The sequence below is a fragment of the Homo sapiens genome, chromosome 10 (assembly GCF_000001405.40).
Source record: "Homo sapiens chromosome 10, GRCh38.p14 Primary Assembly".
In the NCBI taxonomy this organism is placed as follows: Eukaryota; Metazoa; Chordata; class Mammalia; order Primates; family Hominidae; genus Homo; species Homo sapiens.
In genome coordinates this window covers 8,355,779-8,427,867 of record NC_000010.11, presented here as the reverse complement: position 1 = coordinate 8,427,867, position 72,089 = coordinate 8,355,779, and the positions used below count along the sequence as shown (strand labels likewise).

Genomic DNA, 72,089 nt, shown 5'->3' with positions numbered 1-72,089 from the left:
TTTAAAATTTGACAATTACAAAAATAATGGCAAAAAATTAGGTGTCGATTTTTTAAAGGTATTTACAGCTAGCTGACTTCTAAGACAGCAAGAGTTTAATGGTAATAAAATAAATAATTATGACGAAAATTGAGGTTCCTTCGACTATCTGAACTCAAAGAAGAACCCAACTTTACAAAGTCATAGCCTGTGGAGAGTTCATGGAAAAGGTTGGGCTTGAGCTGAGTTTCAAACATTGACAGCAAAAAGTGCATTTCTCATTGTTTTTTTTTTACTGATTGTGATCCTCTCAAAAGTCACTAACATTTCTGCCCCAAAACAGAGAGTTTAGCAAAGTGTTTGCCCTCAGATTTCCCATATCCACCAAGTCCCCCTGAATATACCACCTCCTACCCTGAACTCTCAGCAGCCTGCCTGCCTGGATTTGTTTTTTTTTTTTTTTTGGATATAGGAATGCATTTGTACTATTGATGCTCCTATCTGGTCCATTTTGAGACCAATATCACCCTTTTGCAAAATCACCCTTCAGGCAGAAGGGTGCAAGCCATGGCTTTAGTAATAATCCTTTTAATTACTATAACTTTCCACTTGCCAACATTTTATATTGTGTAGATCAGTTCAATGGAAAAAGAAGAAGGAGACATGTTGACCCACATAGAGAATCAGATATGTGACCTCCATCTCCCAAAGTTGAACCTCTAACCCTCAAATCCAACGAGCTACAACCTCCAGACAACCATTACCCCTTAAGACTGGTATATATCATGACATTCCTTGTAACATATCAAAACATATTGAATAGAATGTGCACTGCATTTCACCCTTGAAGAACACTAGGTGAATGATCCTATACTCAATATTATTTCACAACCACAGAGACGTATTCAGACACTTCAACCCACATAGAAACATGGAATCTTAGAAAGGGAAGCCACTAGAGAAGCCAGTGAATGCCACCCTGGTATTCGATGAATTCAATGAATATCTGAATTTCCTTCAGAGCACCCCCAAGTCAGTGGCTTGGCCATCTTCTAGAACACTTGCAAACAATGGGATCTTCACAACCTCACAGGGTAGCCTGTCTTATACTCAGACAGTCTTAATATTTGTAAAGTTATTCTATTATCAAGGTAAAATAGGCTTCTCTAATTGTTCTTCCTATTAAACATAGTTTTTTCCTCTGGAAACTCTTAGGGCTCTGGGTTTGAGAGAAAAGTTCTGGCAATTAAATCCCCAGGTGCTGCTGTGGCTGTTATCAGTACATGTCCACTGAGAACAACGAATTTCTTTGGATCCCAGTCCTACCAGGGGCAAATTCTTGTTGAAACTTGCAAAGAGTCACTCTCCAAAGCAAATCAGAGTCTCCTACAACTTCTAAACAATAGTTTGTTTAGTGATAAGTACAAAGTTGCATATCAGCAACAGGGTTTTTAAAAAAGCAGAAACAAAATACACCGATTACATATAATCACATATGTTGAACTATTTCTAGCCTAGATATAATCTTAATATAATGAGTATTGTTACAAGAGATAAAGATAATAATAACAATAATTTTATTTATAAACCATTTTCCAGCCAATGCGCTTGGGGCATTGCATGATCATAAGCAATGATTAAAACACTATTAAAAAACATCAAACAAATAAAACACAAGCTAGTCTTCAGGTAGAAAACGAAGTAGTGCTAAAACAAATCAGAGGCTGGACGGGTACAGTGGCTCACGCCTGTAATTCCAGCACTTTGGGAGGCCAAGGAGGGCAGATCACTGGAGGTCAGGAGTTCGAGACCAGCCTGGCCAATATGATAAAACCCTGTCTCTACCAGAAATACAAAAATTATCTGGGCGTGGTGGTGCACGTTTGAATCCCAGCTACTCCAGAGGCTGAGGCGGGAGGATCACTTGAATCTAGTAGTCAGAAGCTGCAGTGAGCAGAGATTGTGCCACTGCACTACAGCCTGAAAAACAGAGTGAGATTCTGTCTCAGAAAAAAAGAAGAAAAGAAACCAGACATTACTATTAGCAGCACAGAAAAATAGCTGGGCGCAGTGGCTCACACCTGTAATCCCAGCACTTTGGGAGGCCAAGGTGGGTGGATCATGAGGTCAGGAGTTTGAGACCAGCCTGCCCAACATAGTGAAACCCTGTCTCTACTAAAAATACAAAAATTAGCCGGGCATGGTGGCACGTGCCTGTAGTCCCAGCTACTCAGGAGGTTGAGGCAGGAGAACAACTTGAACCTGGGAAGTGGAGGTTGTGGTGAGCTGAGATTGCGCCAGCACCACTGCACTCCAGCCTAGGCAACAGAGCAAGACTCCATCTCAAAAACAAAAGCAAAAAAATTACAGAAAAATGGCACCAGGTATCAGGAGACATCACAGACACTTTTCTTTGTGTTTTTTCCACTCTAGTTACTCCAAAAAAAAAAATCTTAAACCCTCCTTGTCATGATTTCTAACACATTTATTTCCTATGTACCAACTTCTTCTTTAGTTACTGTTCTTTAGATTAAATTTTCTCCCCTCCTTAGATCAAGATCTAATTTTTCTGTCTATTCAATCAAATTCATACCACAAATAGGTTAGTTCATAAAACCATGAAAAACAAAAAAGAAGAGTGATTAACCCATTTCTCCAATACTCGAATTTTGATGTGTTTGTTATGTATTTTGGCTCTATAACCAATGACACTTAAAAAAAGGAAAACAGTCAATGCCCAAACTATAAGCCCACATGACTGTCATTTCCAACTTTTCAGCCATCATGACATCCTTTTGTTTTGAGTTTTGCAATGACCACCAACTCCCTCCTCCCTTCAAAAAAGATGAGGATGGTGTAGAAAGCACTGTTGGTTACCTACGCCACAGCCATTTCCTCCCCCTCCCCTCCTCTCTTCCTGGCTAACAGAACACTATTTTTATTCAAGGATCAGAGGGTCATATGCTCATAGAAAGTGGGGCCCTCCCTCCCCAGCAAGAAAATGTTAAATCTGAGACATGAAGGGTAATTCCACTCCCCCTTGCTAGTAGAGTGTTGGTTCCAGATATGTAATCCAACTCTGGCCAAAGACACATGGCCGGAAGTCTGATAGAACTTCCCAGGAGAGGTCTGCCTCCCTGGCCTGCCTCAGACTGTGCAGATGTGTTCTTTAGAACCAGACTGGCTCTCTTGAAGTCATAAGATACAGAACCATAGAACGAAGTAAGCACACTGGGTTCAGTGGAGTGAAAGATGGAAAGACATGGGGTCCCTGAGGACAGTATCAAGCCAAGCCTGCAACCACCCACATTGCATTTCCTATTGGATGAGAGAATGTCTCCTCCTTGTTCCAATCAATTAAATTGAACATTCTTGACCTCACAACTAAAAACATCCTAGACCACTCAAAAGCGTTTCTTAGTGCATAAAGTGAATTACACACTTTTGGGATTCGTATTTTTAGAAAATACTTACATATAACTAAAAATACTTGAAATCTTTTAAACCAGTTTGAATGTCAGTTGGATAACTTTTCAGTGCCTAACATCTACCAAGCATATTAGCCTAGATCATATTTTTTAATTCCTATAATTACATGTAACATAGGATTATTCCATTTTATAGAAAAGGAGAATCAGAGAAATTAAGTGATTTGCTTAATATCACATAGTTTGGAAGTGTTAGAGCCCGCATTTGAAGACAATTTTCTTTGAGTCAAAGTTTATTTTTCTTTTTACTTCATCAAGGTGCATTTACTGGATTCTTATTCTGGGCTATGCTCCCAGACTTTTTTTCTTAATTTTTAATATTTCAATAGTTTGGGGGGTCCAGGTGGTTTCAGGTTACATGAAAAAGTTCTTTAGTGGTGCCTTCTGAGATTTTAGGGCACCCGTCACCAGAGCAGTATACATTAGACCCAATATAGTGTCTTTTATCCCTCACCCTCCTCCCAACCTTCCCGCTGAGTCCCCAAAGTCCATTATATCTCTTTTTTTTTTAGACGGAGTTTTATTCTTGTTTCCCAGGCTGGAGTGCAAGGCACGATCTCAGCTCACTGCAACCTCCATCTCCTGGGTTCAAGCGATTCTACTGCCTCAGACTCCTGAGTAGCTGAGATTACAGGCCTGTGACACCACGCCTGGCTAATTTTGTATTTTTAGTAGAGACGGGGTTTCACCATGTTAGTCAGGCTGGTCTCGAGCTCCTGACCTCAGGTGATCCACCCGCCTCGGCCTCCCAAAGTGCTGGGATTACAGGCGTGAGCCACTGTGCCTGGCCCCCATTATATCATTCTTATGCCTTCACGTCATCATGGCTTAGCTCTCACTTATAAGTAAGAACATACAGTATTTGGTTTTCCATTCCTGAGTTGCCTCACTTAGAATAATAGCCTCCAGCTCCATCCAAGTTGCTGCAAAAGACATTATTTTGTTCTTTTTCATAACTGAGTAGTATTCCATCTTGTATATAAATCATATTTTCTTTATCCATTCATTGGTGTTTGGGCACTTAAGTTGGTTTCATATTTTTGCAGCCTTTACCTCCCAGGCTCAAGTGATCCTCTTGTCTCAGCCGCCTGAGTAGCTGAGACCACAGGCATGAGCCACCATGCCCGGCCCAAAGACTTAATATTGACAATTATCTTAACCCCACAGGTTAACCCTTAAACCTCAAGGCCTGATAAGATTGTTGTCAATATTAAGTCTCCGGGCCTGGCACAGTGGCTCACACCAGTAGTGGAATATTATAGTAGGTTCCAATATGACTCCACAAATTGCCAACAGGGTCTTAAGTTTTGTATTGGAACCTCAGTTGAAATATTCCATTACTGTGAAGATTTTTACTTAGTAGGATCTCAAAAAAATCAAGATCATATTTGATGAACTGCATGGTCCTATAAAAACTTGGGTTCGATGTGTAATGAAAAGCTGAAAATATGCTTCCCACAGTTGACATATTTTTCATTAACCAATATGACAAAAGGACAACTTAAAAATGTGGGAGTTGTTCAATTGTTTCTCCCTTTCCTGACGGGTGACTTCCAGACACGTAACTTGGTCTTTATCTTATGGCGTAACCCTACCAAAAAGAAATCTCTGGCCGGGCGCGGTGGCTCGTGCCTGTAATCCCAGCACTTTGGGAGGCCAAGGCAGGTGGATCACTTGAGACCAGGAGTTCAAGACCAGCCTGGCCAACAGAGTGAAACCCCATCTCTACTAAAAGTACAAAAATTAGCTGGGTGCGGTGGTACGGTACCTGTAATTCCAGCTACTCGGGGGCCTGAGGCAGGAGAATTGCTTGAGCCCAGGAGGCGGAGTTGCAATGAGACAAGGTTGCACCACTGCACTCCAGCCCGGGTGGACTCCATCTAAAAAAAAAGTACCTAATGTAGATGACAGGTTGATGGGTGCAGCAAACCACCATTGCACATGTATACCTATGTAACAAACATGCATGTTCTGCACATGTACCCCAAAACTTAGAGTAAAAGAATAATAATAATAGGCCGGGTGCAGTGGCTCATGCCTGTAATCCCAGCACTTTGGGAGGCCGAGGCGGGCGGATTACGAGGTCAAGAGATCGACACTATTCTGGCTAACACAGTGAAACCCCGTCTCTACTAAAAATATTTTTAAAAAATTAGCAGGGCGTGGTGGCGGGCGCCTGTAGTCCCAGCTACTCGGGAAGCTGAAGCAGGAGAATGGCGTGAACCCGGGAGGCGGAGCTTGCAGTGAGCCGAGATCGCGCCACTGCCCTCCAGCCTGGGTGACAGAGCGAGACTCCGTCTCAAAAAAAAAAAAAAGAAAAAAAAAGAATAATAATAATAATAATAAATCCCTGGATCACCATGAAAAGCAAATGTTCAGTGCTGCTCAACAAAGAAAAACATTTTAATTTTTCTTATTAGTCAAGAATTTATTGGATTTTTGCCTTTGGGGTGGCATAGATTGATGTAAATTGATTCACTCACTCAACAAAGCTGTCCTGAGTATGCAGCACTCTGCTTGGTACTGAGGATGCCCTGGTAAGCCAGGCACACACCTCCTGGCTCCCGTGAAAGTGCTGTTATTCTAAGGCAAGCAGATAATAAATGAGCAAGTAAATAGATGAATAAGGTCTCAGATTGTAATGGCACAACGAAGAGAACAAAATGGGAGAAAAGAAGGGCCAACATTTGATAGCGCATGAGAAAGGCTCCTTACTTCAAAAAAGCTGGCATTTCATTCATGACCACATTGGATGGAACCGAAGGGCAGTGTTTGAAATGAAATAATCCAGGAACAGAAAGTTAAACACTGCTTAGTATCACTCATATGTGGAAGCTAGAAAGAAAGTTGATCTCATAGAAATAAAAAGTAGAACAGAGGATATTAGAGGTTGGGAAGGACAGGGAGAAGGGGTGGATAGGGAGAGATTTTTTAAAGTATACAAAATTACCACGAGATAGAAGGAGTAAGTTCTAGTGTTCTGTAGCGCTGTAGGATGATTACAGTAACAACAGAAGGTCAGGCTGTTTCTCACACCTGTAAACCCAGCACATTGGGAGGCCGAGGCAGGCAGATTGCTTGAGCCCAAGAGTTCAAGACCAAAAAATTAGTGGGGCACAGTGGCGCACACCTGAAGTTCCAGCTATTTGGGAGGCTAAGGCAGGAGGATTGATTGGGCCCGGGAGGTAGAGGCTGCAGTGAGCTATGATCACACCACTGCACTCCAGCCTGGGTGACAGAGAGAGACCCTGTCTCAAAAACAAAACAAAACTAAACAATAATATACTACATAGCTTCAAATAGCTAGATGGGGGATACTGAATGTTCTCAGCCAAAGAAATGATAAAAGTCATTTTCATTGAGATGATGGATATGCAAATTACCCTGATCTGATCACTGTACCTCATATGTATTGCAACATCACTATGATCCCCATGAATATGTACAATTATTATTTGTCAATTCAAAAATAAACTTTTAAACTGACTTTAGAATGGTAACATGAATGAAAGAGGTGCCTGCGAAGATGCAGAAGAAAAGTGTTGGACTCAGAGGAAACAAGAAGGGCCAATGTTCTGAGGCAGGGGTAAGAAGTGCATGTTCCAGGAGCAGCATGGCCATCATCAGTCCGTAACTCCAGCCTCCCATATCTTGCTGCCCTGCAAAACTCCACTTCGTGGCTAAGAATTTCCAGCTTCACATCTCAAACCCTCAGCTCCTCCCTTCCTCCCTTCAGGATCGGCTCCCTGAAGCCATCCCCATCCCAGCTGCTGGCAACTCCATTCCTGCCTGGTGTCATCTTTGTGCCTCTCTTTCTCTCTCTACTCCCCATTGAATCTGGCAGGAAACCATGACTCCACTTTCCCAGAAAATACAGAATTTGATCTCATCTCACCACTTCCATTGCTGCTGCCCAGGGCAGACAGCTATTATCTCTAACCCAGATTATTACACAGGGATAGGACCAGGGTGAGGCAAGATTGGCCCCCGGGGTACAAAATTGAAAGAGACACTCCCTCTCCAGATGCTTTGCACAGCCCTGGGAGTGAGGACCTCCTCACATTTCGTACCCTAGGGGCCTAAACTTACTTCACTTTAGCTCTGGCCCAACTATTGCAATCAACTGCAAACTCTCTCCTATATGAGTCCTTGCCTATGGGCTACTGTCAACACAGCAGCCACAGAGATGCTTTTTATTATTTTTTATTTTACTTATTTATTTTTTCTTATTATACTTTGAGCTCTGGGGTACATGTGCAGAATGAGCAGGTTTGTTACATAGGTATACATGTGCCATGGTGGTTTGCTGCACCCATCAACCCATTACCTACATTAGGTATTTCTCCTAATGCTGTCCCTCCCCTAGCCCACTAACCCCCGACAGCCCCAATGTGTGATGTTCCCCTCCCTGTGTCCATGTGTTCTTATTATTTAACTCCCACTTATGAGTGAGAATATGCAGTGTTTGGTTTTCTGTTCTTGCGTACAAATGCAAAAACATTCCATGCTCCTTGGATAGGAAGAATCGATATCGTGAAAATGGCCATACTGCCCAAAGTAATTTATAGATTCAATGCTATCCCTATCAAGCTACCATTGACTTTCTTCACAGAATTGGGATGCTTTTTAAACATAAACAAATCATGCTCTTCCCCTGCTAAAGACCCTGAGACAGCTGCCCATCTCACAAAGAGCGAAAGCTAACATCCATGGAGAGCCGACACTGACTCCTCGGCTGGCTTCCTCACTGAATCTTGAATGCAACAAACGTATTCCCACCTCAGGACTTTTAGTCTAGACACTGTCCCTCCCAGATCACTCTCTCCCTCCTACCAGCCTTGGCTAATTCTTTTTCCTGTTTCAACTCTTTGCTCAAATTTCACCTTTGACCTGTGGCCTGCCCTGACCAGCACTGCAGGCTGCCTCAAGACCCTCCCATTGGTACCCCTGTCCCTAACCCAACTCAACTTTTTTCTGTAGCACTGACCACTTCCTAACCCACCAAGGAACTAAATTCCTCTCTCCCTGTGCTAAAAGGTAAACTCTGTGAGTGCAGGAATTTTGTGTTCTTTGTTCTCTGCTCTATCTCTGGAGCCCAGAAAAGTGCTAGGCACATAGAAAACACTGTAATAAGGCTGGGTGCACTGGCTCATGCCTGTAATCCCAGCACTTTAGGAGAACAAGGCCAGCGGATCACTTAAGGTCAGGAGTTCGAGACCAGCCTGGCCAACATGGTGAAGCCCAATCTCTACTAAAAATACAAAACAATAGCTGGCTGTGGTGGCAGGTGCCTGTGATCCCAGCTACTTGGGAGGCTGAGACAGCAGAATCACTTGAACCAGGGAGGTAGAGGTTGCAGTGAGCTGAGATTCCACTGCACTCTAGCCTGGGGGACAGAGCGAGACTCCGTCACCAAAAAAAGAAAAGAGAGAGCACTGTAATAAATAGTTGTGCAATGAGCCAATTAATGCAAGAGTCTAAGAAGTGACCAGTTGTGCTGGGAAATGCAGATGAAGAAGAAGAAAAGAGCCAGATCATTGTAGGAACTCGTAGGCTATGAGAAGCGTTTGGAATTTATTCTGACCACAAGCATTGTGTTTGGAATCATTGGTGGGTTTACAACAGATTTCTGTTTTAAAGTAATCTGCTTGTTATGTGGAAATGGATGAGAGAGACAAGCAGATGTGATGGGTTTGGGGTTGAGACAATGGCAGAAAAAATGAGAAGAAATGAATGGCTATTTCAGAAGTTGAGCCAACAGGAATTACTGATGAATCAGCAGGGTGAACTGCCTTTAGAAGAGGAATCCTGATATAGTGAAAATAGTAGAAGGTTTGTCAGGGACAGAGGTAGACAAATTTTCAAGACAGGTGGAATCAAAAGATCTGTATTTAAAGATGTTAGGCTGGGCAGGATGGCTTACGCCTGTAACCCCAGCACTTTGAAAGGCCGAGGCAGGCAGATCACTTGAGGTCAGGAGTTTGAAACCAGACTATCCAACATGATGAAACCCTTTCCCTACTAAAAATACAAAAATAGCCAGGCATAGTGGTGCATGGTTGTAATCCCAACTACTTGGGAGGCTAAGTCGGGAGAATCGCTTGAACTGAGAAGGCTGAGGTTGCAGTGAGCAGAGATTGCATCACTGCACTGCAGCCTGGGTGACAGAGCAAGACTCTAAGACTCTGTCTCAAACAAACAAACAAACAAAAAAGAACAAAAAGGTGTTAGCCTGGGCAGCACAGTGAGACCAAGTCTCCACATAAATTTTTTTTAAAAATTAGCAGGGCATGGTGGTGCACTGCTGTACTCAGGAGGCTGAGTTTGGAGGATTGCTTGCACCAGGAGGTCAGGGCTGCAGTAAGCCATGATTGTGACATGGCACTCCAGCCTGGGCAACAGAGCAAGACCATGTTTTGAAAAATAAATAAATAAATAAGTAAAGATGTTAATTTTGAGATGCCTGTTAGATATCCAAGTAGAAATATAAGAAGGTGATTGAAGAAGCCTGCTGTACAGGGGAGAGGTCAAAGGGGAGATAAAAATAGATTCATCAGCACATGGGTGGTGTGTACAGTCATGTGTCTAGATGAGGTCACCTAAATGTACACAACAAGGAAAAGAGAAACAGAGGGAGCCCAGAACTGAAGACATGAAAGGGAACGACATTATCCAGAAGGCTTCCCTCCTGCCCACTCCTCAAACTCTTGGAGTTTCCCTTGTGTTCAGAAATCTTTCTTTCTCAGCCTCCTTTTGGATATTCACAGGCACTGTGCATTTCTGCCCCTCACCATTATCTCCTCCAAAGCATTTGCAAATCCTTGGCCTTGGCTTTCCAAACCTGAAGCTATTTCCAGCAGTCCTTCAACTCAGTCAATTTGTCAGTAAACTCACTGTTAAAACACATACACAAAAACAATTATGTAAACTAAAAGAAGTTTTATTTCCAACTCTAATTTATTTTTTAATCTCCTTTTCTCTCCAAAATGCATACAATGGTCTTTGTGCAGGTGAGAGACAAGAAAGAAATCATTCCCAGTTAACATTTTTCAGAAATGTTCTGGGTGCTTGATATTTCTCTGTCACCCTACTTTAGTCTCATTTCAGGGAGTGGGTCCAAAATCCTATCCCTAGAACAAGCAAGTAGTGTTGTGGTGACCTCCAAGTAGCTTGTTTTACATCAAGGAAAGGAAGATGGAGGTGGATGAGAAGGTAAATGACTCCAGGAGAAATATGGAATTATTAACTGAGGATACTTCTGAAGATTTTTTTTTCTAAGACAGGGTCTTGCTCTGTCACTCAGGCTGGAGAGCAGTGGTGCCACCTTGGCTCATTGCAGCCTCTACCTCACAAGCTCAAGCAATCCTCCCACCTCAGCTTCCTGAGTAGGTGGGACCAGAGGCATGTGTCATCACGCCTGGCTAATTTTTGTATTTTTTGTAGAGATGGGGGTTTCACCATGTTGGCCAGACTGATCTCAGGCAATCCTCCCTCTTAAGCCTCCCAAAATGCTGAGATTACAAGCGTGAGCAACGGTGCCTGGCCTGAAGATACCTTATAATGACTTGACCTATGTAGCTGAGGTCATTTGATCCTAGAAAGAACATAGAAATTATGGTTTGAAACTGACTCACAAGCTAAGGCATTGCATCTCATCTTAAATGTCCATTAAACATCACACAATGACAAACTGTGGTCAGAATCAAGCCTAGAACTCTACTCCAAAGTTCTAAACCCAAACACCATATCCTCCCTACTGATGACAAGCCCGGGGTGGACGTCGTCAGCCTCCCACAGCTAATAGTAGGTCATCCACTTCTGAAGGGTCTTTCCACTGTTTGTTTTCTCTTGCTCTTATCACTAAGGTGGATGGTATTAGATATGTTTCTTTTTAGCAAGTATGAGGTAAGCAGAGGTCAAACTAGTGTCAAACAGAGATGTAGAAAAGCAGATATGGTTACAGTGCAAACCCACGAGCCTAAAGTAAAAACAAAAGAATTCTTTCAGCGACACTTCAAAACCAATTGAAACCAAAGTGATGATCTCGGGGCCACTTTCCAGATAGAAGTCAAGCCCCGACCTTCATGCTTAAGGGCTCTTGTGTACTGAGCTGACAGAGGTAAACATTGATCTGAAGCGACCACTTCATTTTTCCTCTCTCAAAGCCAGTTGTGGGTGCCATTCTAGTACCTCCTTCAGCAGGCAATTAAATTTGAGAGAGGTTGGAAACAAAAGCTAGAAAACCCTATGATATCCAGCCCTTAATCCTCTCTGCTGAATCTATTCCAATCCCTTAGGTGGAAGGAGGTAGCATACTTCTTCAGAGCTACTATTTACTCAAGGCAAGAGAGCAATAAACAAGGTCAGGGTATTACTATGCATTTATCTCTTCCACTGTATGTGCCAAGGGGATAAGGACCACACCTTTATTTTCATCATTATTCAATTTCCAGGGTTTGGCACATAATCCAAACTCAATACCTATTTCTGGAATGGATTCTCTGTCTCTTAAATTTTCAGTGTCTCAATGTCCTTGTACCTTTCAAATCAGTTAACAAGAAGAATAGACCCAGAGGAATCTCTTATTTTATTCTCATCTTTACTTGCCACATCATTTCATTTTGGCTAAACCTAGTCTCTCTAGTTCCACTTTTCTTCCCCAACCCCATCATTTTTTTTTCACAAGCCCTCAGTCCTTTCAGTTAGACATTTTCCCTCTTCAAGCCCCACCATGCTCTTTCCTGGTGATGCTTCCTCCTCTGCCTTGTATTTTATATCACTCTCACCTGCCTTGCCTCTTTTCACACTCCCACATCTTTGTCTTCCAAGGTGACCTGTGTAGAAATAAAGCTGTGGAGAAATAGGAATGCTTTTGCACTGTTGGTGGGAGTGTAAATTAGCTCAACCATTGTGGAAGGCAGTGTGGCGATTCCTTAGTGACCTAGAACCAAAAATACCATTCGACCCAGCAATCCCATTACTGGGTATATACCCAAAGGAATAAAAATAATTCTATTATAAAGATAAATGTACACATATGCTCATTCCAGCACTATTCACAATAGCAAAGACATGGAATCAATCCAAATGCCCATCAATGATAGACTGGGTAAAGAATGTGTGATACATAGACACTGTGGAATACTATGCAGCCATAAAAAAGAATAAGATTGTGTCCTTTGCAGGGACATGGATGGAGCTGGAAGCCATTGTCCTCAGCAAACTAACACGGGAACAGAAAACCAAACACCACATGTTCTCATTTATAAGAGGGGGCTGAATAATGAGAACACATGGACACAGGGAAGGGAACAACACACACTGGGGCCTGTCAGGGGGTGGGGTCACGGGAGAGCACCAGGATAAAAAGCTAATGCATGTGGGGTTTAATACCTAGGTGATGGGTTGATAGGTGCAGCAAACCACCATGGCACAGGATTACCTGTGTAACAAACCTGCACTTTCTGCACATGTACCCCAGAACTTAAAATAAAATAAAATCTTCAATCAGCCTTTCAGTCATGATATAATGTGAAGTGCTATGTGGAGGTACACTAAGAAGCAATGTAAACCCAACCCTGGTTCAGGGGCTTGATTCCAGTTTGTGTTAGATTTTAGCTGGTCAACAACACTTTACTATCAAAAGCACTTACTTCCTATGCTCTAATAATTTAATAAATTCAGTCTTGATAGATTGAGTTACAGCTTCAGCTTCAGTTGATGTAATCAATATGATTTATTCTTAACTCCTCCATTACAATAAACAAATAAAAATACATAAGTAAAAATATTATTTGAACTACTTCATAACTACATTTTTGTTTTGTTTTGTTTTTTGTTTTTTGTTTTTTTTTTGAGATGGAGTCTCACTCTGTTGCCCAGGCTGGAGTGTATTGGCATGATCTCGGCTCACTGCAACCTCCACCTCCCAGGTTCAAGTGATTCTCCTGCCTCAGCCTCCCAAGTAGCTGGGATTATAGGCACCCACCACCAAGCCTGGCTTTGTATTTTTAGTAGAGATGGGGTTTTGTCATGTTGGTCAGGCTGGTCTCAAACTCCTAATGTAGGGTGATTCACCTGCCTCAGCTTCCCAAAGTGCTGGGATTACATGTTAGATATTTTGCTGTTTGAGTTGAGTAGCACTGGACAATGAATAGCACATTAACTAGCTGTGCAGGCCAGATGTGGAGGCTCACACCTGGAATCCCAGCACTTTTGGGGGCCAATGCAGGAGGATCACTTGAAGACAGGAGTTCAAGACCAGCCTGAACAACATAGGGAGACCACGTCTCTACAAAAAAAAAAAAAAAAAAAAATTAATAAAAAACTAGCTGCGCAACCTTGGACCCATCATTTTCTGTCCCAGATCCTAGACGGTAAATGCACAAAGATCATGATGGCAATATCTCACCAGAGACTTCTACTCATCTTCATAATTGGTCCTAAAGTGAAATCACTTCCAAAACAAAGGCTCCGTTTGATAAGTGTCCTGCAAACACAGGCCAGTCCAGGGCACATAATGGGTGCACAATAAACCTTGACCAGATAAATGAATCTCAACATCTCGTTATTTTTGTGAAGATTAGGTGCAATAAGAAATGTAAAGACACTATGCAAACTATAAAACAACATGCAAATAGAATGCTGTTGTAACAAAAATCTAAAATGTATGTCATTGAGTCTGAGGGTGGCATAACAGATACTGCAGTTCAGAAAGCATTGTTCTGGAAGGTTAAGCTTTTCTGTAAGAGAACACATGTTCTAGTCCCAGTTTTAATCATATTTGCCTCTTCTGAACTTCTATAGAACTTTTTGTTTGTTTGTTTGTTTTGCTTTTTATTATTACTTTTTTTTTTTTTTTTGAGACAAAGTCTCACTCTGTCGCCCAAGCTGGAGTGCAATGGTGTAATCTTGGCTCATTACAACCTCTGCCTCCTGGGCTCAAGTAATCCTCCCACCTCAGCTTCCCCAGTAGCTGGGACTACAAATGTGTGCCTCCATGCCCAGCTACTTTTTGTTTTGTTTTTTAGGTTTTTTGGGTTTTTTGTGTGGTGGGAGTCTCACTTGTTGCCCAAGCTGGTCTCAAACTTTTGGACTCAAATGATCCTCCTTCCTCAGCCTCCCAAAATGCTGGACTTACAGGTGTGAGCCACTGTGCCTGGTCTAATTTTTGTTTGAATCTTACTTCGTCCTTTATCTGATTAGTCAGGATGTTGAAGGAGTTCTTAGTATCCCCTAATAATAATTCATGACACTTGTGTATAGTTTTTACAGACTGCATATCTGTTATACCATTCCCAGACTCAATGACATATATTTTAGATTTTTATTACAACAGCATTTTGCTTCAGGTACCAACTTTTATAACAAGAAAATAAAAGCCTTAGCTACTCTAAAAGACAACCAATAATACAGTGGCTTAAATAACAGAGAGGCATATGTCCTCCTCATGTCACAGCCCAGAGCAGAGAGGCGAAGTTGTTCTACTAAATGTGATCACTAATGGTCCAAGCCCTTCTCAATCGTTTGCATTCCGGAGGGTGTTGTCTTCACCTGTGTGGTCAAAGCTGGTTATCAGCTTATCAATGTTCCAGTTCACGGGAAAAAGAGCAAGAAAGGGACGTGTGTAATATTTTAAGGCCTGAGCCTGAGAGTTCCGCACATCATTTCCAGTTACCTTCCACTGACTGGAACTTAGTCACATGGCCCAAACCTACCTTCAGTGGCATCTGGGACATGCACACTAGGCAGCCACAACCCCAGACACACAGCTCTATAGCTCAGCAAATGTTAGTGAACTACAAGCCAAAGAAGGCTTTGTGAAAAACTTAGGACTTCATGTAGGCATTGAGGGATGTCTAAGATCAGAATAGAAAGCTAGAAAGACTCATAAGTATAAAGAGTGAATTCCCGGCTTCCGCCTTGACTGCTACCAAAGATCCTACTTCTTAGTTTAATCCGTGCATTCTTTTTAAACAAATTCTGAAGAGAAAAATGATAGAACATTGTTCCCCCCTCAAAATCATATTGTAGATCTTTAAAATAAAGATACATAGGCACAGAACAATAATTTCCCTTGGAATAATCATGGATATATGAAGGAAATTTAACAATAGTTCAAGCGCTTGTAACATAATCATTAATATATAGAAATAAATTTGTAAGACTTTTTCATTGCAACAACTTCTGAACAATGCTCTCTATGGAGTTAATACAATTTGGGTTACAAAATTAGCAACAACAAAAAATCAACAAAGCAAGTTTTTTTTAATTCTTTCATTTTTCTCAGCTCTGGGAATGACTTGGTGACACCTCTAAATATCAGGGAATGTAATGCAGAATATGAAGAGCTAACTATGAAGGACAGTTAGGAGTTTTGTCATGTGGAAAAGAGCAGAAAGATACCCTAAGGAAACGTGCTCTGGGCTGGATGCGGTGACTCATGCCTGTAATCTCAGCACTTTCAGAGGCTGAGGGGGGCGAATTGCTTGAGGCCACGATTTCAAGATCAGCCTGGGCAACATAGCAAGACCCTGTTTCTATAAGGATTTTTTGAAAAGGAAAGAAGAAAGAAAAGACATACCTGCTCTGACAGGCACCATACGAAACAGAATACACACATTTTTGCAATTAAATCTCCATGCAAACCATGATTGTTTTTATTATTCTAAAATGGAGTTCTAGTCAAGTTGCTAGTGTAGGCAATGTGCCTTGGCATCTAAAAAGAACCAAGAGTAAATTATTTCCAATGTGTGTCCTTGTCACGCTGTTCACTGCCACTCACACTTGGCCCCACATTGATTCATTGCTCATATGAGCAGCCTGGGAGCAGGTACCCTGCCACGGCCTCCTCTGCAGCTCCTATTCTTGCTCATCTCCAATTCATCCTCCACACAGCAGCCATGAAATGCATTTAACTTTTTTTTTTTTGAGACAAGGTTTCACTCTGTGGCCCAGGCTGGAGTGCAGTGGTGCAATCACAGCTCACTGCAGCCTCAACACCCCAGGCTCAATCGATCCTCCTACCTTAGCCTCCCGAGTACCTGTGGTGCATGCTACCACACCCAGCTAATTTTTGTATTTTTTGTAGAGACACGGTCTCATTATATTGCCCAGGCTGGTCTCGAGCTCCTGGGCTCAAGCGATTGACCTGCCTCAGCTTCCCAAGGTGCTGGGATTACAGGTGTGAGCAGTGGCACCCAGCTAACATTTGAATATGAATTGTATCACATGGCTCAGAGCCCTCCACTGACTTCCCATTGTGCCCTCATTCACCTGGCTCACAAGACCCCACCTGGGTGCTCTGGTTTGCTATTCCTGCGTCATTTTGCACTACCTCCCCCCACCCCTTATTTTTGTTGGAGCTCAGAAAACGATACCCTAAAGTATGATGCTTTGGCAAGCTGAGAGCTTTGAACTAAAGAGATTGGAAGGTCTCAGGAGTAACGTCTCTCTCTGACCTTCTCCTGCCCTCCTGTCTCTCACTCCTCTTTCCTCTCCAGAGTGGGCCCCAGAAACTGGAACCCCTCTACCCCAAGCTAGCCATAAGACCTAGAAATATGAATCTAAACTTTCCTGCCTTTCAGTGTAGGAGCTGGCCATAAAGAAAGTCTCTGACCTACCTTGTCAGATTGTGGGTCATGGGACCCTCATTCCATATGGGTCCTGCCCTGTACTCAGGAGGAAGGAATGCTGCTCAGAGAGGCCAGGAAGAATCTGAACAGACGGGCCTTGCTGGGTGTCCCCCTCGGTCTATGACATCAGGTCATTCCCTTTGGTCTAGTCATATTTCTATACAGCTGTTCATTCTTCATCGAATCCAAGCATAAAAATGGACAGTTTTCCCTGGGTCTTTGGGGGTCTTCATTTTTGAGGTCTCCTGTGTCTTGTAAAACTCTGATTAAATAAATCTGTTATGTTTTCTCTTGCTAACCTGTCTTTTGTTTCAGGAGTGCTGGCTGTGACCTTTATGATGGGTGAGGGAAAGGATCACACTGTTCCGCCCCTATATTTCCCACCACCCAGCCACACTTGTGCTCAGCTCCCCAAAAAGCCCAAGCCCTCTCCTCCTCCCTTGGGCCTCCTGTGCACTATGCCTGATCCTATCCTATCCCCGGGATGCCCCTTCTCCTCTCGCTGCACTCCTGGAGGCCTCAGCTGAAACGTCGCTTCCCCAGAGAATTCCTCTGGCGTCTCATCTGAACATGCTCCTTCCCTCCCCAACCCTATTCTCTTCTCTGCTAACACCCTGCTCTTTTTCTTCATGGGAGATTCCACAGTTTTTAATGATATATTCAGATACAGCTTAATGCCAATTTCCGTCACTCAACTGTAGCAATATGAAGGTCAAGGGACCCATCTACCAGGTTCTCCACCAGAAACCCAGTGCCAGCCACAGAACGCAGCATGCAGCACATGCTTAAAGAAATGTTGTTGAGTAAGGTTAAAAGTCGTTTAAATTTAAAAATAAATTTTAAATAAAATATTTAATGTTTAATTATTAAGGAGTCTAGATGAGCTGTGATAAACCCACTGAAAGGACTTACCTAAAATTGTATTATTGATTTATGCAAAAGGCATAAATAAAGTGGCTCTTGCTGTAATCCTAGCACTTTGGGAGGCCAGGGCAGAAGGATCACTTGAAACCAGGAATTCAAGACTAGCCTGGGCAACAAAGTGAAACCCTGTCTCTTAAAAAAGGAAAAAAAAAAAAAAAACCTTATTTTAAAAAACCGAGTACCTATCGTGGGTCTGATTCCTGTTCTCTAAAAGCTTTCATTTACTTTCTCATGAGATTCTCTTTCTGTTTTTATTTTTATTTTTGAGACAGAGTCTCACTCTGTCACCCAGGCTGGAGTGCAGTGGCGCAATCTCGGCTCACTGCAACTTCTGCCTCCTGGGTTCAAGCGATTCTGTGCTTCAGCCTCCCAAGTACCTGGGATTACAGGTGTGCACAATGTCCAGCTAATTTTTTGTATTTTTAGTAGAGACGGGGTTTCACCATGTTGGCCAGGCTGGTCTGGAACCCCTGACCTCAAGTAATCCACCTGCCTCGGCCTCCCAAAGTGCTGGGATATTGCAGGCAGGAGACACCGCGCCCAGCCATGAGATTCTCTTTCAATACATATATATAACTTGAGCACACAATCCTATCCAGAAGACGTTCTTCTTTCTTTCTTGGTGTCTTTCACGCTGTAGGGGTGACATGAGCAATTTCCTAATTGAAATGAAGATTTCAAGACAGACATGAAATGAAATATTACTCCCTACTGCTCTGGTGATTGGTTGACCACTCTTATTTTGAAGAATAATTGGAACCACAGTAAGAGAATCTAGGTGTAAAGAAGAAATTTTTGAGTTCCACAATGACAGAATTCACTGAATCATATGGCCAGGGGTAACTTTCCCTACCTAGGGAAAGTCAAAACAGAAAGGCTAAGAGAAATAAAATATGACCCATGAGTATCTCTTCTGTCCCATTCTGGTTGATGTTTTACAAGCATTATTTTGATAATTGGGAAAAATAAGAAGGAAATGCTTGAGTCCTCTCAGTGATTATGGGAGGTTAAACTACTCCAAATCAACAGTGTGAGTGGGCTGGGCACAGTGGCTCACACCTTTGATCTCAGCACTTAGGGATGCAAGGCAGGAGGATCCCTTGAGTCCAGGAGCTCAAGACCAGCTGGGCAACGTAGAAAGACCCCATCTCTACAAAAAAATAAAAATTGTTATTTAATTAGCCCAATGTGGTGGCACATGCCTGTAATCCTAGCTACTTGGGAAGCTGAGGTGGGAGGATCATTTGAGCCCAGGAGTTTGAGATTACATTGCGCTATGATTGCGCCACTGCACTCCAGCCTGAGTGACAGAGTGAGACCCTGTCTCAATGAAAATAATAATAGTAATAATAATGCTAACAGAGTAGAAATGGGTCAAATGCTATGTTGAAGAGATTCTGGGCAAAATCAACCCTTCAAGACTTGGGGTTCTGGAATACCTTTTGCAAGGCTGATCTCATTCATAGGTATTCATTTATTAATCTCTTTTTTTCATCAATTCCTTTATTCATAGATTCATTCAACAACTATTTCATTTTTTTCTAAACCCTATTTTTTTTCTGAGGAATATGACAAAATATATTTGGCTTTTCTAATGGGAATGACTTTCTTAAAGTCTTGGAAAGCATGGTTTCAAAAAAAAAAAAAGTCAGACTTACTGCCACTGTTCTTCAAGTAAACCTCCATTCACCCCAGCTCAGCTGTGAGTCTCTCCTTTAGGACTGTCTCTCAAAGGAGATCAGTTGTACCCAGGCTTTGGGAAGTAGAATATTTAACTCAATTATGTCTGTTTGACCAGAGATAAGAAATCTCTGGCTTCTTGCATTAAAAGATAAACCTGCAGGCATTAACTCCTAGGGCCCAAGGTGCTCTCAGGTGGAATTCACAGGCACCCTCCCATCATGGCTCCAGAATGCTGGTTTTGTCTTAAGGATTCTGTTTGTAAACTCCCTTGGAGGAACTCACAGTCTCTATTTACATGAGCCTTTGCCCAGCATTTATTTGCAAGACTGCAGGACAAACAAAACATCACACAGGGAAAGAAGGGGGGTTAAAAAAAAGAAAGCTCCTCATATTATCTCTCAAGGTCCTCCCCATTTTGACAAAAGGTTGCATCCTCTTACCCTGTCTCCTACAGTCAGAGGCAAACACAAGCTCTGTTCTAACACAGGGATTGGGTTTAGATAGTAGATCTAATCTGACCTGTGTCTGCCTCTAGGGCAGCTTAGAAAAAATACCTGGTGAGTTGTTAAATTTTTGACATTTTTACTACTAACTCTGCTATTGACTAAACAAGGAGTAATTACTGTAGCAACTTCCAGTATAAATTGTTAAGAATCATCCAATCAGCTGGTTGCACCTATCATAGTGAGGGGTGGAGCTGTGAGCTTTTAATTAGTACATGCCATTCTGAAAATTAAAAATCACCTCAGAGAAAATAGCAAAGACTTAACAAGTCATAACCTTTCCTCCAAGTGAATGAACTGAAAATAGAGTAAATAATCTAATGCTTTGCACCAAGTCACACAGAACCCAAATCTTTGTTCTGGAAGAGAACATAGAAATTATCATTTTCAAGTGCTCATTTTATAAACAAATAAACTGATTTTCAGAGAGAAAAATAAGCTGGGCGTGGTAGCTCACGCCTGTAACCCCAGCACTTTGGGAGGCCAAGGCAGGAGGATCCCTTAAGCCCAGGAGTTTAAGACTAGACTGGGCAACACAGTGAGACCCCTACTCTACAAAAATATATTTATATATTAGCCAGGCATGGTGGCACACACCTGTAGTCCTGGCTACTTGGGAGGTTGAGATGGGAGGATCGCTTGAGCCTAGGAGTTTGAGACTGCAGTGAGCAGTGAGCTATGGTTGTACCACTGCACTCCAGCCTGGGTGACAGAGTGACACCCCATCTAAAAAAAAAAAGAAAAAGAAAAAGAAATGTGACATGCCATGCACAGTAGGTGAGTGGGTTTCCTGGCTCCTTCCTAGGGGCTGTGAGTGATGATGACCTTAACTTAAGATCAGAGCGTGATTCTAGTACATTCAAGAGTCCAGAGATAGTGACACACAACATTTGAAATCAGGACTGTCCCAGAAATCCTAGGTCACCAAAATTAGACCATACTCTGCTGTTTGGTAACTGGAGCCAAGCCTGGAGCAGAAATCACCTTGAGGAATCTCATTCTCTCACCCATCAAGCATGATGGCATCCTGGGCTAGGTTTCTTGCCCTGCAGACCACCCAACTCCTCTGCTACACAGCCATCCAAAATCTCACCTTGGTTCAGAGCCGATGAGCCTTCATGGCTTGCCTTTCTCCTGAGGTCACAGTTTTGTCCCAAACCTTTCCAGATGAAGCAGTTAGTAGTTTTCTAACTGCAGGATTACAAAGGTGCTTCCAGTGTTTCTGCGAATGTCTGTCTTATTATTGAACCCATTTTCCCCAAGAACAAGGAGAAAAAAGCTATTAGCAAGGAAGATCCTACTGCACATGTGTGTCTATAAATTCTACTTACCACATTGGATGCTTGACTCAGAGCAGACAATGGTTCCATCATTATAACTGTAATGCTTTGTAGCATTTTCACCTGATTCGTACACAGCATTCATAAAGAGGTCTACATATTTTATTAGCTCACTAGCTATCTACATACCTCTGTATCTTCTATGAAATGCACCTCATTTCTACATTTTGCATTTTTATTTCTGGAGTACAAAATGTGGTAATAGGTTATATCAACGTACAAAAACTGGATGAGAATTGGATATTCACTTTAGACATATCTGGTTTGAAATAAACTACTTAATTTTACAAGGAAGAGGAGGAAAAAAGAGGTTAAAGCATTTCAGACCAATGAACACATCATATTACCAGGTGGTCTTGAATGCGTGTTCCCTTGTGTTTCTCGGGTTGACATGTTTTTGTTTAAATTATGGAATGTATCTATTACACACTTATGTCATCAATCCCTCAGAGGATCAGTACAGATTTCTGTAACTATTGGGGGAAGTGCAGGGAGCTTAAATAGCACACTGGTTCGGCCTCCCTCCAAGTGTGTCCCAAGGAACACAGGCAAAGAGAAGAGAGGGACTCCTTAGCCAAATAACTTGGGAAATAACTAGATTAAATAAAATAGATTTCGTAAGTACTCGAAGAGCCTTATTATGTTAAGGTCATTATGAATCACCACGAAGTAGCTCTATGTACACCCTTTCTCTAACTTTGTTGGTCATGGGTTTCTTTTTTAAGGAGTATCTCATGGGCCTAATGCTCTTCAGATTGAAAGTAATAATAATGATGATGATGACCATGTCTGAGCTCTTACTCTAAACCAGGCACTATACAAAGCACTTCACATTGTATCTCATTTAACCTTTCCAATGACCCTCATCCATAGGTCCTACTATATCCTCATTTTACAGAAGAGGAAGCAGAGGCTCCGAGAGGCTAAATAGCAAGTCTAAAGTCACACAGCCAGCGAGTCACAGAATCAGAATTCAAGTCATTTTGACTCCAGAATTCATATTCTTGACTCTTGGCCACCCTATTATACTATTGTATGTAGTATATATATCCTCACTAATCAAATCAGGAAAATAACCCATTCCTTTGCCAGTTCTGGCTGAGCTTGGATGAAAACAATTGCTTTGAGAGGCGGGAAAAGAGGGAAAAGGAGAGATGAAGGTAAGAAGGAGGCATTGTTTGGCTCAGATTAGAACAAAGTGATTAAAGCAGTCATTACTGCTATTTTGAGAGAGTAAAAGCCTGCACAGAACAATTCCCCATTGACAGGATGGGAAAAAGAATCAGTCTCTGTTTTTGACAGGTACCTGGTAGATTAGTATTTTTTCTAAGAAGGTGCAAAAGGAAAGTAAGAAGGTTGTTTATTTTGTGCAAATATTTCACATTGCCAAGGTGACCAGAGAGACTTCCCAGCCACAAAACCACAAGAAACCAAGGGAAACGAATGTAGCCCAAAAGGTAGATTTCAAAGTGAAACTAAAATGTTTAAAAAGTACACTAGAAAGGGGGAAGGCTGTAGCACAGATAAAAAAAGAATGTCATTTTTTTTAAGAAAGTTTTTAACTTCAAATGAAGCCAAAGTTTCTTCTAGAATCTATATTACCTATAGGGCCAATCCCTCGACTACAAACCCAGGAATGAAATTGTCGACAAAATAGAGGAGGAAGAAAAAAAACTGCCTAGTACAATTTAATTGAGTTTCCTGGAGGGACAACCTGAAACCAACCAACTTCTCCATACCCTGTGAAGGAATCTGAATCTCGCAAGTCCAGTTGAGGAAAAAAAAAAAAATGGCAAGCAAGTCCTTCTGCTGCTGCATTTTAATATCACTGGAGTTTCTTTAAAGCTTCGGAAGTCTCTTCAGGAAGCCAGGAGCATTCAGAAATTTTAAAACAGGGAGTACTTCTCCTGTCACTCTTTTTCTTTTTTTCACCTATTTAAATTAATTCTATTGCTCACCCAAAGTTCAGGATTCCTGGCCTAGAAAGTAAATTGAGTTTGCGTGTCCTTTGAAGGATTGGGAGAGACAAGGAAAGAGGTAGCCACCCAAGGCTGAAGCCCCAAGGATCCTGGAGAGTGAGTGCGGCCCCCTCCCCACCTCCCACTCTCTGATGGAGTGCAGGTGCCTCCTGTCCTCCTGCCCCCTGCAGGCTCCTGAAGGTCTCACCAGGCCAAGGGTCATCTGTGATCTGAGCAGAAGTACTTATAAGGGATTTTTCAGCCTGCTGATTTAGTAGTAAAAAGCCCATTTTTTTTTCTCATCACTGCCTTGGAGCCAGCGTTTTAGAGAAAAACCAAAGTTTTTAGCCATTCACATTCAGGAAAAAAAAAAAAAAAACAAGAAAAGCTAACTCCTGAGTGACAGCGTCCCAGGGGCAGGCTGTCAGCTGGCAGTAACTGGTGAATTGCAGCTTGGTGCTGGCTGAATTAGACAGCCTGATGGTGGACTGGGGAGGCTGGGGAAGTGGTTGCTGGGGATTCCAGAAAAGTTTGCATGCTCTATCTGATCACATATTTATTACAGGACCAATTTGGTGAAGCCTGAGATACCTCAGTTCAAATCAGAAATTAAACCTGTTTTCAAAGAAGCCCAAGCCTCCAACTCTTTAAACCTTTACCTCTAAGTATAGGCCTCCAAAAACTCACCTAAGCTATAACAGCATCAACAGGGCAATATCTTTTTCTAGACCTATGTCCCCAAGCCTCTGCTGGGACAGAATTAAAGAGCGAAGTTAGATAAAACTAGCTTAGGGGTTTTTGCAGCTGTGCCCACCATGTTGGCAAACACCCCCTCAGGCATCCAACTAATATTCACTGCTACTTTAGGAAAGACAATGCTGGGTACTAGGAGATAGAAAAGTAAAACCCTACAATTTCTGCAGCCCCTGGAGCTTACAATATAGTCAAGAAGAGAGAGAGGGGCATAATGGGAAGAAAGGACCCTCGATGGAAATGTGAAATCTAGATGCAGAAACTCACAAAAAGATTTGATCACGAACACTGGAGTTTCAGAATGATATCGATGATTTTTGAAGGTTACAGATTTTCTATTCAAGTGTTCAAGTACAAAGTAAGCCCAAAGCTGAAAACCTAAGAAGATCATAATCTGTCAAAAAAAAATGTGTCTTTTCCTTTTCTTTTCGGTGTTTCAGACATCTGATCAAAGGGACAGAAGAAGAAGGTGAGAAATCATCATGAAGGCTCTAGAAATTGACTCAAAAAACTTGGGTTGCTTTCTTGAAACAGCCAAATTTCATAATCGTTTTTATAAAAACTCACTTCATCCCATGTCTAAATCCATAAAGTGATCGCAAATTACACTTGGCACCACGTCCCTCACTAGGATGTCGACAGAATTAATGAGATAGTGTCTATACAATGCTTTGAGCTGGTTGGAAGGTGTCACAGAAGCTAAGTCAGAAATACTATTATCACTGAAGCTCATCTAATCCAGTGAGCTTCAGTGGAGCCGTTAAGTACCTCCGTTCTCTCTTCAAATCTTTCTCTCCCTAACTTTTAAAGGTTGGCATGACTGATTCATCTAACATTACTGAAAGCAACCAACAAAATGGAAAAGAAAAGCTTAATGCAAATCCTTCTGTGTTTCTGCACGAGTTTATGCTGAGCAAAGTGTACAACCTACTTCCTGCCCTCCCTGCAGCTCAGGGCCCTATCTGGTTATGTGGCTGTAACTTATCCTCACTCATACAAAAATTATTCATTTTCCACTCTGAGTCAGAACCTTTTGGTCTCCAAATGTACCGACAAAAATATATCGACTCAAGCTATTTTATGTTTGGGATGTTTTCCCCGTGAACACACATTTATCCCTTTCGCCCTGTGTCCCTTCAGAAATGAAGCGCTTCATTTCCATCTCATTGATTTCTACGTATTTGAATATTGCTCCATTAGGAATATGGATATTTTTCCCCTTGTGTAAGAGTTATACTGGATTCCCAATTAATTATAAGCTCCTTGGAAGCAGGAATTGACTTGGGACTTTCCCTTGATCCTGATTTTTTTCTCCTTTTTTCTCTGAGACAGGATCTTGCTCTGTCACCCAGGCAAGAGTGCATTGGCATAATCACAGCTCACTGCAGCCTTGATCTCCCAGTCTCAGGTGATCCTCCCACCTCAGTCTCCCAAATAGCTGGGATTACAGACATGCACCACCATACCAGGCTAATTTTTTGTAGAGACAGGTTTCACTATGTTTCCCAGGCTGGTTTCAAACTCCTGGACTCAAGCAATCCTCCTGCCTTGGCCTCCCAAAGTGCTGGGATTACAAGCGTGAGCTGCTGTGCCCTGATTTTTGGTTTATCATTTGTATCTGTCTATTTTATTGTATTCTTCTTAAAAGATTCTCTCTCTTTTTGGAGATTTAGGTCTGGGATGATGAGACTCACCAGCGATGCTTTTTGGACGTACATGAGCACCTGGTGTCAACCCTAGGGTTAGAGTGGGCACCAGGGAGGGCACTAGGTTTGTCCTTTATGTCACCTCTCTCTGTGTTGCAAATTTGCACATTTTACACAGGAGGCGAATGCTGCTCCAAGATGGTTTTACAAGTTAAGGATGTGGAAAATACCCACATCCTATTGCAATTACTGACCAAATGAACTCTTCAACTGAGTCAACCATTCCACAGGAAAAAAATAAAAGAAAAAAACAAGAAGTCAAGCAGAAGAGAATAGGCTTAAATATTCAGTAAAGCACTTCAAAGGAATAAGTGTACCATCCTTCAAGGCAAAGACATTGCCATTCATACCCCCAGTGGTTCGTGGGCTGCTCTTCTCCCTGGAAATGGCCATGACCTGCATTAAATCATGCATGACCTCTATACCCTCCAGACTAGAGGTAAGAGTTCAACCAGACCTAGAGTCATACCAGCTCCATATCATAAATAACAACAGCAGCGTTCGTTGATCTCACCCCACTGTTGACCTGCAACAAAAAGAAAAATCATAATTACAATGCTCCTGACCCACGTGACCCTCTTCAGGGTGTTTTCTGATTTTTATTAATCCTCCCCCTGCCCTTACTTCCAGCATAAACTCTTTCAAGCTCGGACTAGTAGATTCTCAATTTACCCACTATTTTCTAGCTCCAAGGAACATGCCCTCATTCACTCCTTTTATTTATTCCCTTTGCAAGAGCTAGCTCAAATATTCTAAGCAGCCTTCTCTGATCACTCCACAGGGACTGCTTCTGTCTTCTAGAGCATCTCTGGGAGTCATCCGTCACTTGGCACTTAGCATAGACTTATTCTCCTATTAAGTATGCTATTTATTCACTCAATCCCTGTATACTGAAATGCATAGCAGGTGCCTGGCCTTGTGAGGTGCTGGCAATACAAAGACACATCAACACATACCCTGTCTTGGAGTCTGTAGACAGCATAGCTCCTCAGTCTGAAAACTCTTCGAGGGTAAAAGTCTCCCTGATTCTTTTTGTTCCCCATACTTAGGTAAGAAAGCATGCTGGTCAATAACAAGTGATTCAACTATGCAATCAGAAAATCCCAAAGAGGCTTTCCCAAGTGCTGATTCATGAAAACGCCTCGTTTTTAACTCTAAAATAATCACATATTCCATGATTTTGTTCTCTGGGTGAGATTAACACAGGTCGATTGCTTTAGGCGTTTTCTAACTACTGTTTACCTGCTCTCTAATTTAGGAATTTGGAGGGGATTGGAAGAGGTGTGTGGGGAGGTGGGGGCTGATGATGCATTTACATAACAAAATATGTTTATAGTAACAGATTCCAGTCATTCAAAATTCAATAGAAACCAAAACAAATTTGCAAGAATGAGGGGCAGTTGTTCACCTTCCTCTTACCTCCAGCCACCGGCTGGGTCATTCGGAATGTCTTTAGACTCCGTCCTTTTTTTCCACCAGAGGGTACATTAGCTAAGTAAGTTATTTACCTCTAACCGAAGCCCTTAGGGAGCACAAAAGAGGGAAGTTGGTCATTGCCCCGAAGATGACAGAGCAAAGGGCATATGTTTTCCTGAGGAGCCAGGATGGCTCTGCAGCTGGGTAATTCATCCCAGGAACTGTGGTATTTATCTTCTCCACAGTCCCAGACAAAGGAGGTCCAGGCACAACAAAGTCACCCACCCCAAATGCCTTTGTCTCGGAGCCTCTCCTTTCCCCATTCCTGCCCACTCCCAAGCCCTTCCTATACCTTCCTGCCTCACTTCACACACCCAGCAGAACCAAAGAGGGGACCCACGCCCATAGTTTTTGACCAATTTTTGTTCCCACCAAGCAGATTTCCATCAGATAGTCTCATCAAGATAAACAGAATAAGAAAACAGGCATAGAAAGGATGCCAGGGGTGACAGCCCGGGGGCTAGGAAGAAGGAAATAGAGAAGATGGCGAGGATAATTTCAACTGTGGCCTTAATGGCATAAAAGTCTTACAGAGAGTCAATATTTGTTCATTGGGTTTGATTCAGAGCAAAAAATGAAATAAAATAGAATACCTGGTTTGTGTTCCCATGGCGTTTATTGATGAGAGTCAGTCCATCTGTACTCAGCTTCCTGATATGAAGTCTAGCACAATATCGATTTCTTCTGTGGCAACACATCCTGCTGATGGTCGGTTCTACTATCCTACTATCTCCATTTACAGGTAAAAGGAAGAAAGAAGGAAAAAAATATCATCCATGTAGCAGATTTTCTTTCTTTCTTTTCTTTGCTTTTTTTGATTTGTTTGTTTATTCTTGTTTTGTTTTGTTTTGTTTTGTTTTGTTTGAGTCAGGGTCTCGCTCTGTTACTCAGGCTTTGGTGCCATCACAGCTCATTGCAGCCTCCACCTCCTGGGCTCAGGTGACCCTCCCACCTCAGCCTTCCGAGTAGCTAGGACCACAGGGACGCATCACCACCCACACCTGGCTAATGTTTTTGATTTTTTGTAGAGATAAGATCTCATTATATTGCCCAGATTGGTCTCAAACTGCGGGCCTCAAACAATCCTCCTGCCTCAGCCTCCAAAAGTGCATGATCATATTGCCCAGCCAATTATTTTCAAGGTGGATTTTTGCAAGCAGTTTCATCTAAAAGCTCATACTGGGATAGCAGTTACAAAGACTTGGGTAGAGTCAGAAGGACCTGAGTTTCAACCCAGCTCTGCAATTTACTAGCTATATGACCATGAAAACTACTTCTGTATTCTAAACCTTAATCTAAAACTTTTGCTGGGATTAAATATTTGTGATAAATATGATTAAACAGTGTATGTACAGTAATGTAATGCATATTAAGGACACACACACACACATCCTAAATCTGAAACCTACAAGGACTTCCTTGAGATTGACAGCTGAATAGAATCTGCCCTGGGTTTATCACGAGGAGCCCTAAAGGAAGTGAGTTATATCAGAATAAAGTTGAGAAACAGAATTCAGCCCAGAATGAAGCCCAAGAATCCCAGAGATAACTGGACCTAAGTTCATCTAGAGTTCAGTGAGAAAGTTAAAATGTTCATTTAGTTAGAAAGTTAATTCCTTAGAACTTCAAATTCCCATCAAAAACTTGATTTTTATTCTTCTTTCTCCTATTATGTTCTGTCTTCTCACCAAAAACAAAGGAAGGATCCATGCATTTATTTCCTGACTGGGCGGGGTCTAGACCTTCAGAAGAATTTGGGTGCTTAAGGTCTAACTAGTTACAAATGATGGACTTCTTTTCCCATAGCATTTCTGAATAGGGATACCATGTAAAAAGAAATGAAATTGTGTATTAAGTTTCTTGAGCTTTCTTAATGAATAAATAATTAAAGGGATGGATTACTTATTTCCAACACCATGATAAATTAGATATGGGGACTAATGCATGTGTCAACTTCGTTTCTTTTAATTGACAAAGTAATTTGTTATTTATCAAATATAAAGGTCACAAAAGAAATGTATTAATTTCTAGCCAGTATCTGGAACTTAGAGAATTAATTAGAATGCAGTATCAACCAACTCCTCCACATGAAAAGACAGAGCTCATCCGTCACTTTCTCCAACATCCCTGATTCCAGGTGTAATTACTAAAACAGCAATGATTATTTAATTCTTCCATTTCCCTTTTTGACATTGTGATGTTGTTACTTTTCTTCTTCTGTGTTGTTTCAACAAATGGTGGTAAGAGAGGTTTAATACATAATTAAGACATTATTTTATGTCAATTTCATTTTAAAAATGCATCATACAAACTGAATTATCTTACATGGCTTCGAAGTATTTAAAGCAACTGTGGGTGTGACTCATAGTTACATGGCTTTTTACCTCTCATATAAGCACACTCTAAAAGACCATTCTAATAATAGAAAAGAAAATTTTTCAGCATGGTCTATAGCAGTGCTACCCAATGGAAATATAATGTGAGCCTTATATGCAAATTTTAATTTTCTAATAGCCACATGAAAAAAGCAAACTAGTAAAACTTATGTCAGTAATATACTTCATTTAAGCCAATACATCTAAAATATTATTTCAATCTGTAGACCATATAAAAGATTGTCAAGATATTTTACATTCTTTTCCATCCTAGTCTTCAAAATTAGACGTGTACGTTATACTTGCAGCACAAATAAATTCAGAAGCTAAATTTCCAACGGTTAAAATAAAATATAGCCCTGCCAAAACAAAAACGGTGTGTTTATCATAAAAATATTTTACACTGCTCTAGGTTTGAAATCTAAATTTAAAGTCATTAAAATCAAATGCAATGAAAAAGTTAGTTTCTCAATCACACTAGTCATTTTTCAAGTGCTCAAATGCCACATGTGGTTACTGGTACCATATTGGACAGCACAAGTCTGGAAGTTGAAGCCATTCCATCCAGTGAAGCGAAGCATAATGCTGTCAGTCTTCTCTTAGTAGTGTTTACGAGGTAGAGTCCCCAGAAGATAAGAATGTTGGTTAGGTATCTGAGATGTGTCAGGCACAGTACCTGGCCCACATCAGTTATAACTGCAGAGTGCAAACTCTCTGAGGGTAGGCACTTCATCTGCTTTGTTCCCTATTAGCGTCTTCAATGTTAGAATATTCCTGGCTCACCGTAAGCATGCAATGAATATTTGTTGATAAGCAAATTTGTTGAATTTTCTGTAATGATTTTAGCAACATTATGAGTTAAAAGGACTCAGATAAGCTAAGTACCTTACCCAGGATTACACAGCTAATAGTGACAGAGTCAAGATTCAATCTCAGAATTGTGTGACTCCAAAATCAGTGATCTCTTCATGGTGCCACACTACAATCAAATGTCAACAAAAATTTTGTCTTACTTTGGAATTCATCATATAATGTGTTGATAGTAGATGAGCCACTCTGCATATATGTAGTTATACTTGTATTGAAATTAGTTTTCATCCTCCAAATACATACCAACTTATGCAGAGAGCATGAGAGAGGCAGTTGGAATGTGTGTTGGGTGGAGCAAGAAAGTCAGTCTTGCTTTGAACATCAGTTGAGGGCAGGATGTGTAACAGATAGTTGAAATACAGCAGATTTGGCTCAATCTCAGAGGAATCTGTTCCATGTATATGTTTTGGGAATCCGTTCATAATGCTGACAGATGTTACTTTGCCAATTAAAACTCAGCCATTCCTGTCCTGAAAAAGCAGTGGGGAAATAAGGACACAAACCACTCTCTTACTTTCTACTTCCCTTTCTCTCTCCACTCCACTCTAGCCTAAATCTCTTGCTTAAATCCCTCTACCTTTTGCATTTGTACCTACTCATCTCTCACTGTGACATTTCTCCTTCTTCTTCCTTTCAAGTCAATAGATCAGAGTTCACAGTTTGTATAATTACTGGTAAGCTTGAGAAAGTCATGTAACCTCTCAAATAGCTTTTTCATCTGTAAAATGGGAACAATACCTGTCTTATCTACCTCTAGGCAGCCATCAATTAAACAATGGAAGCATAATTGTTCACTATATAAAGATTAGCTATTACTGTTATTACCAAATTCAACTTAAGCTTCAACTGGCATGTCTTGTTATTATTTTTATTATTAGTATTATTATTTTGAGACAGAGTCTCAATCCAAGCAGGATTGCAGTGGCACAATCACGACTCACTGCAGTCTCGAACTCGGGTTCAAGCGATCCTCCTGCAACTGGCATTTCTTGAGAGCCTATTATTTTGCAAGCATTTTCAGGGACTTTCATTCCCTTCACCCCTAACCACCCCAACCTCAGCACATGTCTCTTCTCCCATAAAGACATCTACATCTGCCTAGTATTTTGTTGTTGCTGTTGTTGTCATCATCCAGAGCATTGACTACCTTGACCAATGATTTTCAAATGCCAGTACACTAATGAATGTCAAGTTGTGAAAAAGTTTGCCCAGGGCCAAGACTAAATAATGATAAAACAACAATGTAGTTTTTCTTCACAAAGCCAAACTAATTAAATTTAAATAATACATTATGCTGAGATTGTCTTTCCTTGGTTTCATTTTTGTTTAAATGTCTTTTTTTAAAAAAAAAATGAAAAGATGATAATGGTGTTGATGATGATAGACTTTTTTTTTGTTTTAGTTAATGCCCTTTTGTGGCAAAATGAAAAATTTGCAATATTATGTTTACCTCTTCAATTCAAAAAATTGTGTTAGGTCCATGAAGTTCACAGTTCTCTGAGCTTCAGTCAACCTCTTTGATGTCAGTGAGTTGAGAATAGGGTTGTGCTATGTTGTCATTTAGCCAGTTCCCTGCTAAAACACTTCAATGAGTTCCCATTGTTATTGGGTTAAGATTAGTCTTTAAAATACTTTTCAAGCAGCTTCTGTTCTGGTTTCTGTCTCCCTTGTCTACTTCCCTCTTGCCTGGTCTCCCACCCCCAGAGCCCACCTGAGCTCTGGCCACATGGCTGTCCTTTCCTCCCTTGACTGCTCAGAAATTCTATCTGTTCAGAGCTTTTGCCTGTGCCATGGAGTCTGTCTGGAGCACCCTCTTCTTGTCCTCATCTCTCATCCTACCCACTTCCCTTGGTTAATATTGACTCCACCTTCAGGGCCAGCTTAAATGGCACTCTCTGCTTTCCAGTAACAATCTAAGGTTCCCTGATAGACTTTTTCCTACTTCTCAGATGGAAGATAGTGCTGCATACAGAGAGAAGTTTAAGGTTTCCCCAAAGTTGGTGACAGAGAGAGGACCAAAACCCAGATTTCCTGATATGGAATAGAAAGTTCTTTATAGAATCTCTCTGCCCAAATAAGGTTTTTATGTTGCTGGAGGGGTTGTGGGGTGGGATGTGGTATGGGGATAAGGAAGGGTCTTAAAATGGGAATCCCCCAGGCCAGAGCTATCTGCTCCCACCTCTTCTGAACTCTAGCTCAAAGCTCAATCCCATCAGGAGACAAGGTCTTTAGCCATTTATCCTTACCATTGATGGGTGGTTACACATAAACCTGGGTGGTAAATCTTTTATACCCTTGAAAAACAAAAATGAAAAACTATGCCTTTTTTTTTTTAACGGGGTCTCATTCACTCTGTCACCCAGGCTGGAGTGCAGTGGTGCGATCTTGGCTCACTGCAGCCTCTGCCTCCTGGGTTCAAGTGATCCTCCCACCCCAGCCTCCCCAGTAGCTGGGACCACAGGCACATGTCTGGCTAATTTTTTTGCATTTTTGGTAGAGATAGGATTTCACTATGTTGCCCAGGCTGGTCTCCAACTCCTGAGCTCAGGAGATCCACCTGCCTCAGCCTCCCAAAGTACTGGGATTACAGGCATGAGCCACTGCACCTGGCCATGAAAAACTATGCCGTTCTGAAAGTGAAATATATCTCCTATTTTTACAGATTACAATGCCTATAAAACGTCCATTTTCTCATTTCCTTCCACCTGCATGGAAGAATCCCTCCTTAACCAGTGAAGTAGACGAGCTTCTAGGACAGCCAGAGGTCATCTCCCAGCCAACAGGTGTGAGCTGGCTCTCCCTCGTGTAGCACCAGCAGCACAACCTCTTGGACCTCCAGTCACTTTGTCTGCAGGGTCTTTGTTCAACCCCCACTGCCTCTCAGGAATGGGGACATTGGGGAGTCACACACTCTGGGGGAAGCTTCCTAAACAACACCCCCACCCTGCCTTCCTGGCTGTTTACAGCCCTTACCTAAAGGATGGGATGGGCCATTTTTGATAATGAATGTTGTGTTAGGAAAATCCCCCCAGCATGTAAACTAATGATCAGCTAATGATACCCCAAACCTGAAGCTTAGTGTCCTGAAGCCAGGAGGGGATTCGCTTCAGTGGTTCTCAGAAGTTTGCTATCAAAGAAGCAAAAAAGGCTCTTGGAGGCCTTTCCTTCAGACACTCTCCTCTACGAGATGATAACACCATGCCCAGCTTGTAGGGAAAACCCAAAACAAAACTCCTTCCCCAGCGACCACTCCAATCTCTGATGGGGCTTGTTCTAAAATGAACCTGAGGAGGGAAGTTGCTTGGACTCAGAAGTAAGTTGCATGACTCATTGGTTTATGAAACTGGAATAAACAGAAGGAAGCAAGTGCCTGAAGAAACAATAGGAAATATGAAGGGTCTGTCTTCTGGGGAGCTTGAGAAGGCGTCCTCATTTGGCAGTTGTGGAATCCTGCTGGCCAGCAGGGCATTGTTTTCAGGGAGCTCATGCTTTCCAGGGACTTGGCATGACATCACACACCTCCAGGTTCCGCTCTACTGGGGGAGGCCCCTGCATTTCTCCATCTTTCCTCCAGTGAACCAACATAATGATAACTATGAAAATGACCAGAAGAAAGGCCAAAGAAAGACCAGGTTGGCCAGATTAGGAGTCATTTATCCAGGGTTAAAACAGAGAGAAATCTAACACCAAAATGGCATCGGCGGTGCTACCCCTGCCATTAACTGTGCAATGCTGCCTTCACAACTGGTAACAAAATTCAATGAGGATGAGGGATTAATTGTTATGGCAGTGAGCAGAGGAAAAACAAAAACAGGAAAAAAAATGGGCGTTGTGAAAACAGGCCACTGATTGACTAATTATATAGTATTTTACTACTAGTAAAAATTAGGAATGTCAGTAGAGAGAATAAAGTAGTTTAATTAGAAGTTAAAGGTAGCCTCGCTAGTCCTCCAAAAAAGAATAGCCACATTGGGGTGATAAACCCTTTGAACTGTGTCTAAGTACCAGTACTGTTTACCTTGAGGAAGGAAACTGTCAGTTGTGTTTGTTCACAATGAGCCAACCACAATGTGCCTGATGGATTTGGGACTAGTAAAAGAGGGGCACGTCAAGTGTAGGAAGCCAGAGGTTTATCACGGGATTAGATTTAGAAAGACAAAAGTCATCAGGAGACTGGTTGGCAGTCATTGTTTGCTGTGAAACTCTAGTCATGGAGTTGTTTTTCTTGAGGGTTAGCCCTACATCATAAGGGGAGCCAAATGCCCCTAAAATAATAGAAGAGTAGAATAATAATTCTATTAGCCACTCTTTTTAAGAAATGTAGATTTCCCCCATCCCAATATTTTAGATGGTGATTTATTTCTCCTTGGAACAAATCTTACTTATTATTAACCAAGAGTATCATCAAAACTGCATGTTCATAGAGTTACTAGTAATCAGTGTCAAGAGAGTTCCATTTAATCCAGGAATTTCATTTAAAATGTTTTAAATGTTGATCAGAAGCAGTTTTTGAAAGCATACCCTTTTGGTTCCTGAAAGCAAATGTAAAGTAAAACAAATAAACAGGCAAGGGGATAAAACAAAGAATGCTCTCTTTGTTCTAAACATGAGTGGACTGAAAAGCTAGTACAGTTCTTTCCAGAACTTTCTATGACACAAGCATAGGCAATTTGAAAAATGAAGAGTTTCATTTCAGGTTAAACACACTTGAATCACTGGTGAGTACTGCAACAAAAAATACAGAATTCAAGGAAAAGGCAGAAATGTGTTACTCATTTGAAAATTTTTTTCCCTACTGGCCTGTGGATCAAATCTCATGATTCAGAAGAGTTCCGTGGCTTCAAAGCTGTTGACAAACTGACAAAGTATGTCAGATGCAATAACTTATTTTACTTAAGAAAGTGCTTGGACATAGGTACTGTGATTTTCTGCGTACTACAAACTGGTCTGCTCCTACTTCACCTTGTTAATAAGCAAGACAAGCTACTGTTATTTTTTAAAAAACAGATTCTTAAATATTCTGTTGGGCAACTTTGTTATGCCTTAGATCCATTTTATTCAACTCTTTTTTTTTAACACTACCCTCTTTCTATAAGGATAAAAATCCCATGCTTTCATCTGCTAAGATTCCCATACAGATTCCTTTGCTCTGTTGAGATTATGTCTTTAAGGGGGAGAATCACTTATTCAGGACAAGCCAACTTTGTAAAAAATTATTTTATGTTATTTTTGCAATGAAAATAATATTTATTTATTTATTTTTGAGCCAGAGTCTTGCTCTGTCGTCCAGGCTAGAGTGCAGTGGCACAATCTTGGCTCACTGCAAACTCCGCCTTCCGAGTTCAAGTGATTCTCCTGCTTCAGCCTCCTGAGTAGCTGGGACTAAAGGCACCCACTGCCATGCCTGGCTAATTTTTGTATTTTTAGTAGAGATGGGGTTTCACCATGTTGGCCAGGACAGTCTTGATCTGATATCATGATCCACCTGCCTCAGCCTCCCAAAGTGCTGGGATTACAGGTGTGAGCCACCACGCAAAATACTTTTTTCAAATAAGGTATTGTACATTCAGAATAGATGTTTCTCCAAAATGTAAGAAGTACTGGTGAGGACATGGAGAAATCAGGATGCTTGTTCACTGTTGCTGGGTATGTAAAATGACGCAGCTGCTACAGAAAATGGTATGAGGGTTCCTCAAAAAATTCAAAATAGAACTACCATATGATCCAGCAATCTCAATTCTGGGTATATATCCAAAGGAATTAAAATCACCATCTCAAAGAGATATCTGCACTCCCATGCTTACTGCAGCATTTTTCACAATAGCCAAGATGTGGAAACAACCCAAATGTCTACCAACAAATGAATGGATAAAGAACATGTGGTATGTACATGCAGTGGAATAGTATCTAGTCTCAAAAAAGAAGAAACTCCTATCTTTTGTGACAACATGGATGAACCTGGAAGATATGCTAAGTGAAATAAGCCTGATTCTGCTTGCATGAGGTCTCTAAAATAGTCAAACTCATAGAAGTACAGAATAGAATGGTGGTTGTCAGAGGCTGGGGGAAAGTGGGGAGTTATTCAATGGATATAAGTTTTAGTCATACGAAATGAATGAGTTCTATAGAGCTGCTATACAACACAGAGCCTATAGTTAATACAGTGCTAAGAGTTTTTTTTAAAGAGAGTAGTGCTCATATTAAACATTCCTACCACAAAATAAAATAAAATAAAATAAAATAAAATAAAATAAAATAAAATAAAATAAAACAAAACACCAGGAACTTTTGGAGGTGATGGATATGTTTATTAACTTGATTGTTGGAATAGTATTCTCAGTGTATGCATATGTCCAAACTCATCAAACTGTGTATGTTAAACATGCGCTGTTTTTAAAACTATCAATGAAGATGGTTTTTAAAAAAGAGTAAACAGTTTGCTCCAATACCCAATCCAGTGCCCACTCCAATACCCAATCCAAGTTGGGAAATTCTCCTTGGGTTACTGCTATTCCAAAGACACCCATACTTGATCAGGATGATCTTGGAGACTCCAATCATACTTCTTAAATATTCAAATTCACGGCTGGTTGCTAGGAAGCAAAAACTATGATTTTGGTGGCAATCTGCGGGAAATTGAGCTTTTTTTCTGTTGGTTGCTTTGTTAGTTTTTCCAGGCCTACACAAAAAAAGCTTTACTCAGCAACAGAAGAAAGTGGGTGAATTTTGTTCATGTCTTAGCTTTTAGTAGTTGATCTCCTTAGCAGAGCTCTTATTGCAGTAGCCTATCATCTTAAGCGTGTCCTTATCTATTTAATTTTCTCATGATGTTCCTTTCTCTTCCAATTCCCCAAATATGCATAACTCTCCATCTTTGTTAAATCTCAAGTTCCCTAAACCCTTAAGGGCAGCTAAGAATCTGAGGATATAATCTTTGGTAATAGGAGAAAGCCTGGGGGCATTTATTTATACATTTTAATTATGCCACAGGGAACCTCTAGCTGGGGTCTTTGAATCCCCAAATCTTAATGGGAGTCTGATGGCTCTCTTCAGTAGTTCAAAGAGCCTCTAAGAACTTAGTGTTGCTTTTGAAGAAGACACATGATGTAACTAAAGCCATTCACCATATTATTAAATGAATTAGTTTACTATTTCTTACTGTCATTTGCTGTTTGCCAAACGCTGTTTGGACTCATTATTGCACATTCCATTTTATTTGCTTTGAATAATAAAAATGAGGAAATGAATGATTACTTCCTGAAAATGGATTTTAAGAGCTTACGTGATGATTCAGCCACTTAGTTATCCTTGAACAAAGAATGGTCCTCTTGTCCCTGGGAACTTGGTTCTCTATAGCCAAGCCTTAGGGGCAATACCATTGAGGAGGTAAGGGAGGAAAGTGATTCCTCACATCCTAACCCAGTCTCCAGTCTGTCAGGTCAGATGATTCAGCTCTGGAGTTCAATGGAGCAAAAAATGTTGTCTATTTAATTGGATAATAAAATTCTTTCAAAAATTGGAGCTGGGTTGGAAGTTTGCATTAAGAGGTCAATCATCTAAACAATGCTTGTCATGAAAAGGTAGAAAAACTCGTCTGCAGCCATTTGTGATACTAATGGTGGGAACTGGCCAGGAACCAGCTAACCTTCTTTGTCTTAGTACATCCAGTACCCAGTTGCACCTTGGAGCCTGGTGCAGGCTCAAATTTGAAGGGATGATTGACCTATGGCAGGCTTATGGATGCCTCTACCATGAAAGTGCAAGCATTTGCCCAGAAGATGAGAGTAACAGAATCCCGAGGCAGGCCACTGTTGGCAGGAGCCAAGAGAGAGCTCTCAACCTAAGGCCAAGACTATCTTCAGGATTCCAGGTCTCCCATCTGAAGGAATCAAGGGGAGCCTCAGATGGCTCCATGCTCCTGGAAACTCTCCCTTCACTCTCCCTGACCTCCACACCCACATGTCTTCCCTATCTGACTTGGGACCACCAAGGCTATCCTTACCACACCCTTGACCCCAGGTCATGTTGGAAGTTCAGCACTGCCAAGCTCTCCCTTATTCCTAGACTCTAATTCCCATTCCACTCATGCATGGCCGCATGGCCTTCTCTAAGCCCATCCATTTCCTTTCCCCTCCCCTCCCATTTTTATTTTTATTTATTTATTTTTATTTATTTATTTATTTATTATTATTATTATTTTTTTGAGACAGAGTCTCGCTTTGTCACTCAGGCTGGAGTGCAGTGGCATGATCTCGGCTCACTGCAACCTCCACTTCCCGGGGTCAAGCAATTCTCCTGCCTCAGCCTCTCGAGTAGCTGGGACTATAGGCATATGCCACCTTACCCAGCTAATTTTTGTATTTTTAGTAGAGACGAAGTTTCACCATGTTGGCCAGGATGGTCTCAATCTTCTGACCTCGTGATCCACCCGCCTCGGACTCCCAAAGTACTGGGACTACAGGCATGAGCCACCGCGCCCAGCCCCCTCCCCATCCTTTGAAACCCTTTCCCTGTGCCTTCTGGGATTCACACTCAACTATCTGGAAACTCCCTCATATCCCCAAGCTCCTGCTCCAGTGGGAACCTGGTTCTCCTGGACATCTTGCTGAAGCTGCAGCCAACTCACTTCTTTCTAGCCCTGGGCTGGGAGATGCGGTGGGCCACATCTCCCTCCCCTCTTCAATGTTGTTTCTAGGCTATTCTCCTGCCCTCCTGCCTAAAAATCCAAGCTTCGAATCCTATATCATTGAACCTTACCACCAATTACCCCTCTTTGTTGCAAACAATACTCAATCCTGCTCCCTCTCCCCAATTATCCCTTAATTCCTTAAAGAGTTTCCCTTCTAGTCAAAAGCCACTCTCTCCAACAAACTCCCATTATAATTCTTCATGATTTCAATATCCACTCTCAGTTCCGTGACACCCTCTATGCCAGGCAGCTAGTGCTCTCACCCCTTAACCACAGGCACTCCCTTAATCACATCATAACCAATAACTGAAATCCCTTCACCAGTATTTTCATTGCAAATGCCCAATTCTTTAGCCACCACTCTCTTTCTTTCCAATCTGCCCCTTCTAATAACTCAGGCTGGGCATGGTGGCTCATGCCTGTAATACTAGCACTTAGGGAGGCCTAGGTGGATGGGCTCCTTGCTTGAGCTCAGGAGTTGGAGACCAACCTGAGCAATACAGAGAAACTCCATCTCTACAAAAAATACAAAAATTTAGCCAGGCAAGGTGACCTGCACCTGTTGTCCCAGCTGCTTGGGGGACCGAAGTGGAAGAATATCTTGAGGCTAGGAAGTCAAGGCTGCAGTGAGCCAAGATCATGCCACTGCACTCTAGCCTGGGTGACAAAGTGAGGCCCTGTCTCAAAAAAAAAAAAAAAAAAAAAAAAAAAGGCCAAGTGCGATGGCTCACACCTGTAATCCCAGCACTTTGGGAGGCCGAGGCTGGCGGATCACCTGAGGTCGGGAGTTCGAGACCAGCCTGACCAACACGGAGAAACCCCGTCTCTACTACAAATCCAAAATTAGCCAGGTGTGATGGCACACGCCTGTAATCTCAGCTACTCAGGAGGCTGAGGCAGGAGAATCACTTGAACTCTGGAGGCAGAGGTTGCAGTGAGCCGAGATCGCGCCATTGCCCTCCAGCCTGGGCAACAAGAGCGAAACTCAAAAAAAGGAAAAAAAAAAAGCCACTTTGAATCTCACGGGAACCTCCATGTTGTTGACTCTGTTTATCCCTATTTATTTATTTCGTGTATCCCCTTCTCATTCTAATTACCTTCCTTACCCATTTTAATTCTATAGACACTCACTAAAATCACTCCCTTCCATACGCCTCAACTCCCTCACCTCTGGCTCACCTGGCAAAATCCCAGCCCTAGTGAGACCCAGCTCTCTCACCACTGCACCCAGGCATTCCAGTACAGCTAGAGAAAGGCACACAGTTAAACGAACTGTTCTCTCATTGATTTAAAATCAATGATGAATAATATTGGATGCGACCTAATGCTGCCCCTGGCACAGCCTCTTGTCCTGTGTATCTATCGAGATGGGCACCTAACTCCTCTCAAATCCACCTTCTCCGCTGTGGCGAGAGCTGAACCCTCCATCCTCCTAACAAAGAAAACCCTCCACCTGGGCAGTAGATTCCAGCCTCTCACTGCTCAAGAATGTTGCTGCATCAGATCGCCCCTCTTTTCCTTGCATCATTAAAATTCCCTGCATAGGCCAGGCATGGTGGCTCACGGCTATAATCCCAGCATTTCGGGAAGCTGTGGCAGGCAGGTGGCTTGAGGCCAGGAGTTCGAGACCAGCCTGGCCAACATGGGGAAACCCTGTCTCTACTAAAAATATTTAAAAAATTAGCCAGGTGTGGTGGCACACACCTATAGTCCCAGCTACTCAGGAGGCTGAGGCAGGAGAATCGGTTGAACCTGGGAGGTGGAGGTTGCAGTGAGCCGAGATCACACCACTGCACTCCAGCCTGGGCAACAGATTGAGACTCCGTCTCAAAAAAAAAAAAAAAAAATTCCCTGCATAATTAAATCAGTATTCAAACATACTATCTCTCTTGCCTTCATAAAGAAAGACAATAGCAACAACATAAAAGTGCTTCTGACCCAACTTCTACCTCCAGCCCTCTCCCCATTTTTATTTTTCCCTTTGTGAAAAAAAACTCCTTGGAATTCTGTGCTTGCTGTCTACGATTTCCCTCTATCATTTTCCTCTTGAAGCACTTCAGGTCCATCTTCACCTCATCACTCTCCACTGAGATTACTTTATCAAAGTCACCAATGACTTCCATTTTGCTAATCCTATCACCAATCTTCAGTCCTCATTCTTTTTGACTTATCAGTAGCATTTGGCACAGTTGATCACTCTCCTCTGGAACCAGTTTTCTTCACTTAGCAGCCACTGATGTGTGCTTCTCCCTTGTTTCTCAAGCTCCTTTGTCCCCCACCCCATTTTCCTAACCTCTAAATAGTGGAGGACCTCAGGGCTCAGTCCTTGGACTTTTCCTCTTGTCTATTTATATCCATTCCCCATGTGAATTTAACTTAAGTTGTATGACTTTAAATGAAATCTATATTCTGGTCCTTACAACTTTATAACTCCAGTCCAGACCTCTCCTCTGAATCCAGACTCACACATCCAACTTCCCGGTTGATATTCCCACTCATAGGTCGAATAGCCTGATTTTTTGTTTCTTGTGGTTTTTGTTTTGTTTTGTTTTGTTTTTTTTGACAGGGTCTCGCTCTGTTGCCCAGGCTCAAGTGATCCTCCATCATCAGCCTCCTGAGTAGCTGGGACTAGAGGTGCGTGTTACCACACCCAGCTAATATCTGTATTTTTTTTGTAGAGATGGGAGTCTCACTATGTTGCTTAGGCTGGTCTCAAACTCCTCACCTCAAGCAATTCTCCTGCCTCAGCCTCCCAAAGTGCTGGGAATATAGGTGTGAACCACCAGGACTGGCCTTTGAATAGGCTTTTCAAACTTAACATGTTCAGAACTGAGCTCTGGACATCATCCCCTGAAACCTGTTTCTTTGACAGTCTTGCCTTCTGCAGCCCCACTCTTACAATTACTCAGACCCCAAACTTGTCATGCACATTGCCTCCTCCCTTTCTCTTCCACCTGCTTCTAATCCCTCCAAGTCCGGCCTGGCCACCTCTCACCGCCTCCATGTTCCCACCCTGCTGCAAGCCACCGTGGTTTTGGCCTGGATTATTAGACAGTCATTTTCCGATGGTTCCCCTGCTCTATCCTTGCCCCTTTCTCAGTCATGTTATGTTACTTCCCCGCTTAGAGGCATCTAGGGACTCCCCATGTCACTCAGAGTAAAGCCCAGAGTCCTTGCCATAATCAAGGCCCTACAGGATCTGGTTTCCAGCTGTTCCTCTGATTTCTTCTCTTCTTATTCCCTCCCTCACCCACCCCAGCTACATCGGCCTCTGTCTTCCTCTTCAGTTCATCTGAAGAGCTCTCTCTGTGGCCACTGCACTGACTGTTCCTCTGCCTGAAATGCTCTTCGCTTGGCTGCTGTGTAACTCACTCCTCACTTCCTTTGGGTCTTTACTCAAATGACTGTTAAATGAGGCTTGTCTAAGAAATCCTAATTAAATTTTTAACCACTGCAAACCTCAGCAGCTACTATCCTCTCCTGCTTTGTTAATTTCTTTAGTTGTGCTTTTCAATAATATATGTTTACTTATTTGTTAATTGTCTTTTTGTTTGTTTGTTTTTGACAGAGTCTTACTCTTTTGCCCAGACTGGAGTGCAGTGGCACGATCTCGGCTCACTGCAACCTCTGCCTCCCGGGTTCAAGCAATTCTCCTGCTTCAGCCTCCCAAGTAGCTGGGACTACAGGTGGGTGCCACCATACCCAGCTAATTTTTATATTTTTAGTAGAGATAGGGTTTCACCCTGTTGGCCAGGCTGGTCTTGAGCGCCTGACCTCAGGTGATCAGCTCATCTCAGCCTCCCAAAGTACTCAGATTACAGGCACAAGCCACCGTGGCTAGACAACTTATTTGTTTATTGTCTTTCTTCCCATCTAGAACACCAGTGCTAAGCAAGCAGGATTTTTGTCTCTTTTGTTCACTCTTGAATTCCTAGCCCTTGGAATAATGCCTGGAATGTAGTAAATACTGAAAAGATTTGTTAAATATATAGCATTTATTTGTCACTTGCCTTATATGTTTTATTTTATTCATCATCTTTTGAAGACTAGATGTGTTGCCTTTATTTTCTAACTATACCATAAGCTCCTTGGAGGCAGGGACTGTTTATTTTTTACTTTTTGATCCTCCATAGTACTTTATGTCACATTAATAAAGAACATTAAATAAATATGTGCTGGACTAACGGATTGACAAAACCACTGATACTATTCTAGTTAAATAGGTAATAGAAACTTATGGGTAGCTTAACTGCTATAAAGTCTCATATGCCCTTCCCAAACCTGTGGAAATAAAACAGAATCATAATCTGTAAAAAGGAATATTTATAGCAATATGGTTTGGCTCTGTGTCCCCACTCAAATCTCATGTCAAATTGTAATTACCAGTTTCAGGGAAGGACCTGGTGGGAGGTGATTTGATCATGGGGTGGATTTCCACCTTGCTGTTCTCATGATGATGAGTGAGTTCTCACGAGATCTGGTTGTTTAGAAGCATGTGACTCTTCCCCCCTCACTCTCTCTCTCCTGCTCCACCATAGTAAGATGTGCTTGCTCCCCCTTCACCTTCTGCCATGATTGTAAGTTTCCTGAGGCTTCCCAGCCATGCTTCTGGTTAAGCTTTGGAACTGAGTCAATTAAAATTCTTTTCTTCATGAGTTACCCAATCTCAGATGGTTCCTGATAGCAGTGTGAGGATGGACTAATACATATAGCTACCTCATTGAATTGTTTTGTGCATCCAAGCAGATATCGAACTTCAAAGCTCTACAGAAGTATTAATTGTTCATGTTGGGTCAACGTGTAAGATGAATCAAGTAGTTTTTATTTGGGTGTTCTATTTGACTACCACAGTTCAGGTGATACGTGTGCAGAGAACTCACCTTGTGCATGGCCTCAAGCTAGATGTTGAAGAGCTTACACATTGAAGCCAGTCCTACAAGGAGCCCACACTTCCAGGATGCTCAGTGAAGTGGAATCTCAGCAGATGAAGGAAGGACTTTTCCAAAATTTTGCTCCTGGCTAAAATCCTAGAATTTTATGTTCTTCTATGAGTCTCAGTGTTTGAGTAGCTCCTAACTCTGGGGTTCAAACAAAACAAAAAGCGTGGCAAAGCTTCCTACATCTCTACTCTACTCAAAACATAAAGAGGAAAGAAAAGAAAGAAAAAGGTCAAGAGTTGAGGGGTTTGTATGTTTGGACATGCAAAACAAAGGAAGTCAATACAATGATGTACAAATCCAGACAGAACCCAGAGACAAAGCTCTTCCAGCTTACATAAACCATGGACTGGGCATGTTCTAAGAGAAAAGTGAAGGATTGTCTCCTGGGACTCCAGGCAGATTTTTAAGCAGTTAATAGAATTTTTTTTAATGAACTTGCATTTTTCCAGTTTAGCCATCACTCTTCTCTCAATCTCTCTTTCTCTCTTCACACACACACAAAGAATATTGCAAAAATGATGCACACTGACTTGATTTGAAATGCAAGTTTTGACAAAACACTTTTAATCCTAGTTCAGGTCTTTGGAGATCTATTCTGTCTTTTTTTTTTCTAAGGGTGATGTTAGTTTGACTCTTCCCAGCTTTGGCTGGAAGGTGCTGAAACCATCCACCTGAAGGAACCACACTCTGCTCTAAGTGTATGTCCCACTTCCTTTCTACTCAATCACTTCTGAACACAGGTCCCCTCCCTGGTTCTAAATTGGGACTTCCGACTAAGGTAAATTCTAGAATTTGATCCAATAAACATAACATTTGCTCTTTAGTTGCCTGTATGTGTAAGGATAGAGAAGTATGATATAGAAGGTAAAAGCAAAACTCAGACATCAGATCTTTGGGATTTTGAATCCCAACTCCTCCAAGAGTGTGGGCGTTGTAGGACATTGGGTAGCTTACCTGTCTATGGCTTAGAGAAAGAATGTGTATCAGGGCCGGGCACAGCAACTCACACCTGTAATCCCAACATTTTGGGAGGCCGAGGCAGGAGGATCACTTGAGGCCAGGAGTTCAAGACCAGCCTGGGCAACATAGCAAGACCCCATCTCTAAAAGCAAAACAAAACAAAACAAAAAGAATGTATATTATACTCACACATACTAAGCTCTTAACGGAGGGCCAGTATATAGCAATACGCTTATAGCATATAGTGTAAGTGTTTGCTATTCTTGTTTAATCTATTAGTAATGTCAAATAACGAAGGAATTAACTAATTTTCTATATAGAAACCTAGTGATTTCATTATTCTTTCAACCATCGTCTGCATGGCAAATGCTTAAATAGGTGTGTGCGTATACACACATACATAAACATATATTTATATATGTGTATGTGTACACACACACACTTCTTTCTAAGTTTCAGACATCATTGTACTTCAACCTAATTTTAGCATGCATTGGCTAAGAATAAAGATAATCTTCTACTTAACCACAATACTATAATGATACCCAGGAAAATTTATAATTCCATAATATAATCTATTAAAATATATACTCCATATTTAAATGTCTCTGAAGGTACCAGAATTTTATATATCTATAAATTTATTATATAATATATTTAATATATAAATATATAAATATATTTCATTAATATTAAATATATAATTATTATAAATTATTATAAATATCATAATATATAATTATACATAAAATATACATATATAATTATGTATATAGTTATATATTAATTTAATATTTATATATAAATATATGTTTATACATTAGATTTATATATTATATACATTATATTTTATATATATATAATATTTATATTTTATATATATAATATTTATATTTTATATATAAAATATTTATATTATATATATAATATTTATATTTTATATATAAAATATTTATATATATATAAAATACTTATATTTTATATATATATAAAATACTTATATTTTATATATATATAAAATACTTATATTTTATATATGTATATATTTTATATATATATATGGCTGTTATTTTCCAGACAGGATTTAGTCAAGGTTCATACAGTGAATTTGGTTATTATGACTCTGACAACAACTGCTAAGGATGCCCTCTCCAGCAAAAAATTTTTTTGCATGTACCTTCCCAAGTAGAATTCCTTATTTAGAGAAATTAGGAAACTCTGGCTCAGCTCTCCTTCTGTTTACTGCTGCTGCACTTCAGGCAGCTTGGAGGGACATCTGCTGTGGTTTCTAATGGTTGAGCTTCCATTAAATGAAACCTCAATTGAAAACAGTCATCGCTGGAGAGCAGTTATACCTTTCTCGGGGCTGAAGCTTTCCTGGGAGTTGTAGATTCCTGTGTGCCCTCATTATTTCTGCTTTTTATTATTATTATTACTGTTATTTTAGAACTCCTTGCTGCATCCTCCTAGTCCCTGCCCTCCTTTCCAGGTTCTCTGCCTCCTTTTCCTGAGGGACTGCCCTAGCCATCTGCACAGCAACCTTCTCTTTTTTGAGGAGGGGTGGGTGCAGTGACAGTCTCACTTTGTTGCACAGGCTGGAGTGCTGTGGTATGATCTCAATTCACTGCAGCCTCTGCCTCCCAGGTTGAAGTGATTCTCCTGCCTCAGCCTCTTGAGTAGCTGGGACCACAGGCATGCACCATCACACCTGGCTAATTTTTGTATTTGTAGTGGAGACGGAGTTTCACCATGTTGCCCAAGCTGATCTCGAACTCCTGACCTGAAGTGATCTGCCCACCTAGGCCTTCCAAAGTGCTGGGATTACAGGCATGAATCACCACGCCCAGCCTACAGTCCCCTGCCTGATCAAGGCACTCCCTTGACGCTCCTGAGGACATCGGGTCCCTCGCACAGCATCTCCAGGGACAACTGAAATCTCACCAGGGCAAAAGTCCTGTGTTCCTACATTGATTCCTGACTCTTCTGAACCCGGGGCCGAGGAGACAGGGAGAGGAGGCCTTTATTTTTAGCTTCCAGGTGATTGGAAACTGTGCAGTTCAGTTATCTGACTTTTCCACTCTTCTGAATTTGAGCAGTTCCCTTTGGAGCCTCGTGTTCTCTCAAGCTCTTCTGAACCATTTTGAAAGTAAATTTTGAATTTCCTCTTGTGCCTGCAAATTTTCAGCAGCACAGTGGAGGAGAACTCCCAGAGGAAAGGGTTTGGTTTGCTCCCTCCTCGGGGTCACAGTGTTATCTATTGACACATTCCAAAGCCTCATAAAAGCTGTCAGAACATCAAATACAGAGACTGTCCAAGAGAAACACCCACTGTCAGGGCTTGATTTTTACAGCTACTAATAACTTCTCCCTTTGAGTTTGCCCAGAGCTCTGCACAGAATTGAAACAAACAAACAAACAAACAAAGCTTAGTTCTGCCTTGCCTACAAGTTTGCTGTGTGACCTTAGGAAAGTTGCTTAGCCTTTCTGATCCATATTTTCTTCCCTTGTTAGTCCAAAAATATAGCAAGATCATAGAAATCACTAGAAAATAAGCCCCCCTCATAACAATTAAATTCATTTAAAAATATTTAATTCTTCAAATAGATCTTTAAAATCAGAGACAACTTACAGTTACTGCTAATGAGTAAATTTTTAAGAACTGACTTTGTAAAAAGGAATCAGTCATCTAACCATGTAAAACTTGCCTTCAGGACCAAAGATCACATGAAGGGCTTCAGCTTTTTGCAGGTGGCAAGCTAAAATAACCAAGAAGACATTTGAAAGGAAAAGGAAATTTTTCTTTTAAAAGTCCTATGCTTGCCATTTTGTGGGGTAAAAGTAAATGTTTTAATGTCTTATTGCATCAAGTATATCAATAACACTTAAGCTCTGATTTAAAAATTTCTATCATTTTCCTTCAGGGACTTCATTTTCTCAGCATGAATTTATTTATCTAGCTTTTGTCATATATATATGTATATATCATATATATATCTATGTATATCTATCTATCTATCTATCTATCTATCTATCTATCTATCTATCTATCTATCAGCTAAAACGTTTTAGTCCTGGGCTTCTCACATTGCAAAGCTCTGTCTCAACTGAGCGTGCATTTATTTCACAGCCACACCCCCATTTTTCTGAGCTTTCTGGCAGATGCTTTTCTGCTTTTCTTCATTAGCAAAATATGAATTTTTTGCCTTGGTTTGCAGAGACAGAGTTCTGCCTTTCCTGTGTTCTTGGTTCAGGCGTAACAGTAAAATAGCCCAGTGTCCTGTGTCATTTTGGGGGTGATACCATGGGGTAATTATACTCCTAGCTAAGCTCCTTGTCCCGTTGGTATTCCTTCCCCCACCCCCAACCTTAATCCCTATTTCTACTGTCTGAGAAAACCTGGGAGGATCCAAACAAACTCTCAGTCTAGCAAGTTTAAAAATACGAACGAGGAATATTTTCTAAATAAAGAACTCGAAACCCTAAATGCTAAGTGACTAGGTTACTTCCATCTATTTTCAAAAGCGAAGAACAATATTTTATCTTGGACTTACAGTGACATAAATAACAATGTTTAGAGAAAACTTTCTGCAAATGTCTAAAAGACAGAGGGACAGGCTGGGTCATGGCTGAGGCCTAAAAGAGAATTAGGGGAAAGTCAGAGATTTCCTGCCTTTGTAATGAGTTTACTAATTAAATCTTAATTGTAAAGCAAGCTGAGCGAAATTTAAATGAATTTCTGGTGCCAGAAGCCAGGTTATTATGGTGGGACTGTTTATAAGGACAGGAAAGTGACTTTCTAAACATCAAATTCCTGTGCGTTAGCCAAGACCCAGAGGAAGTCCCCACGTGGAGAAGCACAGAATGTAGCAGAATAAGGGGCTTGGGTCTTGAGATAATTAAATGACACCAAGATGTCCTGAGTCCCCTGAATTCAGTCATTGCCAGAGGCTGCAGTCTTCCTGTTCAGATGGGCTGGAAACAGCCACTTCTGTAATAACCAATGTGTTTTTCCCCCTTTTACAACAAACAAATGATCTAGCCATTTCAGCCGTGATTTAACAGCGCTGGAGATGGAAATTCCTCGACTTTGTAAACCCTGCCCGCTCTATTGAAAAATAAGCCTTGCAAATACACAGAAGCCCAAATACCCAAGAGAGACAAAGCCGCCATAGTGGAAGAGTGAAAAAGAAAGTGGATTTTATTTCCTCCTGGTACTACCCAGAGGGGGAAAGGCAGGCTGTAAAATAAGTAAAACCAGAACTCCTGTGGCAATAGACATGGTTTAACACTATTTATTTACCATGAGATTAGGAGAGTGAATTATCTAAATGCTCCCGTTCTGTTTTGTTTGGTTGATTTTTTTTACACTCACGTATTTAAAGTGGATAACTTCCTTCATAGCCTTTTCAGAGGCGTTCATCTACAGCCAGCCTTTTTCTTGCCCGTACCTATGTTTTGCCACTAAAAACCTCCATTTGTCACATTTGCCATTGGAAATGGGTCTTTGTCCTGGGATCCCTGCAGCATAACCTCACAAACTAGTGACATGTCACAGAGCTGGGACCATGTGGGAAATACCCCATCTGAATCCTACAAGGAATTAGGTTAATAAAAGAAGTGATGGCTGATGCCTGTGGTCTAAAAATTGGAGAGCTAGCAGATCTGTTCCTTGGCATAATTTCTTCCTTGATCTTCCAATCCTCTCCAAGGAGATCACTCACATCAATGCTGGGAAGGATAACCCATAGAATAAGGGATTCAGATAAAAGACAGATAGGATAAGCACAATGGCTCACACTTGTAATCCCAGCACTTTGGGAGGCCAAGGTGGGTGGATCACTTGAGGCCAGGAGTTCAAGACCAGCCTGGCCAACATAGGGAAACCCCGTCTCTACTAAAAATACAAAATAAGTTAGCCGAGTATTGTGGCACATGCCTGTAATCCCAGCTACTCGGGAGGCTGAGGCATGACAATCATTTGAACCCAGGAGGCGGAGATTGCAGCAAGCCGAGATCACACCACCGCACTCTAGCCCGAGCGACACAGCAAGACTCTATCTATCTAAAAAAAGATAGACAGATGGATAGATAGATAGATATCATACATATATAATATACAATTTTATAGTAGATAATATATATAATTATAATTTATTCCATTCAACTACGTAATTTCCAAAATGCAAAATGACTTTGCTATTTCCCTCCCCACCTTCCCCTCAAAAATGTGATTTTCCCTTCAAGCCTCCTCTTGGGCCAGAGTAAGAGAACCTGCTTTCTGGACAAATCATGGGACTACACTCTCTCTACTCAGTGAAGTGTCATAGTCTACATCTTGAGTTTCCCCATCAGATATATCTGGTGGCTCTGAGGAAGTCATAATAGCAATAGGAGCCACATTCAACATGAACACTACATGACTCCACAGCTCACGGGGCTATTAGAAAGCTTCAAAGAAGGCGTTGAGCTATAGAATGTATTATTAGTGTTATTGTCATTTGACCTTTTAATCCAGAAGGAAAGAACCCAAGAAATGCATTCCCTGGAGAGATGTAATCAAACAATTCTTTTTCATATCTAATTTCTTTGAGTCTCTTTCTCAATTATCCCTACAGAGAATTTTGAACTGTCTAGTCTTTATTTACTCAGTAAATGCAAATCGTTTTTATGGGTCTCCTCCAAAGCTCCCAGTTGTTGTTCGTGTCATTTTGTTTTGTTGTTTTTAATAAGAGCCAGAGCTGAAATGCAGATTTACGTAAGAAAAACTCATTTCATCTTCAAAATCTTTTGAGGCTATTTTGAAAGATGGTGCAGCACATATTTCATAAATGCCACTTCGCTTAGCTTTTTCTATCTTTTGGGTAAATGCTATGCTAATCAGGAGATACAAGTGGGAATGTTTTCAGACTGTCTGCTGTATGTGCTGGGGACCATTGCTGGTGCCCAGGGAATGGTTTGACTCGATTCCACTGACTTCCATAAGACTGCTCTGCAAAAGAGAAAAAGCACGCATCATTTTAATTTTAGTTATGGATCAAAACTTTAGGGATGTGTGATGATATTTTGGTTTGGCAGTTGTTGAGTGTCTTGTTTGTTCATCCTTTTAAACCATCAAGCAGCAAAATATTTTCCCGCGCCTCTCCACCATTACCAATGCCATGCAACCACTAAGCTGACTGACCTCAGGGAGGCTTACTGGGGATTCAGTTGGTCCACAAAACCCTTAGGACTGTAGGGTCACAGATTGTTGGTGATAAGGGCAGAAGTTAAGGGGACTTTAAAGAGCTTAGTCTCCCCATCACTTTGCAAAACATGAAAAAGGGTCTAACTATACCCTAATGGCATAATCCTACCTAGACTCCGAGCCTTGGTATTCTTCCACCAAAAGTCTAGTTTGGGGGCCTCTGCTCACTGGGTAACTTTCCCAGGCTGAAGATAACTTGGCAGGACTTATTGGTACTACGACAGCTGTCAGAAGGCCTGTGGGGCAGAATCCAATTTTGAAAGTATATAAATTATCAGCACTGAAGTACCTAGAGATATAAACATATATCCTGTCTGGCACTGGGGCCCACAGCCTGTAGTCTTAACTACATGGGAGACTGAGGCAGGGGTATCACTTGAGCCCAGGTGTTTGAGGCTGCAGTGAGCTGTGATTGCATCATTGCACTCCAGCCTCAGTGACAGAGTAAGACCGTATCTCAAAAAAAAAAAAAAAGGTTGGGGGGAGGGGGCTTCCTTCAGTTTGGGGTTAATACAGAAATTATTGAGTTTTTAGAGAGCTTATTTATTATCTAGCTTAATGCCTCAACTTTATAGGTTAAAAAAGTAGAGGTCAAAAGAAATCACAAGTATATAGCAGAGCCCTTTTTTTACTCCTTCCACAATTCTTTATTCAATTATCTCTAGAGAACTCAAAATAGAGAAGCCATATACATTTTTTATTTCATTGAAGTGGCTTAGCCCCAGTGTTAACAGGTGAATGGGGATGGCATAGTAAAATCTGACAACTGTTTTTTTTTTCTTTTTTGAAGACTTCTTTCATTAAAAATTGATTTTTCCAATTAGACTTCCATTTTACCTTAGAAATGGATTTCAGGGATGTCAAGTGATAACGCAAGCTGTGCTCAGAAGTGCTATTAGTCTAGTGGAGGTGAGATGTGAAGCAATTTGGGCTTACCTGCTAAAGGTCAGATACTTTCCAGTGACAAGTTTCACAGCTGAGTGTAACACTCCATTGCTGAATGGCAGCAAGCCACAAGATGTTGTCATCGGCCCCCACATCCCAGACCAAGCCTAGGCGTTCAGTTGGGCCAAAATGTCTAATTTGATGTCAGAGAAAATACCGAAGTTTTAGGAAGCCCAAAACTTTTCTTGCTCTCTCTTTTTATTTAAACTTTTAATAAGGAAATCTTTGCTTTGAAAAACCAGATTTGCAGCAACATGGATGGAGCTGGAGGTTATTAACCTTAGCAAACTAACGCAGGAACAGAAAACCAAATAGCACATGTTCTCACTCATAAGTGGGAGTTAAATGATGAGAACTTGTGGACACAACGAAAAGAACAGACACTGGGTCCTACTTGAGGGTGGAGGCCAGGAGGAAGGAGAGGAGCAGAAAAATATCTACTGGTTACTAGGCTTAGTACCTGGGTGGTGAAATAATCTCTGCAACAAACACAACCTCCATGACATGAGTTTACCTATATAACAAACCTGCACATGTACCCCTGAACCTAAAAGGTTTTTTGAAAATGAATAAATAAAAATAAAATAATTTTAAAAAATCAGATTTGGTTAGGTTTGGGACTTTTTGTTTTTCCTAAGGACTATTGGCGCTGACATTTTCCACCAAAGGCTCAGTTTTGTAGCGTGTGGATTTCAGTGCCATTCAGATAGATACGGTATCTGTGCAAGAGAGAGAAATGCGAGGGAATGAAGCCGCCCTGCTGTACAGCAATGAAAGGGAGGGAATGACAGAGGGTGAGTAGACCTGGAGGAACTTTCCAGGTGATATAAAAAGAGCTTCTGGAAATGACTGGTCTTCAGGTGCAGCTCCTGAGGCACTGAGCTGGCTGCCATTCAGCTGAGCCTCTGCCACCATGAGAGCGCAGGATCAGGCCAGGGCAAGCTGTACAGTTGGTCTAAAGCTGTTGAAAGATATAAAACCACTTCTCGACTAGTAAACTCTGCAAGAGCAGGAATGTTGTGTGTTTGCTGTATCTCTAGAGCCTAGAACAAAGCTTGGTCTGTAGTTGATGCTTACAGTCTATTTGTCCACAGAAAGGTTACCATATTGGGAGAAGGACCAAGCTAGAGATTTATTCAAGAAATACTCCCTGAAGATGTGGAGAAAAGGTAACCCTTGTGTACTGTTGGTGGGAATGCAAATTGGTACAGCCATTATGCAAAACAGTATAGACGTTCCTCAAAAAATTAAAAATAGAATGACCATAAGATCCAGCCATCCCATTACTGTCTGCATATCCAAAGCAGATAAAATCAGAATCTCAAAGAGATGTCTGTTCTCCCATGGTTATTGCAGCATTATTCACAATAGCTAAGACAGGGAAATAACCTAAGTGTCCATCAGCTGAATAAGGACACTTGTGACATGAATGAATGAATAAGGAAAATGTGACATTTATATCTATAATAGAATATTATTCAGCCATAAAAAGAAGGAAATCCTGCCATTTGTGATCATGTGGATGAACCTGGAGAATATTATGCTAGATGGAATAAGCCAGACACAGAAAAATGAACATTGCATGATCCTACTTATATGCAGAATTTAAAAAACAGTTGAACTTAGAGGAACAGATTAGAATAGTAGTTGCCAGGGGCTCAGGGGTAGGGAAAATGGGGAGATATTGGTCAAGGGGTATAAAATTTCAGTTATAATATGAGTAAGTCATAGACATCTAATGAACTCATAGCTATGGTTAATCATAATATACTGCATACTTGAAACTTGCTAAGGGAGTAGATCTTAAGTGTTCTCATGATAAAAAGAAAGATTATCTGAATATCTATTAGTGGTGAGGTACTAAAAATTGCAAGAGACACAAATACAAAAAATACCTAAATTGCAAGTAGCATGGCATGATGACAAGAGCAAGGACTTTGAAGCTAGAGCTGGTCACTTTCTCTGCCTTGACCTTTACAGGCTCTGTGACCTGAGAAATAATTTCATTTCATGCAGCAGTCTTGTTTCCTTAATCTGGAAAGTGTGGATAGAAATTATCCACTTCACAAAGTTGTCATAAGGATCAATTGAGAGCAGGTGCATATACAATTCTTGGCATACAGCAGGTGCTCAGAAAACAGCATTTTGCTGTAAATTATGTGGTCCTCACTCTCCAAAGATTGGCCTCTAACTTGGGAGATGGAAGCATAAAAATAAAATATACTTGGCCGGGTGCGGTGGCTCACGCCTGTAACCCCAGCACTTTGGGAGGCCGAGATGGGCAAATCACAAGGTCAGGAGATCAAGACCATCCTGGCCAACATGGTGAAACCCTGTCTTTACTAAAATTACAAGTTAGCTGGGTATGGCAATGCATGCCTGTATTCCCAGCTACTCAGGAGGCTGAGGCAGGAGAATGGCGTGAACCCAGGAGGCAGAGGCTGCAGTGAGCCAAGATTGCAATACTGCACTCCAGCCTGGGCGACAGAGTGAGACTCCATCTCAAAATAAAAATAAAAATAGAAAATAAAATAAAATACACTTATATTACCTTCCTACAACTACTATTTATTCATAGAATAGCTCTGGGATGCTTCAGAGTGGTGGTCAGAAAAGTTTTTTTCTTTAGGCTTTGCTAGGCGGGTGGACTCTCTTGCAAATTCTCACACTCTGCCACTGGTTCAAAAGCAGCCATAGTATTTGACCAGATGGGGCTGTGTTCCAATGTTGTAGACTGCTTGGGCTGCCTTAACAGAATGCCACCGACTGGGTGGCTTTAACAACAAAATGTATTGTTTCACAGCTCTAGTGGCTGAAGTCAAAGATCAAGGTGTTGGCACGGCTGGCTCCTCCAAGGCCTCTCTCCTTGGCTTGCAGGCGGCCACCTTCTTGCTCAGTGTCCTCACGTGGTCTTTTCTCTGTGCATGGGTGCCCCTGGTGTCGCTTTTTTTTTTTAAGATGGAGTCTCGCTTGTCACCCAGGCTGGAGTGCAGTGGCGCAATCTCGGCTCACTGCAAGCTCTACCTCCCGGTGTCGCTTTTTGTGTTCCAATTTCCTCTTCTTATAAAGACACCAGTTATATTGGATTAGGGCTCACCCTACGGCTCTCAATTTAACTTAATCCTCTTTTTATTTTATTTTATTTTTTTTGAGACAGAGTCTCACTCTGTCCCCCAGGCTGGAGTCCAGTGGCGTGTTCTCAGCTCACTGCAGCCTCTACCTCCACTTGAACTGGGGAGCAAGTTCAAGTGATTCTCATGCTTCAGCCTCCCAGGTACCTGGGACTATAGTACTGCACCACCACTCCCGGCTAATTTTTGTATTTTCGGTAGAGACAGGATTTTGCCATGTTGGCCAGGCTGGTCTCAAATTCCTGGTCTCAGGTGACCCGTCCACTTCAGTCTCCCAAAATGCTGGGATTACAGGTGTGAGCCACCGTGTCTGGCCTTAATCCCCTCTTTAAAAGCCCGATCTCCTGGCGTTCTTCCTTCCTCCTGGCCCCTCTTTCCCAGTTCCCCTGCCTCCTGCCCTGGCATGTGAGCCCCATGAGGTCAGGAACCTTTCCCATTGTGTTTGCCACTGTACCACCAGCACCAGCAGTGGCCCCTGACCCACTGTCAGACGCACTTAATAACTAGTTCCTCATTTCCCAGGTGGAGTCCCAAAATTCTGTTCCTGGCCCTCTTTCCTCCACTCTGTACAATGATACAGGCAATCATGTTCCTTCTCACGGTTGTCATTGCTTCTTGGAAGCCGATCTCTATCCTAGAACTGTCTCTTGATTTCCTGTGTCCAACCACATGGATGTCCAACTCACATTCAACTCCTGTCAAATATACTCAACCACTCCCACTGCTTATGGGATAAACTGCTGTGGTATGGGTTGAGCTGTGCTCCCCCAAAAGATATGTTGACATCCTAACTGCTGGTACCTATGAAAATGACCTTATTTAGAAACAGGATCTTTGCAAATGCAATCAAGTTAAGATGAGGTCATTAGGGTGGGCCCAAATCCAATACGGCGGGTGTCCCTGTAAGAAGAATTGGACACAGACACACAGGGAGAATGTCATGTGAAGACACAACACAGAGGGAAGAAGGCCATTTGAACACAGACGTAGAGACTGGAGTGAGGCAGCCACCAGCCAAGGCACTCCTGGGTCTACCAGAAACCAGAACAGGCAAGGAAGTGTTCTCCCCTGGAGACTTCAGAAGGAACCAACTCTGACAGTATCTCAATTTTAGTCTTTTAGGTTCAAGAACCGTGAGAGAATAGGCTGGGAATAGTGGCTCACGCCTGCAATCCCAGCACTGTGGGAGGCCAAGGCAGGTGAATCACTTGAGGCCAGCAGTTCAAGACTAGCCTGGCCAACATGGTGCAACCCCATATCCACTAAAAATAAAAATAAATAAATAAATAAATAAATAAATAAATAAATAAATAAATAAAATAGCCATGGTGGTGCGAACCTGTAATCCCAGCTACTCAGAAGGCTAAGGCACGAGAATCGCTTGAACCCAGGAGGCGGGGGTTGCAGTGGGCTGAGATCATGCCACTGCACTCCAGCCTGAGCGACAGTGAGAAAATAAATTCCTGTTGTGTTAAGCCACCCAGTTTGTAGTAATTTGTTATAGCAGCCCCAGGACACTAATACACCCCTCTTCTGGAAGTTGAAGTCACCAGAAATATAACATTAAAAAGACTGTTTATCTAAACTTTATTTTTCACTATTTCCCAACTATTCATCTTCACTCCAGTCCGGTGAGAGTGTCAGTGCCCCACACACATGCCCATCTTCCACTTGCCCTTGCAGTTTTACTCATGTTTGTTTCCATCAGTCAAGACCCAGTTCAAATCCCACCTACAATAATGCACTTACCAACGCATCCAGCATTTATAGAACGGACCTGCTGGGCATCCAGTTTCTCTCCATGGCGCTGCTAATTCCAGTTCTTCTGAGCTCTGCCTTCTCACTGGGTTCACCTCCCAAGGTTTCCAGTCTCCTGAAAGGCAGCGTAAGACCAAATTATTTCTCCTTTTGCATCTCCCGTGTCACATTAGACATTTAGCAAACCAGGGATATACACAGTGTGGGGATCTGAGATGTGGCAGTAGCAGTAGCTGGGTCTGCTTTTCCCCTTTGAGCCACCATTTATTGAGCACGTATTGTATACCATGTATGTTAAATTTGTTATCTCAGTTAATCCTCACAACCACTGTGATGGACGGATCACTATTATTTTTATCTCTATCGAACAGAGGAGGAAGCACTGGTTTGGGGAGATGTGCCATAGTCCAAGTAAATATCAGAAATAAGAATCAAAACCTCCACTGGCTCCGACCCCTGGGCTGTGATGATTTGCTGCTTTCCTTGGTGGTTTCTGGTCTATCTGAGGAAAGAAGCTGAATAAAGGTTTTCCTCTTCCCCTTCCCTCACCCTCTTTAGAGGACACAAGTCAATAGCTGTTAAGGAAGTGAGGTCACTTTTAACGTGATTTTTGGCTCATGCCATCTCTGAACTATTGTTGAAAAGCATTCTCAAGAGAATGGACTTGGTTTAGTAATCAAACCGAAACGCTGGTGACTCAGAAGGCTCCTGGGAACATGAGGGGAGAAGAAGCCACAGGGGTCGCCTCACTGAACACCTGGCCCCAGGCAGGACCACACTCACCAAGGTGACCATCAATGCCGTCTTCAAGATTTCCAAGCACGAGATCCCACAGCCTGCTTTTGGAGTTTTTGTTTGTTTGTTATTTTTTATTTTTAGAGATGAGGTCTCACTGTGTTGCCCAGGCTAGGCTTGAACTGCTGAGCTCCAGTGATCCTCCTGCCTCAGCCTCCCAAAGTGCTGGGATTACAGGCTGTGAGCCACCATGGCCGGCCCTCACAGCCTGCTTTGGGAACCATATCCAAGGCTACATTTCATTCACTGCAAGGAACTTCTTTTTATTATGCTCAGAATAATGAACATGCAGTGTGTTGCCTTTGGTAGCTGTGGTTTATATTTGGGCTAGAAGATCAGCAATGAAGGACAAATAGATCTCATTCTGACCTCCTCAAAATCAGAAATTCTGTCATTGCAACCAAGGATGCATATGCAATAGATAAAATATTGAATGTTAACTTGGGGATTTTTTTTTTTTTTTTTTTTTTTTTTGAGACGGAGTCTCGCTCTGTCGCCCAGGCTGGAGTGCAATGGTGCGATCTCGGCTCACTGCAAGCTCCACCTCCCAGGTTCACGCCATTCTCCTGCCTCAGCCTCCCTAGTAGCTGGGACTACAGGCCCTCACCACCACACCCGGCTAATTTTTTGTATTTTTAGTAGAGACGGGGTTTCACCATGTTAGGCAGGATGGTCTCGATCTCCTGACGTCGTGATCCGCCCACCTTGGCCTCCCAAAGTGCTGGGATTACAGGCATGAGCCACCGTGCCCGGCTGGGGATTTTCTTTTTAATTTCCAAGTATGTGCTTTATGGCAGACCTTGGGGTACAGACTTGAGCTCACTTTGTGTTTTTGACATAGCCCTAGGCGTATTGATTCAAACACACTTAGTAATTAGCAACTTCTCTATTCTCTATTCTATAGATTCCTTTTTAAGTGGATAACCCAATGTGAGGTAGCTTTTGAACAACAACAACTTTATGATACGGTCAAAGATGGCTGGCTATCTTTAATCCCCGTTGAAGACTAAGGAGAAAAAAATAAAAAATTAGGTTGTAAACATAAAGAATGATCTCATGGTAATGTCATTTAATACAGGAGAATGATGTTTGATGGTAAAAAGGAAGAGCATTTTGCTTTATACATCAATTGCTAGTCAAAATTCTTTTTTAAAAAAATTTTTAGTTTAAGTTCGGGGGTGTACGTGCAGGTTGTGCAGGTTTGTTACACAGGTAAATGTGTGTCATGGAGGTTTGTTGTACAGATTATTTCATCACCCAGATATTAAGCCTAGTACCCATTAGTTATTTTTCCTGATCCTCTCTCTCCTCCCACCTTCCACCTTCCAATAGGCCCTAGTGTGTGTTGTTCCCCTCTGTGTGTCCATGTGTTCTCATCATTTAGCTCCCACTTATACGTGAGAACATGTGATGTTTGGTTTTCTGTTCCTGCAACAGTTTGCTAAAAATAATGGCTTCCAGCTCCATGCATGTCCCTGCGAAGGACATGCTCTTGTTCTTTTTTATGGCTGCATAGTATTCCATGGTATCTATCTACCACATTTTCTTTATCCAGTCTATCACTGATGGGCATTTGCATTGATTCCATGTCTTTGCTATTGTGAATAGTGCTGCAATGAACATACACATGCATGTGTATGTTACAATAGACTGATTTACATTCATTTGGGCATATACTCAGTAATGGGATTGCTGTTTTGAATGTGCTTCTGTCTTTAGGTCTGTGAAGAATTGCCACACTGTCTTCCACAATGGTTGAACTAATTTACACTCTGGCCAACAGTGTATAGTGTTCCTTTTTCTCCAATACTTCACCAGCATCTGTTATCTTTTTGACTTTGTAGCAATAGCCAATTCTGACTGGTGTGAGATGGTATCTCACTGTGGTTTTGATTTTCATTTCTCTAATCATCAGTGGTGTTGAGCTTTTTTTCATATGCTTGTTGGCCACATATATGTTTTATTTCGAGAAGTATCTGTTCATGTTCTTGGCCCACTTTTTAATGGGGTTTTTTTCTTATAAATTTGTTTAAGTTTATTATAGATCCTGGATATTAGACCTTTGTCAGAAGCATAGTTTGCAAAAATTTTCTCCCATTCTGTAGACTCTCTGTTTACTCTGGTTGATAGTTTCTTTTACTGTGCAGAAGCTCTTTAGTTTAATCAGATCCCATTTGTCAATTTTTGCTTTTGTTGCAATTGCTTTTGGTCTCTTTGTCATGAAATCTTTGCCCATGCCTATGTCCTGAATGGTATTGCTTAGATTGTCTTCCAGGGTTTTTATAGTTTGAGGTTTTACCTGTAAGTCTTTAATCCATCTCTAGTTACTTTTTGTGTATGGTGTAAGGAAGGGCCCAGTTTCAATTTTTTGCATATGGCTAGCAAAAATTCTTAAGATGGGCCGGGCGCGGTGGCTCACGCCTGTAATCCCAGCACTTTGGGAGGCCGAGGCGGGCGGATCACGAGGTCAGGAGATCGAGACCATCCCGGCTAACACGGTGAAACCCCGTCTCTACTAAAAATACAAAAAATTAGCCGGGCGTAGTGGCGGGCGCCTGTAGTCCCAGCTACTCGGGAGGCTGAGGCAGGAGAATGGCGTGAACCCGGGAGGCGGAGCTTGCAGTGAGCCGAGATCGCGCCACTGCACTCCAGCCTGGGCGACAGAGCGAGACTCCGTCTCAAAAAAAAAAAAAAAAAAAAAAAAAAATTCTTAAGATGGTGACTCCATTAAATTCACCTAGCTGTCTCCTCTCCTCACACTCTGTGCTTTAGTGACACTTTCTGTTTTCTCAGAAAACTTGAAAAGCCAGGTCACTGATTCTCTGACAGTGAAGCTCTGGACATCCTCCAAGTGCCAGCTCAAAGGTCACCGCCTCCATGAAGCCTTCTCTCATTCCTCACTCTCAGCCTTCTTAACCAAGTACACCTCCTCTCACTCCCACAGCGCCTTACCTATGTTACTTTTATGACACATAATTTTCAGCCTTGTCTTCATGGTTTTGAGCAGTTTTGTTTTCTAGGCTAAGCTGTGAACGGCTGGAGAGTAGATGGTTTCCCACCTTGGTATCGGCAGTGACCGCCACATTCCGGACGCGGAACAGATGTTCAATATTTGTACAGTGAATCACAAAATGCATTTCAGTCTCATTCCTTGGCTGCGCAGAGGAGATATCTCAGTGAATGTGGACAGATCGCGTCAATGTTACTTTCCCAACTGAGAAGAGATAAGGCCTGGCTTTCCCTTCATGGGTTAAGGAAGAAAGGTTTGACCAGTTTAAACCTGGGACAAAAGTATTCAAGGGTCACAGAGGAAAGCAGTGAGCCATCCTCAAGGAATCCCACCCTCTGCTCTTTCCCAACCACACAGAAACAGGTTTCTGAAGCCTATGGCTAAATGGGTGGGCCGGGAGGAGTTTGGCTTTCAGGCCTGCGTCAGGGCCTGAAGCATGCAAGGACAGTCTCCCCGCCCTCAGTTTGTGGAAAGTACCCGGTCCTCGGGTGAATCACGCCTCTACTGCAGCTGGAAGGGGCTGCAGCCTCTCATCCAGTTTTTTAAAGACTTCTCATGAAACCTGTAACTCTGATGAGGTGCATTAATGCCAATGCAGTTTCGTGGCCACAAACAAGAAACTGCAACGACAAAAAAAAAGAAAAAGTAAAATGGAACAGGCCTGGGAAGTTGGGCCTTGTAAGACTTGTGGTTAGAACTTAACCACATGTTAATGTACCTGTTTCTAGGGCAATGAAGACTGGATTTTATTAAATAAATATATATATATATATATATATATACACACACACACACACACACACACACACACACATACAGCTGCGGTTTTAAATCATGTCAACAACCAGACTAACTTTTTTAAACACTTTAAGTCCATGCTACAGACATTTCACTGTAGCATGAAAAACTGATATATTTTCAGATGGAAATGGATCAACTTGTAATTTCTGCTTCTAAAGTTAAAGGCACCAAAGGATCTTCCATTAGATGAGCCTAGACAGTGAATAAATATCGAAAGCTAACTTTAAAATAATTCCCCAAGCCTTGATTTATAGAGAAACCATAAATTATCCACTGTTAAAATTATGGCAGTAATGGATATATAATAGTAAATCAAATAAACCAATGTTTTTACATTTTTAAGAGTTAATTAAGTAAATGTCTATGGTTGACAGATTAGCTATCTCCATTATGCTTTTAAAATTTTAAGTACAGAAATCAAAACTTTTCCTGGGCCCAAATTTATTTGTTTCTCTTCCCAAATGAGAAAAAAAAAAGTTGAAAGGAAAGGGAAAAAATATTATTTTATTTTGCTTATGAAACTACTTTGCCTTTTTTTCTAAATAGTTTACTTATATAAATTACTTCCTTTTTTTTTTTTCAGAAACAGGGTCTCCCTTTGTTGCCCAGGCTGAGTGCAGTAGAACAATCACAGCTCACTGCAGCCTTGACCTCCAGGGCTCAGGTGATCCTCCAGCCTCAGCCTCCCAAGTAGCTGGAACTACAGGTACATGCCACCATGCCCAGCTAATTTTTTTTTTTATTTTGTAGAGATCGGGGGATCTGACTGTGTTGCCCAGGCTTGTGGTCTTGAACTCCTGTGCTCAAGTGATTCTCCCACCTCGGCCTCCCAGAGTGCTGGGATTTAGAGATGTGAGCCCCCTCACCCAGCCTAAATTAGTTTCAATAAGCACAATTTTGTGATTTTCCTGCTGTACTCCTAACAGCCCGCAGTTAAAGCATGTTTTGGGATCCAATTTCATGTTACCTGCAAATGCTCTCACCTCCTAAGTTTTTACCAACTGGTGGAAATTATGAGACCATAATTTTGGTTGATGGCATATATCAAAGTTTCAAGAAAGGCCAAGAAAATGGGATAAAACTACCTGAGAATCAGGTGTTTCCAACAGCAGCCTTTGTTCTTTCCTTTGTTTTCTTCATGGCTCATGAAAATGGAGCAGTTACAACGGATGTAACTTGCGGCTGGAGAAGGCCAAACTGGAGGAGAACCAATGAATGGGAGTTATAAGGCAGACGGATTTGGGGGTTCCATTAATAAGAGCTTTATGGAAACTGCTGCCTGAGAGACTGGGGGCAACCAGCTTCTGCTCAGGCCTGGGCTGCTGAAGGGATGTTCCCAGGCTGGCTAAGGATAGAGGGTAGGAGCCAAGTGACCTGTTGAGGATGCCTCTGTTGAACACTAATAACCTCTGTAATTTACAGGGTACTAACCACATGCTGGCGGCGAGTGTCTCTTTTCCCCCTCACTGCTTAACTTCATAGAAAAGTAATGGAGCAACTCACTGCCACCCCGTTTTACCTGCTGCTCACCCCTCAACTCCCTGCATTCCACCATGGCTCTCCCCACGGTCACGAATGACCCACTGATTGCCGGATCTACTGGACCCTTCTCAGTCTTACTTAACCTTTGACTGCAAGTGACACTGTGACCACACCCTCTTCCTTGAAACCGTTTTCCTGCTTTTGGTTTCCCCATCAGGCCACTGTTGCTTCGTGGGGCCCTCTTTCATCCAGTAAGTGCATGATTGGACACCTACTGTGTGCAGGAAACGGTGCTAGATGTTGTGATACAAAGATGAAGAAGACAGAGCCTCACCCTGATGGGAATTATGGCATTGGGGTTTGTGATTTTTTGAGAGCTCACGAACTGTCAGACATGAGTGCTGATGTTCTGATTGCAAAGTCTGTATCCTCTCCACTCCCCCACGCTGCACATCTCAGGATTTCCTTCACATGTCCTATATTCTCTCTACTCTTCCTTGACTCTCCCATCAACACTGAGATTCCCAAATCTCTATCCCCAACACAAATCTCCTTTCTGAGTGTCAGAGCCTTATAGCCCTTTTGACCTATTAGCTCCACCAGAAGGTTACATGGGCTCCTCAAAGTCCACATACTCAAAATTGAACTTTCCCTCTTTCCCCAGAGCCTCGTTCGTGCTCCTGGGTGTCCCTTCTCACCAATGCCTCCACCATCCTTTTGGGCCTAGCTAGACCACCAATCCATGAGTCATCTTTATTATTCCTGTTTTTCAATACCCACATCCAATCACTCATCCATCCATTTATATCTGAAATTAATCTACATATCTTCCAATTTTTCCTTTCCTTCTTATCACAGCCTGGGTCAACCCCTCATTGTTTTTCTTACCTAGAAGATTTCAAAAACTTCCCCAACAGTCTGCCTGTCTCTGGTGTTAGGTGCCCCCACCCAGCCATCTTGCACAAAGCCATCGGACTGACGAGGTCAGAGCATATCTCTGCTAAACCCTTCCATGATTCTTCATGGACTTTAGGAAAAGTTTACATTTCATGGTTTGCCAATTCTTTGTTTGTATTTGTCCGCTCATTTGTCTCCCTAACTTGACTGTGAAAAATGTGGAAACATAAGTCTTGTTCCATTCATCTCTATATTTCAGTGCTTAGCATGCTACCTTATATTAAATACACAGTAGGTGATTTTTATTTCCACCAGTCTAAGGTTACCGAAATCTCCTACTATTTAATCATTCCTTAGAAGCATTCTGAATATATATATATGATATATATCTGATATATATCATATATATATCATATATATCATATATATGATATATATATGATATATATGATATATATATATGATATATATGATATATATGATATATATATGATATATATGATATATATGATATATATATGATATATATGATATATATATGATATATATGATATATATGATATATATATGATATATATATGATATATATGATATATATATGATATATATGATATATATGATATATATGATATATATATGATATATATGATATATATGATATATATGATATATATGATATATATATTATATATATGATATATATATGATATATATATGATATATATATGATATATATATGATATATATGATATATATATGATATATATGATATATATATGATATATATGATATATATGATATATATATGATATATATGATATATATATCATATATATGATATATATGATATATATATGATATATATATGATATATATGATATATATATGATATATATATGATATATATGAGATATATATGATATATATGATATATATATGAGATATATATCTCATATATATCATATATATATCATATATATATATCACTAGAGTAGGCATTGAAATTATATCACTAGATTAGGCATTGAGAAACCTGCTGCAGAGGCATTATTTAATTAATCTAATCTCCCTTTACTGAAAACATTCTGTTAGTATACCCTCCTCCCTCTCAAAGAGCAAGGATCCCTAGAAAATGAGACCGGTGAGTTTCAGTACAGGCAAATAGGAAGGGAATGGTTTGGACTAGAGGATGTGCACTTGCTGGGGGAAGATGAACTCTAAACCGAAGACCCTGGCCAACCAGGGACAAATGCAAGCCTGCATACTAAATGCTTTAATGCTTCTGTAGATGACAGGAACATAGCCTACAGGGGGCATGAAGGACAAAACCTTCCCAGGGCAACTCTGTATGCTATCTGACTATCCCACTGCAAAGAGGCATCCTTTTATTTAATGAATTAACTTCTCTCCAATACATATAGAAAGGTCTTAATTACATACCATCTTCAGGAAAATGTAGAGAGTAGTCACTCAAACTATACTTCTGCAGGTCAGATGAGAAAACTTAGCTGAGAAAGGCTGGTTTAAGATGGACAGAACGAAGAATAAAAATTAAATCTACAAGACTATTCAGCCCTTACTTTATGGAAGAAAGTGGAAAAAGGAAGAGGATACTAGCAGTTTAGACAGCACAATATCTCTTCTCTTTTTCTGTCCAAGAATAACTGGGGAAATGCTGTATAGTGTCTACCTTTGTTCTGAGAATAGTATTTCATGTAACATAACATCAGGGTTGAAAGCAAGAGTATGCGTGTTGCAGCACATGGCATCACCACTTCCATCAACTTTTGAGTAAGACCAATCAGCAGCCAAACCAGGAAACAATGAAACAGCCCTTCCCAGCACAAAGAACAAGATAGAAATCTGCCTGCATGCTCAGAATGTGCAGAGGAACAGTGGGTCCTCAGGCTAGAATCAGACTGTCCCATGCAAGTATTCCTGCTCCAGGCAAGACCTTAGAGGCTTCCAGATGCCTTCAGGAACTCAGCATCATGTCGTTCTGCTGGGAGGGAGAAATTCCTTCCTGACTCCTGCAAGTGATCAACGTATGCCCTAAAGCATGAAATGTGATTACCTCTTTTCATTATCTCAGTTTACCAAGCTACACTCATTATCAGTGACGAGTCAGCAATTTTTTTCATGCTCTCAAAATATTACATGCCCTGGTTAACCACACAGAAAAGGCTTGTGCCAATAATTCAGGTTTGATTCAGCAATAGAATATTTTTCTTGAGACCTCATTTACAGTCAGATACCTCTGACCTCTATGGCAAGGCACCTCTCATAGCTACCTCATGGGAAACCTATTTGTCTGCTATAAGAGAATGGTTAAAAAAGAAAATTTCAATTATTAAATACATATAAAAATTGTATTTTGAGCTTTACTGATAGCTTCTCAAATTTAAAAAAAACTGCAATCATACAAATGTGTGGGCTGTACCAGAAAGTTTACATGCCAATGCTTTGGATAGTTTGGTGTTTATATGGTTTTGTGTGGGGGTTGTGTGGTGTCTGTGTGTGTGTGTGAGTGTGTGTGTGTGTGTGAGTGTGTGTGTGTGTGTGAGTGTGTGTGTGTGTGTCAGGGAAGTGGGAAGAGAAAATTAATTTTGCAAATTAATACTGTCAATACCTGAAAGAGGTCCAGGTCAACCACAAAATAGGCCTACTAGTAATTGTCTTAAATTAAAGTAAATCCAGCAAAACTACCCCCTCCCTGCTACCATTGATACTACCCTGCAAGAATGAAATTATTCATAAAGAATTTGGCAAATGCATTCAAACACATATCATTCTACGTATATAAAGACCTCACATCCCTTAACATACAATGTAAGAATAATGCCCCTCTGTTTTCTTAAAAGTGCTTATACAAGTATCAGCTCATTTGTGGTTCACTGAGTGTGAAACAATTACTCCCACAAACAGACCAACAGAAGGCAAAAATAGACTAGTGTGTATTTTTCAGTTTGTGGTCTCCTCTGGGTTGAAATACAAACAGAGAGTTAACAAAATGAATGACTACATTACACCTGAAGAAGATGGGGAAGCCAGATAACCTTCTAGCGTGCTTCTCTTTGACAGCCATTACGACACATGTACCTAGAAATATAATTTAGTCGGTTTTCAGGACACTCGCATTGTCGTTTGAATGAGAACCGTTAGCTTCAGGGCTCTGGAGGAAACCAGCTTCTGCCAGGGATAAATGAAGATGGCAGGCTTGTGCCGGGTGGTCCATCTCTGCAGCTCACCACTGGGTAAATAATGAGAATAGCTTTATTTGGAACACAGTGTGATCACCAAAGAGCGGCTATGACAACACATTGAAGAAGATGGATATTACATTTATTGCTACTTAAAACTTTGGCGTTCGGGATGCCAAAGAGGGAGAAACAAGCTTATCTATTCAGCTGTTATGGATTCTAGAGTTATTTACCATTCTGATTGCTGTGTAACAAGAAAGTGGCATATTCAACGGCTGTCATTTATTTCACTAATGGAATTAAAAATGAATGTGGCCAGAGCAATAATCAATGCCTCACCCTTTGTGATGAATTATGGTTTGGCTAAATAGTAGGACCTTTAATTATCTGGGAAAAAATTGCAACTTTCCAATATCTTTGCTGTGTTCTCTGAGATTTCCCTTACAAATGCAACCTGTCCTGTGCTATTTTTATTTAGCTTAAATAAATTTCATACTTATGAAAGGTGCTGGATTAACAACCATGGAGTAAAATTCTTTATCCCATTTGTTTTTTGGTATTAAACCTTTTTTAGAATACTATGTTCTTTCTTAAGTTCCATGCAGTCAATTCATTTGGTCATTTTTAGTAATATGTTTTCATAGCGGGTAAGTATTATTTATTTATTTATTTATTTATTTATTTATTTATTTTCAGACAGAGTCTCCCTCTCTCACCCAGGCTGGAGTGCAATGGCATAATCTTGGCCCACTGCCACCACACCCAGCTAATTTTTGTATTTTTAGTAGAGACAGAGTTTCACCATACTGGTTAGGCTGGTCTCGAACTCCTGACCTCGTGATCTGGCCGCCTCGGCCTCCCAAAGTGTGGGGATTACAGGCGTGAGCCACTGCACCTGGCCTATTATTCTTATTTTTTAGATAAGAATCCTGAAACATAAAAAGTAAGAGATGGGGTCTTGGTCACAGAAAAAGTTAAGGACTGAGTTGTTCTCTGAAGTAAGCCATTCTCACATTGCTATAAAGAAATACCTGAGACAGGGTAATTTATAAAGAAATGAGGTTTAATGGGCTCATGATCCTGCAGGCTTTACGGGCAGCATAGTGCTGGCATCTGCTGGGCTTCTGGTGAAGCCTCAGGGAGCTTTCAATCATGGCGGAAGGTGAAGGGGAAACAGGCATTTCACATGGTGAAGGCAGGAGCAAGCTGGAGAATGGTGGGGAAGAGGCCACCCTTTACAACAACCAGACCTAATAAAAACTCACTCAACTATGGCAAGGATAGCATCAAGCCATTAGGGTTGGTGCCAAACCATTCACAAGAAATCTAACCCCATGATCCATTCACCTCCCACTGGGCCCTATCTCCCATACTGGGGATTACAATTCAACATGAGATTTGGCAGGGACATATATTCAAACCATATCATTCTCCCAGCTCTGGATGTGGCCCCCTGACACACACTGAAGCTACTGGGATAGGGTGGTCGACGAATGCCTGTATAGAATCTAAGAATATTCCACTACAGCTTCACAGATGAAACCAATCAGCTTCTATCCAATAAACACTAAGAGAAGCTAATGTTCAATGTTGGATGAAAACCAAACATTCACATGCAAATCACTCAAAAATGTATACTTGAGACTGATATTGGAGAAAAAGAAGCAAATAATGATTTTTTAAAAAAGAAAGGGACTTCTGATTTTGCTGCTTTTTTAAAAAATATAACTGTTGACTCCAAAATGTAGACATATAAAGGGGAGGAAATTAAACCCTTGCATCCAGGTACACTTTAACAACCAAAGAGAAACAAACTATTTCTCCCTGGAGATATCTCTGGTCCCAGATATTGTCTCAACAATATCCCTTATCACAAAAATGTGTTTTCCTTTTATCTAGATAATGTGCAGATTCAGCAACAACAGCGTAAAAAGTTTAAGTTGACTTTCCAATACAAGGTAAGGTTTCTAAGATTCCATCTACAAATATTCTACCAGAATATTTTCTTAATCATTAACAATTATAAAGAAACAAGGGAGGAGGGTATTTCATTCTTCTTTTAGTTTACATTTTTATTAAGGTCTTCATGTTTATAAACTATTGCCATTTTAAAATTTATATCACTTACCCGTTTATCTATAAGAACTGTAAGTTCTCCAAATCAATTTGTGCATGGAATATTATATATTAGGATGCAAACTATTTGACTATGGAGCTGGGTGTAAATATTTTTACAGTTTGTTGTTATCCTTTAATTTTGTTTATCTAAAGAGATTGTGATAATCAGAATCTTATTTACTTAAATCTTCCTTGGTCAAAGTCTTTTTCTCTGCAGCAAGTTTTTTTTTTTTCAACTTTTAAGCACGAAAAGTTTCTTCCATTTAGGAAGTCCATAGTTAGTCACATTTTCCCCTTGACTTTTTGATAGACTGCTCATGAAAAGCTCCAGAGGTAAAGCTTACTTCTGTCATTAGGTGCAGTTTAGTCTCCACACGCAATAGTCTCCACACTCAACACCCAAGTGAAACACCGAAAGATGAAGCATTTTAAATTTACCTTAAATCATTAAAAACTTCTCACACAAAGCACACACCCGTGTATACACATGTATACACACACACACACATACTCATTTAAATGGGCTCCTCAAAAAAAGTACTGTCAAAGAGATGAGCAAGTAGAACATCACTAATTCAACTGTAATCCTTTCCCACTCACCTTTGAAAATGTTCCTGGACTACTACTAGGTAAAAGATATTCTCCTTGATATATAAGATTCTTTCCAAGGGGTATTTTACAATTAAATTTAGAGCCCCCCTGCCCCGTGGCAAAATTGGTCCCCTGACCTATAATTCTCAAATGGGAGATTCTGCAGTGGAGAGGTCCCAAGCCCCACTTCTACTCGTGCACTCTAATTCGGGAACTCCTGGGATGGTGTTCTACTTATAGTCCCTTTACCCTGTGGGATGCCAAGGGCCTTAACCCCATCTCTTACTTGGCCCTCAAAGTCAATTTTTCATTCTGACTCATTGCCCATGTCCTATGTCTGATGTTTCTCACTTGATGAGCTAGTTAATGTTTCTAGGGAGCATATAAAGAATGCTTCAACACATCTCTTCCAAAATATCCCCCCTTGGTCTATGACCTCACCAGCCCCCAAAAGAAAGGCAGGATCCAGTCCCACTAGCCCTTCACCTGGATATCCTCTAAGACAATCGGAGAGTGAATGAAAATTATGTGAGCATCATGAAAGTTTTTCTTTTCCTTTGAAAAACTCAGGATAAAGCAAGGCATGAAAAATATTTACAATTTCTGACTGATTTTCCAAATATGAAAAAAATGATTTCCCCTCCATGCCTAGGCAAATGCCAGCCAGTTCAGGTTATTGTTTGCCTCTGAAACTTAAATGTGCAGTTGCATTAGGGGGAAAGAGTGTAACTTCAGAGAAAACCACAAGGAAACACACTTAGATGGAGTAAGTGGAGTCCAGTGAGCTGTTGACACACAGATGGAATGACGGCTTGATAAGAATATTTTAGAGGAGATTGATTAGAAGACTAGAATAGTAACTGACCCATGGTAGGTAGAAATAAATACTTGAAGTTTGAATGAAAGAGTGTTGAATGGTAAAGGAAAAGGAGTTAGGAAGAAGAGGTGGAGACAGTGAAGGAAGGAAAGCAAGGGAGAGAGAGAGGAGAGGAAAGGAGGGAGGGAGGGGAAGATGGGAAAAAGAAGAAAAAGGATGTCAAATATTGAGGAAGGGAGGGAGAAAATAAATTAAGAAGGAAGGAAGGGAGAGAGGGAGGAAGGAAGGAAGGAAGGAACGAAGGAAGGAAAGAAGGAAGGACGGAAGGAAGGAAGGAAAGAAGGAAGGGAGGGAGGCAGGGAGGGAGGGAGGAAAGAAGGGATGTAAGGAAGAAGGCAGGGAAGGAAGGAGGGAGGGAAGGAAGAAAGGAGGTAAGGAAGGAAGGAGGGAGAGAAGGAGGGAAAGAATGAAGGAGGGAAGGAAGGTAGAAGGGAGGGAGGGAGGGAGGCAAAGACAGAGACACAGAGAGATTCTGCCTGTGTCTATCTGAGCAGAAATTGACTCTAGATTTACAAATCTGTTTTTCCTTCTTTAAAGGAGTAACAAGGTGGAAAATCCACATATTTTATTTCTAGGGCCCCTTGATTTCATCAACAAATCCCCACAAATTACAAAATCCAGACCAAATCTATGGTTTACTGGTTTACCTTTATAAGCTATATAATAAAACAGTAAAGAAAATCAATTGGTTTCTAATTACCTCTCAAAATACTCTCAACAATCATAATAGAAATAAATGTGTTTCTTTCCCTGCTAAGACATGGCCTCTGCTTCTTTTATGATCCCCTGCTTAAATTAAATATTAGGCACCTCTGGCATGGGACACTAGCGAGGAGAGAGAAGCATCCTGAGGCAGGCTCTGCTGTTGCTGTTTCTCAGTAGATACATCAGGAGGGGCCTTTTCTTAGCTTTCTTTTTCGTCCATTTATTTTTAGAAGTGCGTCTGGGAAACTGAATGAGGA

General features: G+C 41.3%; 1 long non-coding RNA gene across 1 annotated transcript, besides 2 other annotated features; it reads right to left on the bottom strand.

Moving 5' to 3' along the window:
* Positions 1 to 26,326: 26,326 nt before the first annotated feature.
* Positions 26,327 to 45,395, bottom strand: LOC105376396 (uncharacterized). Its single transcript, XR_930637.2, has 3 exons — positions 45,273 to 45,395; positions 28,038 to 28,170; positions 26,327 to 26,494 (listed from the first exon to the last, which is right to left on the bottom strand). It is a non-coding gene; the product is annotated as an uncharacterized LOC105376396 (long non-coding RNA).
* Positions 27,783 to 28,283: an enhancer, noted in NCBI's record as "H3K27ac hESC enhancer chr10:8441548-8442048 (GRCh37/hg19 assembly coordinates)". NCBI's record gives its function as "activates a minimal SCP1, AML or CMV promoter by ChIP-STARR-seq in primed H9 embryonic stem cells {active_cell/tissue: H9 hESC(primed)}" and the evidence as "EXISTENCE:reporter gene assay evidence [ECO:0000049][PMID:30033119]".
* Positions 61,687 to 61,766: an enhancer, noted in NCBI's record as "active region_2988". NCBI's record gives its function as "activates an Ori minimal core promoter by ATAC-STARR-seq in GM12878 lymphoblastoid cells {active_cell/tissue: GM12878}" and the evidence as "EXISTENCE:reporter gene assay evidence [ECO:0000049][PMID:35858748]".